Source organism: Humulus lupulus, chromosome 5 (assembly GCF_963169125.1).
Source record: "Humulus lupulus chromosome 5, drHumLupu1.1, whole genome shotgun sequence".
Classification (NCBI taxonomy): Eukaryota; Viridiplantae; Streptophyta; class Magnoliopsida; order Rosales; family Cannabaceae; genus Humulus; species Humulus lupulus.
Genome location: NC_084797.1, coordinates 48,801,183 through 48,873,271, shown reverse-complemented (window position 1 = coordinate 48,873,271; position 72,089 = coordinate 48,801,183). Strand labels below are relative to the sequence as shown.

Below are 72,089 nucleotides of genomic sequence, written 5' to 3'. Positions count from 1 at the left end.
AGCTTTCTTCACTTTTCTCGGTCCATGCGAACTTCTGATGTTTCCGGGTGAAGTTAGTCAAGGGTGTGGAAATCATTAAAAAACCCTTGACAAACTTCTGATTATAACCCGCTAACCCTAAGAAGCTTCGAACCTCTGAGGCGTTCTTCGGTTGGGGCCAATCTCTAATGGCCTCAATCTTTGGCGGATCCACTACTATCCCATTCTTGCACACTATATGTCCTAGGAAAGTTACTTGTTCTAGCCAAAACACACACTTAGAGAACTTAGCGTATAACTAATGTTCACATAGTCTTTTTAGGGTCAACCTCAAATGCTCCTCCTTGGTCTTCAAGTAGATAAGGATATCGTCTATAAACACTACTACAAACTTGTCCAAATAGTCCTTAAATACCCCGTTCACATGTCCATGAATGTTGGTGGAGCATTAGAGAGTCCAAAAGACATCACTAGGATCTCATATTTCCTATAGCGAGTTCTGAAAGTCGTCTTAGGAATGTCTCCCTCCTTCACTTTCAACTGATGATACCTTGATCACAGATCAAGATTTGAGAATATTGCTGCCTCTTGCTTGATCAAAAAGTCATCTATCCTAGGAAAGGATATTTGTTCTTAATGTTGACCTTATTGATTTCTCAATAATCGATGCACATCCTCATGCTCCCGTCGTTCTTTTTAACAAATAGGACTGGTGCCCCCCATGGCGAATGACTAGGTCTTATGTACCCCTTATCCAACAATTTCTGTAGCTGGATCTTGAGTTCCTTCAACTCTGCAGGTGCCATTCAATAGGGTGCTTTAGAGATTGGTGTTGTTTGTGGTGCAAGTTCGATCACGAATTTGATTTCTCTGTCCGAGGGTAACCCTAGAAATTTCTCGGGAAACACTTCCGGAAACTCACAGACGATATGCACATTCTCTGGTTTCAACTCTGTCTCCTTGGATTTATCCACCACAATAGCCAGAAATGTCGAACAACCATGCTTCATCATATTCCATCCTTCCAGTGCCGATATGATGGGTGTAAGAAAACCCGCTACCTCTCCTTTAAAAGAAAAGAGTTCTCCTTCTTTTGGTCTAAACTCCATGGTCTTTTTCCGCCAGTCAATCATCGCTCCATGTTTGGATAACCAATCAAAGCCAAGTATGGCATCATAGTCTGGTATATTTAGTTCTATAAGGTCTACCAGGCACTCCCTACCCTCTATCGTTATAGGTGCTGACTATGACCACCTAGTTGACAACATCATGTCTCCCGACGGTAACATTGTACTAAAACCATGCTCAAATAGTTTATAAGGCATACCCAAGTTATCTATCATACTCATGGAAATATAAGAGTGAGTCACTCTAGAATCAATAAGGACTCTACACATCATACCAGAAATAAGGAGCTGACCTGTGACTACGATGTTATTATTGGTTGCTTCATTTTGGGTTAAAGCAAAAGCCCGTGCTGGCACTAGGTTGCTGTTACTATTTTGTCCCGCTTTCCATTGTGGGCAATCCTTTCTCAAATGTCGTGACTGATCGCACTTGGAACATTTGTTGGTGCCGACTTGACATTCTCCCATATGCCGTTTCAAGCATTTAGGACAGCTGGGGTGCTCTACTTTGTTGCTTTGGTGATTCCCACGATTTCGATCATTATAGCGACTATTGTAGTGGTTATGGTGATTATGAATGTTGTGATTGCTGTTATTTGTGGCCGGGGGTCTAGGTATCTTTTCAGTGCCACTATTCTGCCCCTCATTAGCTTTCCTCTTATTGCCCTCATGGAAACCTTTGTTTCGGTGGGCCTCCCTTCTGGCACCATTGGCCTTCCATATCCGATCCTCCAAGTATTTTGCTACGAGTGCCTTATCTAGTACTTCAGCATAACTAACCACCTCAGTACTGGTCATCTTAACGTCCCTAGCAATCATTGGCTTGAGTCCTCTCATGAACCTTTGGACTCGTAGAGCTTCAGTTGGTACAATTTCAGGAGCAAATTTAGCCTTCTGCGCATAGTCAGTGACAGAGACGTTTCCCTGAGCCAAAGCCACAAACTCATCTACTTTGGTTGCAAATACGGTCACATTGTAATACTTCTTGCTAAATGCCTCAACAAAGTCTGCCCAAGTCATGGTATTCAGGTCACGAGTTTGTTTAACCACATCCCACCATATCCTTGCATCCATCTTGAGTAAGTGGGTTGCACATGAAATTCTCTGGTGATCATTCAACTCCATATGATCGAAGATGGCCTCAATTGATCTCAACTAATCCTCTGCCACCATAGGATCAGCTTTCCCTTCAAAGGTAGGTGGGGCTTGCTTGATGAAATGCTCATAAATCGGCTCAAACCCATAAGCCAAAGGCAGTGGTGTAGGAGATGGTATTGGCGGCTCAAGCTGCACCACTGGTACTTGAGGCACTTGGGGCACTTGGGGCACTTGCCTGGCATGTGCCAACTCCTCATCTCTCTGCCTTAGTTGTTCCCCCAACCTTGCTACCTCTATAGCCAAATCCACAGTTGGTGCAGCTAGGGCTGCTGGTTGGAATGATGGCATTCCTAGTTCAGGAGTTTTTTGGCCTTAGAACTTGTGGAGACACCCTTTCCTCGACCTCCTCCTCATCCCTTGCCTCCTCTTCCTCTTGTTGACATGAAGAGATTCTAAGGCACCAAAAGAAAATCATAAGGGAGGATAATCGCATAATTGTTTGATAGATATTCGTGAAAATTATCATACATTCCACATCCACACCATTTAGAGTTTGCAAGAGGAAATTATTAAACCATAACATTCAAAGTTTGTTAAAAAATTATTCCAAAAATTCAAACAACCCATAAAGTGTTTAATAACCATAAGTTCTTAAGGTTCTTTAAAAGTCCTATCTTATTCGTTAACATTTCATTGAAGGATCTACTTGACAGACTCTAGTCCTCAACTGTGGACTTGTCCCCTGACCTGTAGTCGAAGACATCCTCTGAAATGTGGAAGTAGTCAGGAGCACTCGCCAATGCCCTCATCCTAGTGCTTACTTTTGTTATGGCATGCACTGCCTCTTAACATGCCACATCTCCTTCCAAATTGTGCACTGTCTCGTATCGCTCCTCCATCTCTCTGTCATCCTTCTTTACCATTACTGGCTCTAAATGACTAAAGTTGCAATTATCCATGAGGTCATAGATCATGTACTCGATGGTTCCAAGACTCTAAAAATTCCAAGGAACAATATCTCAACATATCTTCCAAGATCTGAATAGTCCACTCAGACTGCCCGTCTTTCTAAGGGTGAAAAATGGTACTGAATTTCAATCTTGTACCCATCAATTTCTATAATTCTTTCCAAAAGTTCAATGTAAACATTGACCCTCTGTCAAAGATAATCGACTTTGGTACCCTATGAAGTCTCATAATCTTGCTAACATATAACTCTACGTACTGGTCTGCTGAATAGGTAGTCTTAACTTGCAAGAAATGAGCAGACTTAGTGAGTCTATCTACTATTATCCAGGCAGAGTCATGTTGTTTCGTAGTTCTGGGTATCCCTACCATAAATTCCATGGCTATGTCCTCTGACTTCCATTTTGGAATATAGAGTGGTTGTAGTATCCCCGTTGACCTCTAATGTTCTGCCTTCACTTTCTGACAAGTTAGGCATCTGGCGACAAACTCTGCGATGTCTTTCTTCATTCTTTCCCACCAATACAATGCCTTAAGGTCTTGGTACATCTTGGTAGATCCCGGATGAAAATAGTAGGGTGTTGTATATGCCTCCGACATAATACTCGCACTAATCTCATCATCATTAGGCACATAGATACTATCTTTATATCATAGTAACCCTCATTTGGACAAAGAGAAGTCGTCGTTACCATTTTCTTGTACTGGAGCCTCTTATTTCATTAGGGTTTCATCTACTTTTTACCTTTCTCTAATTTTTTCTTGTAGGGTAGATTGTAGGGTGAGGTTTGCTTGGCATCCTGTTACAAACTCAATTATATCACTAACGATCTCCTTCTACAAAGGTATCTCTATTATGCTCAGGGCTGAGACACTTCAATTTCCCCGCCTTCTCAATGCATCAACAACTACATTGGCCTTTCATGGATGATATAGAATTTCAAAATCATTGTCCTTTACTAGTTCTAACCACCTTCGCTTTCTCATGTTGAACTCCTCCTGACTAAAGAAGTATTTCAGACTTTTATGATCGGTATAAATCTTGCACTTTTCCTGGTAGAGGTGGTGTCTCCAGATCTTTAGTGCGAATAATACTGTTGCCAGCTCTAAGTCATGAGTGGGATACTTCTTTCATAATCCATGAGCTACCTAGATGGATAGGCTATTACTTTACCATCCTGCATTAGTATGCATCCTAATCAATTCTTGGAGGCATCACAGTACACCAAAACTTTCCCCCTTTAGTGGGAACACAAAGGATAGGTGGAAATATTAACTTATATTTCATAGTGTGAAAACTCTCTTCAAACTTCTCAGTCCAGGTAAATTTCTTGTGTTTGTGGGTCAAGTTGGTCAAGGGTGTGGAAATCTTGGAGAAACCCTCAACAGACATCATTTAGTAACTTGCTATTCCTAAGAAACCTCAGACCTCTAAGGCATTCTTTGGTTGGGGCCAGTCCCTAATGGTCTCGATCTTAGCTGGTCCACCGCTATCCCATCGTTGGACACTATATGTCCTAGGAAAGTCACTTGCTATAACCAGAATTTACACTTGGAAAGCTTAGCATAGAACCGATGTTCTCGAAGCCTAATGAGTGTCAATCTTAAATGCTTCTCATGTTCCTCCTTAGTCTTAGAGTAGATTAGGATGGCATCTATGAACACAACTACAAACTTGTCCAAGAATTCCTTAAATAATCTATTCATCATGTTCATGAATGTCGCTGGCGCATTAGTCATTCCAAAAGACATCACTAAAAACTCATAGTGCCTATAGCAAGTTCTAAATTCCATCTTGAGAATATCTCCCTCCTTCACTTTCAACTGATGGTACTCGGATCGTAGATCAATCTTAGAAAACACTGTTGTCCATTGTAGTTGGTCAAGAAGGTTGTATTCTTAGGCAAATGATACTTGTTCTTGAGTTCTTTCAACTATGGCGAATGACTAGGTCGAATGAAACCTTTGTCCAACAACTCCTACAACTTGTTCATAATTTCTTTCAACTATATATGTGCCATTCGGTAGAGCGCCTTGGATATCGGTGTGGTTTCTGGTGCAAGTTCGATCACAAATTCCATTTCTTTATCTGAGGTTAAATCTGGTAAGTCACTAGAAAACACTTTTGAAAACTCAAAAACTATGTGTAAATTTTTTGGTTTCATTTCTATCTTTCTGGACTTATCTACAACACTCGCCAAGTATGCTAAACAACCATGCTGCATCATGTTTTGAGCTTCCAATGCTGATATGATAGGTGTCCAAAATCTCGTCAGTTCTCCATTAAAATAAAAAGATTCACCTTCATCTGGTTTGAAATCTATTGTTTTCCTTCTATAGTTTATAGTAGCTTCGAACTTAGTTAACCAGTCCATGCCAAGAATTACATAATAATCGAACATATTCAATTCTATGAGGTGTGCTAGACATTCTCTGCCCTCAACTACTATTGAGACTGATTGTAAACCCCTAGATGACAACATAATCTATCTTGATGGTAACAGTGTACTAAAACTATTCTTAATGAGTTGCTCCAGAATCAATGAGGACTATACACATCATATCAGAAATAGAGAGCTGACCTATGACAATAGTGTTAATGTTGGCTGCCTCTCCTGAAGTCAAAGCAAAGACTCTAGTTGGCACTAGGTTACTGTTGTTGCCTTACCTAGCTCATGCCTTCTACTATTGGATATTCTTCTTCAGGTGACCTATCTGACCACACTTGAAACACTTATTCGTGCATGCCTAACATTCCCCAAAATGTCGGCATGAGCATTTAGAATAGTTGGGGTACTCAACCTTGCGATTCTAGTGGTTTTCGCTGTTATGACCATGGTTGTGACTATTATGATTGTTATGGTTATTGTAGTTGTTATTATTGTTATGGTTGTTACCATTTGGAGATGTGATTGTAGGCCTCTTGTCAATTTCACTACCCTGCCCCTCTTGGGCCTTCCTCTTTTTTCCCTCTTGAATGGCCTTGTTCTTGTTGGCCTCCCTTCTTGCATCATTGTCTTTCCATATAAGGTCCTCTAAATACTCTACATCAAGGACCTTGTCCAAGATCTCAGCATAGCTAACCACTTCAATGCTGGTAAACTTCACATCTCTGGAAAAAATGGGATTTAACCCTCTTATGAATCTTTGGACCCTCATGGCCTCTGTTGGAACAATTTTAGGGGAAAACCTTGCCAACCTATCGAACCTTTTGGAATACTTTGTGACATAAAGTCTGCCTTGTGTCAATGTTACGAACTCATTGACCCTGGTTGCTAGTAAATTCGCATTTTAGTACTGAACACTTGAATGAAATATTCCCAAGTCATGGTGCTTAGATAACGTGTTTGGTTTACCACATCCCACTAGATTCTGGCATCCATCTTGAGTAAATGAGAAGCACATTAAAAACTTTGATGACCATTCAACTCCATATGATCAAAGATGGCCTCGACCGACTTCAAACAATCTTCAGCCACCATAGGGTCGGGTTTTCCTTTGAAGTTTGGGGGAGAATGTTCCCTGGAATGCTCATAGACCAGCTCAAATCCATAACCCATTGGCATTGGAGCAGGTGGAGGTACTGGGGATACTTGTTGTACTTGAAGCTCAGGCTGTGCCAATGGTACTTGTGGGGCTTGGGCACTTGCTGAGCTCGAATCTCTTCATTTCTCTACCTCAATTGTTCTCTTAGTCTTGCTACCTCTGCAGCTAAGTCCACAGCTAGTGCAGCTGGGGCTGCTTGTGGAACTTTCATGTCAGGGATTTCTGCTGCATTTTTAGTAGAGGTGCATCTTTCGCGACCTCTACTCCATCCTCTTCTGCCTCTTGTGCCTCTCCCTCGGGTGGACATGTTGATATTGTAAGGAACAAAAGATACCATCATAAGAGGAGATAATTCACAATTGGTTAATCACTTTAGAGTTTTTAATTGCTAGGATTTGTCATGCATACTCACATCCACTCAACATCCAAAAATTGCAAAGAGAAATAGAAACATAGAAATTACTAGAAAAATATCCATAACATCCCATTATCAAAAATATCCAAAAAGTCTCAAAAGAAATCCCATTTATTATAATTAATAAATGTTCCGAGGATTCGAAAGAAGAAAGGGAATATAATCTTCCACTGTGGACTCATCCCCAAAGTCATAATCGAAGATGTCCTCAGAGATGTGGATGTTATCTGGGGCACTAGCCCTTGCCCTTAGTCTATCGCTCACTTCTGGTATAACGAATAACGCCTCGCGACGCACTGCTTCTCCCTCGTGGTGGATCACCATCACCTCGTGCTCTTCCAGATTCCCATCCTCATCTGGAGCGAGGACCATTTACATCCTGTCAAACTCATAGCCATCTGCGAACTCAAATATATTGTACCAGAAGGTGGCGAATCCTAAATCATCCCAACTTACGTCATGCCATGCTTTAGTAAATTGTAGAAGAGCCTCGAGAAATTTAAGTAGAGACTATCTTAGCACCCAATACTGTTCAATGGGCTTGATAAGTGATCCTCTTCTGTATATTAAACCCTGCATGCGATCACATACAACCTTGGTCTTTTGGAGCATAATAATCCTCCATTATGCATCCTCGTCAACATGAGTCCTTGGAATCTCTTTAAGAAGTTGTTTTCTAGTTGTTCTAATAATTGGAGGCATATTTTCTACTCTGTAACCATATAGTACTAACAACTTAAAACAAATAAAGTAAAATCAATCAGATAGAGAATATAATTACAACACAGTGAGATGAGGTTTTAGCAGTCTTTAGCATGTATGCGAAAGGATTCTTTGAAACATGAATGACCTATCTCTGATACCATTTGTAAAACGCCCTATACTACTATCTCTACAAATGATGACAACTTCATAATTTATTTATAAAAATATCATACTCCGAAAAAGGGTTCAGTGGGGCATTATCAATTCATGCAATATGGGCCCATTTGTTAAAATAAAAGCATAATTTGTTTCATGCAATTTAAAAATAAAATGTTAAAGTCCCACTGATAATATGATTAAAGAGGATAACTCAAAAAATGTTCTTCGGTGTTGCTAGATAATTTTTGTTCATTAGAGCCCCACGACATACATACTCTAAACAACGCCCCACATCACCATGCCTGCCAATGAGATACCCTATTGCCTACCTGAAAGAGGGAAAGTAAGGGGGTGAGCTAAGAGCCCAGTAAGGAAGTACAAACATGAACAACAATTTACATAAGTATAATACAAAACTATTATCATCGTCCATAAGCTTAAATAGCATATCATAGACATATCATAATCTCATACACTTCATCTAAATATTTCATCATATCAAATAAAGCAAACAATTCTATAAGGTAACCAGTAAATCCTCCTCTGTGAGGTATTTGGAGTTTTGGTCCTAAAATAACCTCGGCACGTTTGCCCTATGGGTTACGTCATACCTTAGTAACTCCTTTGTTGTGTCGCATTCAGCACGCTAACAACAATCTGTTTTTCATACAGTCATGCATCATATACATACATACATACATAACAATTTATCTCACAACCGATATCTCATACATTTCAACATAATAGCATAAGAATTCTAGCTAACTTTCTTACCTCAAGTCTAAATAATTTAATGAGTGGGATACTTCACAACGAGCCTAGAATAACAATCAAACACTCGTCTCAATAGCAAGTAAAACTAAGCATACCATACATGCATACCCTACGTATGCATGGGCCATGCACACGTGGCAGTAGTAGCACCACAACTTTAAATCATACAACAACTTCACATAAAATCATAAAAAATTAATACCAATTCTACTAAGTAATTCTCAATGGTTACGAAACAAGATCCATATATTTGATTAATTGGAGTATATTTGAACGTAAAAATAAACTTGCATGTAACATGCATACGTGAGAGGGTTCTTAAAACCCGCCTTGAAGTTGGTAAAATATATTCCTTTATTTCATTGTTACTTTTCATTAAAATTCAGCAAGGATAAAATATTTTACCAACATGGTTACTACTATTTTATTCCCTTAAATCATACAATTGCCATTCATAAATTTTATTACAAAAATTTAATTTACTAAAATAATTCTTTAGCTTTAATTGTACAAAATAATAATCTTATTTATTATTAAAAAAATAAATGTGACAAAATTGTATAGTTGCTTAAAATAATAATTTTGGCATAATTAATTAATTTCATAAAAGTACTCTTTTAACTTGGCAAAATAAAATAATACCAATAAAATGTGACATGTTTTATTTCTTTTAATATAACATTTCTAGATCACAAAATTAATGTTAATTTATAATTATCTAAAAAATTGGTAGAAGGATTAATATTACTCACATTTTAATAAACCAATGTATAAACATCTTTTAACATAATATTCCTCAACAAAAAAAAAATGCAAAAACCTTATTAAGGAAAATACAATATTTATGCATGAAATTTATCTTTTGCTTGTATTAGTTTTAAAATATATACATTTAAGACATAGTTTGCTTTCTTTCTTAATTTATTTACAAATTGCCATAATTTATGAAATAAAATCAGGAAGCCATAATCATTAAAAAATATACTCATCATCCTTTTTAACATATTTTCAACCAATCACTTTAACATGTTTCTATACTTGAACAAATTCAAGAACACATTTTAAACATGTAAGACTAACAACAAATCAAAACAAGCCTAAATCACAATGGATGTTCATGGTCAAATTCTATACATCCTACTCTATTGCGAAGGTCAAAGAAAGGAAGTTTGAGTTTGGGGATTTGGTATTAAGAAGAGTATTCTTGTCGAATAAAGATCCTAAAGACGGTGTGCTAGGACTGAACTGGGAAGGACCATATCGGTTCGTGGAACTATTTTCAGAATGGATGTTTAAGTTAGCTCGATTAAAAGGAGAAGGAGTTTCACGAACTTGGAATGCCTTTTTTTGTACCCCAAAATAAATACAAATTGAATCACTCAGCACGGGGTACAGTTAGCAGATAAGCACATGGAGAAAACATTCATGTAGAGCATCTAGCTAACTGTAGTGTGAGCAGTTCGAGTCAAAGGTTGCAGTACGACAACCGGATATTCTTTCAATTTCCTCTTGTGCCAACAACCTAGTTCCAAATGCGTAATGGCTAGATCGCCTTCTAGATACTCTAAGATTGGCCCGTGTTAAGTGCAGTTAGCTCTTCGACATCCAGTTCGAGGGAAGTATTCAGCTCGTGGAAGCCTGATCATGACGAACAATGAAGGATCCCAAAAGACTAGAAGATTCCTTATATGCTCACGAATGTCTGGATTTTATTACACATTTATTACCCGAGATAACAGATATAAATTCCATAGGCAATTATATCCCTATGTAAATGGGAGATTATTATGAATTATTATTTACCATATTTATGCACACGATTACCTAAAGCTTTCCAGGAATATTGTAACGTCCCAAATTCTCTAATATGGCTTAGTGCTCGGATTAGGAGGCCAGGAGGGCAATAATTGATTTAATGTATTATTATGTGATTATATGCATGATTATGTGGGTTGTATTATTATATAGTTGTATTTGTATATTTATGTGCATGTATGTGATATATGGGTGAGACCACATTATTATGTGGATATATTTGAGCTATTCGACATGAGACGATCCTATGAAGAAAGTTGACGGTTCAGTCATAATGGGGTTAATTACTGAGCTTGGGGTGAGCCTAGGGGTAATTTGGTACTTAGTACATTACCGGGATTGAGAGGGTAATGGGAAATGATTTGGTAATTATTTCAGGATATTGGGAATGATGGGAATTGAGAGACATTAATTATGATTAATGGGGCAGGTGGAAAATTTCCCTTGGGTGGCTTTGAGGGATTATCTTGTCCTTAGGGGTATTTTAGTCACTTTAGGTTAAATGAGATAGGCTTAAATAAAGGTTAGCTGTAGAAAAAATCAAGGAAAAACATAAACAAGGCTTTCTCTCTCTTCTCTCTCAATCTTACAAACTCTCTCTCTCTCTCTCTCTCTCGGTTTGATTTTGAAGCTTGGAGTTTAAGAGAATTGAAGCTAATTTGAGATAGGTTCTTGATTGGGTGAAGCTTAAAGATAATTCAATGATTGAGGAAATAATTCTAAGCTTGAACTTTGAGTTTTCTCTATTTTTATGTTGTTTGTAAGCTTGAAAGTTTGATCATGAGATTGGGTTTTTGATAGTGTTTTGAGGGTTTCTAAACTTGGGTTTTATTTTTTAATTGGTAGAAATGTTGCGTTGAGGTTAGGTATTTCTTTTGGGATTTTTTGGAAGTAGTTTGGGCTAAGTTTGAATTGAAGGAAATGCAGGGGAGCTAGGTTCCCAGGGTCAAGTTGAGGCTGAGTTCTTGGGCGTTCTGACCTATGAAAACCCCATAGATGGGGCTCTGTCGCCGCGACCCTCTAGAGCAAGTCACGGACCACCCCTGACACCCAGACAGGGGGGCTGTCTGTCTGAGAGGCGTGTCGCAACCCTTGGGGGCAGGTCGCGGCCCGCCTATTCTTTTTGAGCCAATGTTGGTTTTAAGAGCGGGTTTTCAAACCTTAAGGCTCGGGATTGAATCTACTACCCAGTTTGGTAGAATTCAAGGTCCCGGGGGCTAGAACTTTTTCCAAGAATCTTTTATTACTCATTTTATTGATGGGATCTCATATTTGGTTATGATTAGGTTACCGCTAAGGGCCTAAGGTCAGGATCGTGCTCAAGGCTCGTTGTTAACTAATTTTACGCTCGAGCCCGAGGTAAGAAAATTTCACCCATTATGTGACATACATGATTGTTGATGAAGCATGTTGAGTGCGCTATATATGGATATTACTGCATCATGAATGCTTGGTTGCATTGTTTACTTGAGAAACACACTAACTTATAAGTTAGAAACGACAATAGTGCTGAGCGTTGGTCGTGAAGCTCTGACTTATAAGTTAAGAACAACAATAGTGCTGAGTGTTGGTCGTATGGCATTGACTTATGACTCAAGAACAACAATAACACAATGAGTGCTGGTCGATATGATTAGATCTAATCAACAGAGCATTATACGCTCGTCTAACCCAATGGTCGAAGAAAACTAAAGCGCTTGGCTAGTCTATGGCTATTTACTCAGAGCCAGGGCTAAAAGGCCCAAAGTGACTTGATAGTCACATGGCTAGGGCACAGGACCTCAAGATGACTCCACCGTCATCTATTCAGGGCACAAGACCCCAGAATGATTTCATGATCATTTATTAATACATGTATACATGGAGTAATATGTTTTTTTGTTGAGCCTTGGCTCACGGGTGCTATGTGGTGTAGGTAAAGGGAAAGAAAATATTACCTAGCTGTGAGTGGAGAGCTTAGGTGGTGACGTGTACATATGGAGCTCCTTGACCACCTCACCCAAGGTGTTTCAGGGGAACTATGGTTTAACCCTATTTTTGCCGCTTAGGTCGACAGGTTGTAACTTCCAAATTTTAATGACCATTTTGGATTGTAAACTCTATTATGGGATCCCATGTATAGTTTACCATTATTAATAAAATATCCATTCCTTTTGACCGAGATTTTATCCCTGTCCATTAATAACACTTAGATGAACGTTTCTGGCCTAAAGACTCATTTAGCGAGTTAAGCACTATTTAAAGTACACAGTGTGATGGTCATGGCTACCTAGGGCGTTACAAATACCCTCTAAAATATCAGGGTAATGGACAGAAAAAGGAACTGCTTCTTGAGAAACCGAAATTCTACTGAAATTGTATGAAACAATTTTAGCTAGAGCCTATAGGAGATTGATAAGAATGTCCCATGGACTAGGTGGATTTTAACCACCAAACCATGTAAGAGTGTGAGTGTTTGTGATATTTTTCATTTTTCTAATTACGGTTTATTAAGAAAGCCTAATATCTCTGTTGTTGGATTTCTGAATCCACTGTTGGCAAAAAACCACGGCAACAGATTGGTTCTTTTGTTGAGAGGTTATTAGCGTTTAATCCCCCACTCAAGTTTCACCCAATGCTCACCATGGTGGTCACCCAATCTATGAATGACAACGAGATGGAACAACCAGGTGATCAAGAGATGCATCATACGGTCATTCCCGCTTGAAAAGGCACAACGCACAGCACCGTCCTGGAAAGCTACATGTGGGCACTGGGAGCTCAGCATCATTCCCACTAAATCCCAATCCGGGGTATCTGACAGCCACCAAGATGGAAAATTCCCAGTTAAGGAGTCACCTTTCTAAGGATAAAAAGCAGATTAAGGAGATCTTGGCTCGATTACTCCCTTCTGCAACCGATGTTAATATCAGAAAGAGGAAAAGTGGGTCCCATAGGTCCCATAGGATTAACCGACCTAATCTCCATCTCTCTGTCAAAACTGCAACTCTGAGCTCCATACCTTTAGAGCAGAAACAACAAATACTTAACCTGCCAATTTTCATAGGAACCATCGTCCCCATATCAATCGGTATGTCAGAACTACAACCCTGACCTCCATGCACTCTGAGCAGATTCTACAGAATGTTCAGAATAACCCAACAGGGTGAGCTGAGACCAATTAAAGGAGGAAAAACTCCCCAGAAAATCAATCTGTGCCACAATTAGAACCTCTAGCATAGAGAAATTAACTAGTTCTACCTCCAACCCAGGACATCGAGGTAGAAAAGAGATGAGCTAACCTAGTGCGCCCTGATGGAATGAGGATAACTTCACTGATAAGACACCCGTCGTCACCGGTTCGACATCTGATGTCGCCTCGCCCGCAGACGAACGCTCCAGCTCGAGGGGATAGTAGGAGAAATCCCCCTCCCTTAGAAGACATCTATGTCCCATGGCCTTGCAGTAATAATCCAGGTCCTTGATCCCAAGCACGAGCTGTAAGTATTGCTAACGAAAGTTACAGGACGGAGAGTCAACGTTGTGGTTAGTCTGAGAGTGACCTAAGGTATCATTTGAGCTCCGCACAAAGTCTTCGTTCCCACGCACATCCCGACCTACATGATCATTTGAATTCACTAAGGAGATATCCAGTTCACCATAATGATGTTGGTTATACTCAACACAGGGGATATTCGTCTATCATACGCGACAATGGGAATGTCCCACCCGATCGAGCTCAAGCTTGGAGGGAAAACAACCAATCTATCGTGTACAATAGGATGGGGGTTGGTGATCAGCTCCAGAATAACCTAGAGGCCAAGGAACCAACCTTTGAGTGACTGGCTGTGATGGAAGACCAGATGAAGACACTCCTAATTGGAAAAGGAATCGATGATTGTGATCCCGATGAGGTGCTAGAGCCTTTTGCTCCAAATATCGTTGCAGCTCCGTATCCTATTGGCTTCATGATGCCAACCATGCCTGAATAAGATGGAAACACTAACCCGTCGAACCACCTCAGGACAGTCAATACATTAATGATGGCCCACAATGTATGGTTCAACTTAAGATGTATCTTGTTCCCCGTAACTCTGACCAGAACCGCTAGATTGTGGTTCGACAATTACAAAAAAGATTCAATCACCTCGTGGAAGAAATTGTCTTCCGAATTCAATAGACAATTTTGTGTTATGAAGGTGTTCAGGTCGATTCATTGTCTAACATAAAATATCAACCTGGTGATTCCTTGAAAGCACATCTAAACCAGTTCACCAATGCAGCGGCACGAGCTAGGGGTGTTGATGATAGTTTCAAGCTCATGGCTACGAGGACAGGGATCATGGTAGGAGGTGATTTATGGAAAGAACTCTAGCAGAAAACGAGTAAAGAGTGTAGATGAATTCCTGGCCCAGGCTCAGGAATGGATAAAAATGGAGGAGGCATGATTTGCTATCGCAAGAACCAGTCAGATCCTTGTTCAGCCCACTGGAGTGGTTGCGGATGTTGTAGCTACGACTCAACCTGCTACGCAGAATAACAAGGCAGTGAATGATAAGTGAAAGGGGACTGTTGAGGGAGACCAAAACAAAACCAAAAAGAACAAGTCCAGAGAAAAGTTCAAGCCCATCTACATCACCTATACTGATATGACTAATACGCAGGAGCATATTTTCTTAGCGAACTCTAATCGCCCTCCATGGAAAAAACTGGAGCCTTTGAGGCATCAGAGGGCGAAGAAAGACCCCGCTAAGTTCTGTTGATATCACAACGACATCGACCATAATACTAATGAATTGTCTACAACTAAAGGATGAGATCAAAAATGTAACGCCCCAAATTTGATAATAAGGGATAGTGCATTGATATGTGTGTCGGAAGGGAATAATTGATTTAATTGTATTATTATGTGATTAATCATGATATATGCGCATCATTATGTGATTGCTTGAGTTATATTATAATGTGGACATATATATATATATGAATGTTTAGTTGAACTAAATATACATGTGGGCCCATTCTTGTTAATAAGGGCATGTGTTGCAATTTTGGCCTGTTGAGGGCATAAATATAATTATATATGTGTTATGTATGCGATATGAATAAGACCACAATATTGTGGAGACATATTTAAGATGTGTGGTTCAAGGTGGTCCTAGGGAGTAATTAGCATAATAGTCACAATAGGGTCAAATACCTAGTTCGGAGTGAGCCTAGAGGTATTTTGCAGAGTTATTGCGTGTTTAGGATCTTCCGGGTAACGATTAGTTATTTAGCGGTTATTTGGGTATGCCGGGATTAATAGGGGATAATAGGATTACTTGAGGATTAGCAGGAAATGTGTGAAATGAAGTTTTTTCCCTTGGGGCATTAAAGCATACGGTTATGATCAAGGAGCATTTTTTACTTTTGTGTCAAGGGATAGACATGGGTAAGTCTTCAGGAAGTGACCAGAAAACACTTAGTCTCTCTCAGCTTTTCTTTCACTCTTAATTTGGCCAAGAAATCAAAGACTTGAAGCTAGGATTGCTTGTGGAGTTATCAGGGGGTTGAATTCGTCATTGAGGTAAGGTTTAGAACATGCTTTCTCCATGAATTTCCTTGGTTAAGTTTTAGATTTAGCTGAGTCTTAAACCAAGGGCTGGGTTTTGATTTGGGCTAGAGATTTGGTTTGGTTTTTGAGATGCTTGTGCTGCTTATGATGTGTGTTTAGGGTTTTAGAGCCATTTGGGACCATGACGCACGTTAGGGACGAGATTTCAGAATTTTTTCTCGGGGAAAAATGGTGGAAAAACCCATATTTTATGGGTTTGCGTAGGGGTACTGTGACTTTGTTCTTTAGAGCTGCAACACTGGGATGTTCCAGGGCAGGGTGCCCTGGCTGGGTGTCGGGGCGTTAGGCTATTTTCAGGGACCTTAACTTTGTATTTTTAGGTCATAGGCCCAGGGGTTGGGGGTACGATTTCACCACCCCGTGTGGGGGAATTGCGAATCCTGAGAGTACGAGATTGGTCCCGAGGTTCAATTATAGAATCGAATAGTAATGAGAATATTATTTGTGGGTTATGACTAGGTTACCGCTAGGGCTCGAGAGAGGATCTTTCTCGGGAGTGGTGCTTGCTTGCCTAATTGCTTGCACTCGGACCAAAGGTAAGAAAATAGTTTGTGCCTGTAGAGCAGGGCATGGCCCGGTTATCTATGCACAGTGTCATATGTGTGAATGTTTGTCCTTATTATGCCATGTATGAATGTTTAGACTGAATGACAAGGGCCAAGATCGGCAAAGGCCACGATTGGAAAAGGCTGGGATCAGTAATGGTCGGAATCGGCATTAAGCATGCTGAATGACGGCCGCCATGGCACGACCACCTAGGGTTTTGTAATCGCCCATTCAGTTAGGACCATAAACTTGGTGCTTGGTAATGCACATTGATCGGCTTAGGCCGCTGTTGTGAATTGTTCGTTGTGTTTGTTTAAGTTATTCATTTACTGAAATGAATTGTCTTATGCTATGTTTGTGAGTTTTCTTGTTGAGCCTTAGCGGACAAGTGCTCTATGGTGTAGGTAAGGGCAAAGGAGAGGATGACCAAGCATGAGTTGGAGGGCATGGAGCGGTGCATACATGTTTGGCCTACCTGGCCGCCACGACTGGGGTTAGTTTTGAGAACGTGCTACAAACATTTGATTTTGTTGCTTAGGTTGACTGTACACTAACATTGAGTTGTAAATATGTTTTAAAACAATATTTTGGGATCCCAATGTAATAATTTTATGTTCTTAATGAATGTCCAAACCTTTTTATTAAAGTTTCATTAAATGAGTCTTCACCTTAATATAATCACACTCTTTGTCCTAAAACCTTGATTAGTGAGTTAATTGCACGTTTTAAAATCACATGGTAACGACTCTAAGGTAGTAGGGTGTTACAACATGGTATCAGAGCATGCCAAGGTTTATGGTTCCTAGAGATTGACCGAACATGTTTGCTTGCTGCTAGAGACAAGCTCGACTCATGGTTGTTCGGTGTTCAGTGAAATATATGTTTAATTGCTAATCTGAATTTCCATGTTTTCCTGGTTGCTATGTGTATAGAATGATGATTATATATAATGCCAGGGAATGGCCCCTTTGACTTATATATGATTATGCTATGTGTACATGGTGTTGGTTCAATGTTTGTGTTTGATTGGTTGAACTAGGAGGTTGTTTTCTTTGGATGTTGTTATCATGCCTGATGTTCGACCTCATTGATTGCAGTCATATTGAAGTTATGCCTTGGAAGTCAATTACATTTTGTGGCAATATGGTCGAAGATAACGACTAGGGTCAGGACCCTCCACCTGCCCCACAGAACTGGCAACAGATGTTTGCAAAAATGTAAGGCAGACCTCAGAGAATTGAAGATGATCTATGAGAGCTAAGATAGTAGGCTCCTCCTCTGGATGTTGAACTACAGGCCCCACAGGCTGTGGCACCAGTGCCAACCCAGCCTATGATGGCGGTCTAAACCCACGGTTGGCTAAGTTTCCACTAGATCTGGTGCCTACTGATATGGCAAAGAGAGACTTCTTTGTACAGGGGTTTAATGTGATGATATCTCATGAAATTAAGATAACACTGGACCCGAGGACTACAACTTATGCTCAGGTAGTGGAAAGAGCCCTTACTGCTGAGGGTGCTGGAGAGACAAATTTGGAAAGAAGGCAGTGCAAGGCACGATGCTCAGAGGATGTTACGTCCCTTCACTAGTTCTGGCCAAGGTAGTGGCACCAATGAGAAGAAGAGAAAGACCCCAGATTCTTTTGTTCCTCCTGGTAAAGATAGAAGGGCACGAGGTGCTTTTAGTGGCTGTCAGGGCGGGTCAGAGAACTGGAGAAGCTTCCCAGAGTATCCACGGAGCAGGCGATGACATCTAGGGGAGTGCAGAGTTCGAGCGCGTTTCGTCTGTGGGAGTGTCAGTCACTTGAGGAAATATTGTCCACAAGCCAGAAAAGAAGAACCAAAGAGTAACGATAGCCTCACTCCATCCAGAGTATATACCCTGACCTAGACCGAGGTTGAGGCTAGTCCCTCGTTCGTGACAGGTTAGATTTCTAGTGCTGGTTCTTCATTTACTGCATTTATTGATTCAGGAGCTAGTCATTCATTTGTATCTGCTAGGGTGATAAACTGTTTGTGTATACCTTTAGATCTGTATGCTAGGGGATTTAGGATTTTGTTACCAACTAGGGAACTGGTAGTTTCTAGGAGGTGGGTTAGAGCATTACAAGTGGAGATAGACAGTAGGGAGTTGTCTTTAGATCTGATTGAACTAGTGATGGAATATTTTGATATGATCTTGGGGATGGACTTGTTAGCAAAGTATGGGACAGCGATAGATTGTAATCGAAGGATGGTGACTTTTGAACCGTATGGAGAGGAACCCTTCGTGTTTGTGGGGACATTGAGGGGACCACGAGTACCGATGATCTCTGCGTTGAGAGCTAGAGACTTATTGCAAGAAGGTTGCATAGGATTCCTAGCAAACATAGTGGATACTTCTAGGGTCGTTTTAGTTGGACCAGGTGGGACCAGGTTGGTGTGTGAGTTTCCTGATGTATTTCCAGCAGATGAACAAGGATTTCCGCCACACCGAGAGATCGAATTTTTCATAGAGTCGGCAATAGGAGCAGAACAATTATTGTGGACACCTTATAGAATGGCAACAGCAGAGTTAAAGGAACTGAAGATTCAACTAGAAGAATTACTAGACTTAGGATTCATCAGACCCAGTTTTTCACCGTGGGGTGCTTCTATGTTGTTTGTCAAGAAGAAGGATGGGTCCTTAAGAATGTGCATCAATTACCGAGAGCTGAATAAGTTGACTATTAAGAATAAGTACCCAATACCCAGGATCAACGATTTGTTTGATCAGCTACAAGGGGTGATGATGTTCTCTTAGATTGACCTTCGGTCGGGGTACCATCATCTAAGGATTAAGGAGAAGGACATAACAAAGATTGCACTCCGTACAAGGTATGGAAACTATGAATTCTTTTTCATGTTGTTTGGGTTAACCAATGCCCCAACAACCTTCATTAATTTGATGAATAAGGTCTTCATGGATTATTTGGTTATGTTTATAATCGTATTCATTGATGATATACTAGTGTACTCCTATTCAGAGATAGAACACGAGCAGCATCTTTGTTTGGTACTATTGTGGAAGAGGGAGCATAGGCTATATGCTATTGTTGATGATAAGAATTCGTCAACAAAATATGGATGGAAAACTTAAAAACTTAAATCAATATCTAATGAACACAAAGAACTTATAGAAACTTGAAGGAAAATTGCAAGTAGAAAATAGAAAGAGAACTCGTAATTTTCTCTTAGATTAATCTGATCTTACAAGAATTTTCCAATCCCCTCACCAATGTTGAAGTGAGGTTCCCTTTATAGTGGACACTAATGGCCCCTAATACATTTTAGTCCCAAGGGACCAGGTTGTTCATAAGTACATTGTTAGGGGGGTAGTATCAGACGTAGTGGCACAGGTGGTCGTGGAGCAGAAGGTCGTGGTGTCGGCTTGAGTACATGGTCAGAATATGTGGGAGTGCCTCAACTTTAGGACCTGAATGTGCCTCCACTACTTATTTAGTACGAGTTTCAGAGATTGGCTGGTAAGGACAACATCAGGTACTTCATTCATAAAACCACTACTTGTTTGGTGTGTACATCGTGTCCGTACTCCAACTCCTCTAGGTTTGTAGGTAAATTCCGTACTTGTACAAGCTCCTCGAGTCACAGGTTTTCACCCTCGCAAGGTACCTTACTCCCAAGGGCTTCAAGTGTTAAAATACTTATATGTTATTCCACAATGCCTGGCAATCAAGGACCTCGCGAAATGGTCCTAGGAAAATGGGACGAGAGGGGCCTCCTGATCCTGGTCGCAAGGTATGGCATCGTAGGCGAGGAGTGTGTTTCATGAGACTTTCGACGTGAGATGTGATCCTCCATATGAGGTTGTGCCTCGTGAGGCCTGGAAGGGGCGAGACGGGGAGTACGAGGTGGCCTCGCGACACCCTTGGCGCGAAGTGGGACTCAACATGCGAGGTTGTGCCTTGCAAGGCTTGCAGGGTGCGAGATGGGGCGTGCGTGATGGCCCCGCGACACCCTTGGCGCGAGACATGGTTCCGGATACAAGGCTGTCCTTCGCGTGGCCCGTAAGGTGCGAGATGAGGCATGTGTGATGGCCTCGTGACACCCTTGGTGTGCGGCATTGTTCCGGATGCGAGGCTATCCCTTGCGAGGCCCGCAAGGAGCAAGATGAGGTGTGTGTGATGGCCCCGTGATACCCTTGGCACGTGGCGTGGTTCTGGATATGAGGCAGTCCCTTGCGAGGGTCGAAAGGTGCAAGATGGGGCATGTGTGATAGCCTCGCGACACCCTTGGCACGCAGCGCAATTTCGGATGCAAGGTTGTCCCTCGCGAGGCCCGTATGGTGTGAGATGGGGCGCACGAGATGGCCTCGAGACACCCTTGGTGCGAGGCCAGGCTCCAGATGTGATGTTGTCCCTCGCGAGGCCTGCAAGGTGCGAGATGTGGCGCACGAGATGGCCTCGCGACACCCTTGGTGTGAGGCGAGGCTCCTGATGCAACGGTGTCCCTCGCGAGGCCCACAGGGTGCGAGATGAGGGCTTGATGCGCACGTGAAGCGTCGAGGTGAGGGAGGGGTCTGTGGCTCAAGACCATTCCTCGCTTGGTGCTATCGAGAGGCTTTTAGTGCAAGGTGCAAGGTCGGGCTTCGTCATTTCCATTCCAAGCTTACGGTTTGAAAGGCACAAGGCAGGAGCCTCGTGCAACTAGAATTTTGAGCATCCAGATTCACAGACCTTTATTTATGTCACCATGGGACCATATATTTTTCCTTGTGGATTTTCGTCATGCACACTTGCCCCCCAGTCTATGAGGAGGTCTTTAGGCGTTCTTGTAGACTTATTATGATGCCCTACTTATTTTTCATGAATGCGATACTTGCACTATTCTTGGAGGCATATAAGATAGTGAAGGATGTCATTCAGTATTATTGGGCGATGAAGACCCTGTTATGCGAGATGGCCTCGCACAGCGAGACCTTCTCACATGGTGAAGCTTGCCTCCTTTTCTTCGTGCTTCATCTGTTGACATCACAGGACCTTCATCGACGTTCGTTCCAAGGATAAGACTTATACGAGGCTTAGGGACACGTTAAACATTTAGACAAGAGTGTTTGGGAGCGCTTGGCTATAGTTGGTCTAACTATACGAGGGCCCTCTCGCTTTGCGAATCTTCTCAACCTTCTTTTGTGTTTCCGTGACTTCATTCTTCATTTATGTCTAAAGGTGGTATTCATATAGATGTTCAATGAAGGAATGGAGCCCAATTGAGTTATAAAGCCAAGGGTAGCCTTGCCGAAGTAGGGTGCCCTTGCCATGCGAGCTCCTCTTGCAAGGTATGAGGTGTCTCGTCCCTTCGTCGCCTGAGTTATTCATTTTAGACATCTTTACTTGGTGATGCCATAGGTAATATCTAAGGTAGGAAGAAAACTCAATGGAGCAAAAGTTGAGGGAGAATTTCCGTCGTTCACACTTGATAAAATATGAGTCGAGATGCCTCTTGCCTTGTGAGATGGATATTACCAAAGAGATATCAATAAGTTGATTTTCATTGCGACCTCGTGATGCGAGCACATTTTTCCATGGGCTTATGAAACGAGGACCTCTTGTCTCGTGACCCTTTCAGATGTACTAGTTCGCAAGATGATTTTATATGCCCACATAAGTATTTGGCCAGAGTAAATCCCTTTCTCTTTCTCTCATTGGTGTGAGTCTTTGAGAAGTCTTGTTTTCCTTCGTCTAGGAATCTCATAAGCCATTCCTTTTTTTTCTTTTTTTTTTGTGAGGGATTTTCGCAAGTCCTCATGGTCAATAGCTTTATTCTGAAAGGGTTCCCTTTGGGTCCCCTCTACTGCATGTGATTCGTATCTGTTAGTGCACCTTGATTACTTGTAAGGATATGTTAACCCTTTGGGTTCTCGATATCCTTTTATATATTTTTGCGCGCGCTTATTATTTCTTGTGAGAAGCGTCCTTCTTGCCATTATGCACAGTACTATTTTTGCAAGGGTCTCTTTGAGGACCCTTTTTGGCTAGATGGCTTGGTGGCCGCTCTAGGCTTATTGGTGGATGTTCTTCTTGAGGTCTTTCCTCTCGTGGAGACATCAACCTTTATTAGGAGGCTCTTCCTATAGGTCCTTTTGACCCTCTTGATGTTCATAAGGGTAGCTAATCCTTGTGAACTCGAGAGATGCCTTGCAAGGTTTTCTTCCTTATATATATATATATTTATTTTTAAGGGTCTTTTTTTTGGTAAGGGTCTCTTTTAGGACACTTTTTGGTAGTGTACTCTGCCCCCAAGTGGTTGGCGAGATTTATCTCGTCGAGCACTTTGATCATTTTGCTCATGAACTTTGATAATTCCGATTGGTGATAGGTACACAAGAGTTTGATACATGCTCACGTAAATGAGGAGTGTGACATTCTAATAAGAAACATATTCATTAAAAATAAGGAGAGTACATAGGTATTTGTGGCGACATTGTTCTGACTACATATCAGGGCATCTAAGTTACCCCTCTAATTCATAGTTGTTGTGGGGTTAACTATGGTAACCCTTTTGATTTATCATACTAAAGGTGGAGCTTTACCTAATGTTCCTTCTTAGGCTCCTAGGCACAACCATCGATTCTGATCTCCTCAGTAACTTTGGGGTTGAACTCTCTCAGGTTTGTGCTTCCATGCATTACCATCGCCGTGAGTTATGGCGGTCTCATGGCTATGTGAAGGGACGTGTTATAACATTCCCTGGCTTCTTTCTGTTCCCCTTTCATACTTGCTATCACCCCAGGAGTTGGGAATTTTATGGCCAGTGGTATACCGAGGTTATTGGCTTCCATTCTCTCAGGGAGGGTCTCCCTAATACCGTGTTGAAGGCCGACGAACTGCTCACTACGATAAAGTTCGTCATTACAGTGGTATGTCTAGGCAGCTCTCCCATGGTGAGGGATGACTCGATTGTGCCCAAGGGTTGTATCGAGTCTCCTGTAGACCCATATAGGAAGGTGTCACATGGTTTTAGGTTCCTGATACCCAGTCCCATCTTCTCTAAGGCCGGGCGATATAGGATGTCTACAGAGCTTCCATTGTCCACTAGAACCTTATGTACCTTCATGTTTGCAAGCTGAACAGTCAACACCAGGGCGTCATTGTGAGGGAAATGCATACCCCGCGCGTCTTCTTCGCTGAAGGTTACTGAGTCATTTTCCCCTTTAAATTTTTTTGGGGGTCGTTGTTCTAGGCTAAGCATGCACGAGGGTGGGCTTCGTCTGGCTTCCTTGGCATACCTATCTCACCCTTTTCTCAATTCTCCTCCAAAGATCGTCCTCACCTCTCCTTTCACTCCTGGGGCTACATCTTGTGCTCGTGGCGAAGGTGGTCCATTATTTGGTCTTTAATTATTTCTTCGGACGTATCTACCCAAGTGCCCTCTGCGTATGAGTTCCTCTATTTCCACCTTTAAATGAGTGCATTCCGCGGTGGTGTGGCCAACGTCTTTATGATACTGACAATACTTTCCAGGGTCTCTCTTTGACCTATCTCTCTTCATTGGTAGGGTCTCCTGAAGGGGACCTTATTCCCGTTTGCTATGAAGATATGCTCCCCAATATGCGTCAAGTCAGTGTAGAAGGTGTGGCATGTTTGCCTAGGGTTACCTCCGTGTTTATGCTTCCTCTGGTGGTCGTGTCTTGGGCCTTCGTATACCCTTTTCATTTTTTCGTCATTCAAAATTTCAGGGGCATAGTGTTTGACAAGTGATGCCTTCAAGCTTTAATGGTCGTCTTCAACACAAATGTACTTTTGTGCATGCTCATAGAAATCGTCTAAGTCTGTGACCTCCCTTTTAAGCATGTTACCCCAAAGCTTACTACCTGGGCAAACTCTGGCCGTGATCACCATCTTGAGTTCTCCCCTGGTCAGGCTTCCCACTTTAGCCGCCTCCATGTTAAACCTATGGATGTAGCTCTTTAGGCCCGCTCCTTCACCTTGCTTTATATTAGCGAGGCTAGTGCCGTTTAGGGAATAATCGCGTATGGCATGATGTTGTTGGAGAAACTCATCAGAAAATTGTTTCCATGACCTAATAGACCCTAGTCGGAGTCTTTTGAACCATTTATATGTAGGTTCTTTTAACGTGATAGCGAAGCAGTGGCACCTAGCCCTGCTATTAATTCCACTCAGCTTCATTAGGTCATTGAACGCGTCTAGATGGTATTTGGGGTCCATATTTCCCTCATAAGGGGTCATATGAGGTTCTTTGAAGTTAGTCGAAAGTCGTTTCAACTGGATTTCTTGCATGAAGGGTGACTTGTAGTCGAACTCTTCATCGGTAACGTGCCCCCCAGACACCATGACGATCTTGCTCCGTAGCCTCCTCATCTTGGTGTCTAGCTCCTATCGCCTCATATTCAAGGAGTCCCTCAACTCGGTAGGGTTGGCCTTTCTCTTTTCTCTACCCTTCGGAGGGGCCACACGAGGTGTTTTCCTTACTTCTGACCTCCTTTTATTGAGCTTTTCTCTTAGGTCAAGTGGCGCATCTCTAGAGGTGACTTCGACTTCATTAGGAGGGTTAGCATTGTTCTTCTGCTATAGCATCTGGGGCTACTTCGCCTTCCCAAGATGTCCACACAGCTTTTTCCGAGGGGTATTACTGGTGGAGAGCCGAGTCCTCCCATCATCGATAGGGACCGTGGTTTCTCCACTCTCTGGGCCTTTTTCCTATAGTCTAGGAAGGGGCACACTTGATTTTCCTTGTAGCAGGTCGTTCAACACCTCTTGCATATTCTCTAAGGTGGTTTCTAGCCTTTGGTTCTTCCAATGTAACTTGTGTATCTCCTCTTCATAGAATTGAGACCTAGAGCTCGAGCTTATAGAATGCACTCGGTGACACTTCTCCGGCCTGTGCGTTGATGAACCCGGATCTTGCCAGCTGGAGTTCGGCACCTGTGGTGGCCTTGGGGATGGAAGCTCTCCAGCATCCCCAGCTGGAGCAGCCGCAGATCGCGGATGGTTCTCGTCAGGTTGGACAGCTAGGGATGAAACCTCCCTTTCATCCCTAGGAACTGTGGGCTCCTTTGGGGCATCCACAGTTTTGGGTGGTTGAGGATTCTTCATGGAGGCTTTCAGCTGATCTCCATCAAGGTGGACCTCCACCTCTCATGGCTTTCTCAGTCACTTCAAACATCTTGGCATCTTTTCCTGCCAGAATCAATGGAAGAATAGTGACTTGGCACTTATCCTTCCCACAGACGGTGCTAAACTGTTGACGGTAAGAATTCATCAATGAAATATGGATGGAAAACTCAAATACTTAAATCAATATCTAATGAACACAAATGAAATTATAGAAACTTGAATGAAAATTGCAAGTAGAAAATAGAAAGAGAACTCGTATTTTTCTCTTAGATTAATCTGATCTTACAAGAATTTTCCAATCCCCTCACCAATGTTGAAGTGAGGTTCCCTTTATAGTGGGCTCTAATGACCCTTAATACATTGTGGTCCTAAGGGACCAGATTGTTCACAAGTACATTGTCAGGGAGTGGTATCAAACGTATTTACACAGGTGGTCGTGGAGCAGAAGGTCGCGGTGTCGGCTTCAGTACATGGTCAGAATATGTGGGAGTGCCTCCACTTTAGTTCCTGAATATTCCTCCACTAATTATTGAGTACGAATGTCAGAGATTGGCTGGTAAGGACCACAGCAGGTACTTCATTCATACGACCATTACTTGTCTGGCGTGTACATCGTGTCCGTACTCCAACTCCTCTAGGTTTGTAGGTACATTTCGTACTCGTACGAGTTCCTCGAATCACAGTTTTTCACCCTCACAACGTACCTTACTCCCAAGGGCTTCAAGTGTTGAAATACTTATATGTTATTCCACAATGCCTTGCAATCAAGGGCCTTGCGAGACTTTCGACGTGAGATGTGACCCCCCATGTTAGGTTGTGCCTCGGGATGCCTACAAGGGGCAAGATGAGGCGTATGACGTTGCCTTGCGACGCCCTTGGCGTGAAGTGGGACGCAACATGTGAGGTTGTGCCTCGCGAGGCTTGCAAGGTGCGAGATGGGGCGTGCGTCAAGGCCCCGTGACACCCTTGGCGTGCGGCACGGTTCCGGATGTGAGGTTATCGCTCGCGAGGCCCGGAAAGTGCGAGACGAAGCACATGAGATGGCCTCGCGACACCCTTGGCATGAGGAGAAGTCCGGATGCAAGGCTGTCCCTCACGAGGTCCACAGGGTGCGAGATGGGGGCCTGATGCGCACGTGAAGCATCGAGGTGAGGCAGGGGTCTATGGCTCGAGAACATGGCTTGCTTGGTTCTATCATCGAGGTTTTAGCGCAAGGCACAAGGTCGAGCTTCGCCATTTCCATCCCAAGCCTACGGTTTGAAGGGCATAAGGCAGAAGCCTTGTGCATTAGAATTTTGAGCATCCATATTCACAGACCTTATTTATGTCACCACGGGACCATATATTTTTCCTTGTGGATTTTCGGCATCCACATCTATGTTTAGTAAATTTGAGTTCTGGTTACTCCAAGTAACATTCCTGGTCCATATTATTAGTAATGAGGAGATTCTGGTTGACCCAACCAAGATAGAGACGGTGAGAGATTGGCCATGATCAAGTAGTGTACCAGAGATTAGAAGCTTCGTGGGGTTAGTAGGATCTGCGATTTGTAGAGGGATTCTTCAGAATAGTAACACCATTGACTGAGCTGACAATTAAGAAGATGAAGTACGTCTGGATAGATAGATGTGAGAACAGTTTGAAAGAGTTAAAGCAGAGACTAATTACCGCTTGGGTACTGAGTCTTCCATCAGACAAGGAAAAGTTTGTGGTCTACCGCGATGCTTCGAGGAAGGGTTTGGGTTGTGTAATGATTCAAGCTAGGAAGGTAATACTCTATGCATCTAGACAATTGAAGGAGTATTAACAAATATATCCCACACATGATCTTGAACTAGAAGCGATGGTATTCGCACTAAGGGTATGGAGGCATTACTTGTATGGAGAAAAGTATGGAATATACACTGACCATAAAAGTTTGAGGTATTTCTTCACTCAAAAGGATTTGAATATGTGCCAAAAGCATTTTCTAGGGTTGGTAAAGGACTACGATTGTGAGATTTTGTACCATCCGGGGATCGGCAAGGGTCGGGATCAGCAGGGGCTGGAATCGGCAAGGGCTGGGATCGGCAAAGGCTGGGATCGGTAAGGGTTGGAATTGGCGTTAAGCATACTGAATGCAGGCCACCATGGCACGGCCACCTAGGGTATTGTATTTTTCCACTCGGTTAGACCGTGAAATTGGTGCCTGGTAATGCACCCTGATTGGCTTAGGCCGCTATTGTGAATTTTCTGTTGTGCTTGTTTAAGTTATGCATTTAGTTAAATGAATTGTCATATGCTATGTTTGTGAGTTTTCTTGATGTGCCATGGCTCATGAGTGCTCTATGGTGCAAATAATGGCAAAGGAAAGGCTGACCAAGCATGAGTTGGAAGGCATGGAGTTGTGCGTACATGTTTGGCCTACCTTGCAACCATGGCTAAGGGTAGTTTTGATGATCATTCTATAAAAGTTTGATTTTGTCGCCTAGGTCAACTATACACTAACTTTGAGTTGTAAATATTTTTTAAAACAATATTTGGGGATCCCAATGCAACACTTTTATGTTCTTAATGAATGTCCAAACCTTTTCTATTAAAGTTTCAATAAATGAGTCTTCACCTTAATTTAATCACACTCTTTGGCCTAAAACCTCAATTAGTGAGTTAATTGCACATTTTAATTTCACATGGTAATGGCTCTAGAGTAGTAGTGGGTTACAGAAACTCTTATCCGAGTTGGACCATTAGCCCATAATGCCAGAAACAGAGTAGTTCCCAATCAGTCAACTGGGCAAAATACTCATCAAGTTTCGGAAAATCGAGTGAGCGAACCCCGGGCTCAGACAAACCAGGGGAACCAAGTCGTCCCCCCTCCGATAGTAGGAGGGGATATAACCACTATCTTTGGAGGACCCCATTTGGCTTGCACGAGTAATGCGGCCCAAAAAAGGTACTTACTAGAACTAAAATCCCACAACGGTACATAATTTATCCCGAAGAAAAGGTTATCAAAACAACAAGGATTGGAGAAACAACCAATCATTTTCACAGAAGAGGACACTAGCCACGTTTAGTTCATGCAAAATGATCCACTGGTGGTAACTGTTTTGCTCACCAATCGAAGGGTACGGAGGATATTGGTTGATAACGGGAGATTGGTAAATGTGCTATTTAGGTCCACACTAGAAAATATAGGATATGTCGTAACTGATCTTATGACGACCTCAATGACCCTATACGAGTTCTCTAGAGAAGGAATGACAACCATATGGACAATCAGACTTGTAGTTATTGTAGGGGATGATACGCGAACTGTTTCTAAAATTCTCGAGTTCATCATAATCGATTGCCTAGCTGCATACAACGCGATTTTGGGACTTTTGAGGGTATCACCTTGATCCGACACCTAGCAATGAAGTTCACCTCAAACTTAGGTATATGTACTGTGAGAGGAGACCAACTCGCTATGAGAGAATGCTATAGCATTTCCAGAAGGGAAAATCACATCCCGTGCAACAAGCAATGGTCATTATTGAGGGAGGAGAGGAGCTTGGGTAGTGAAAATTTCCCATGTGGTGGAAGAACCTGAGGAAGAAAGTAATGATGTCACCCAGGAAGACGACATTGACCCAAGATTAGATAAAGGAAATTCTGATCTGTAAGCATTGGAAGAGCTCAAGGAAATTAACATCGACCCAGAAGTACCTTCAAGGGTGGTAAAAGTTGGGAAAAATCTTTGAACCAAAAGGAAGAACGAACTGGTTTAGTTTTTAAGAAATAACTTGGATGTCTTTGCCTGATCGCATGAAGATATGGTGGGAATAGTTTGAATGTAATAATGCATGCTCCGAATTTGGAAAGGTTTTTCAGGAAAGAAAGCTCGGAAGCTCTATAAGAAGAAGTAGCTCATCTACTTAAGTTTTGATTCATCAGGGAAGAAAAATATCCGACCTGAGTTCCTAACCCTGTTTTGGTCCCAAAACCCAATGGGAAGTGTAGAACTTGCATTAACTTCTCCGACCTCAATAAGGCTTCTCCTAAGGATTGTTTTCCACTCTCTCGAATTGATCAGTAAGTAAACGCAACAACTGGTCACGAGAACATGTCTTTCTTAAAGTGGACCCTGCTGAACAAGAGCACACTAGCTTCATGATTGAGGATAATGTATAATGCTACAAGGCTATGCTATTCGGGCTGAAGAATGTCAGTGCAACGTACCATTGACTGGTCAACAAAATGTTTCTTAAGCAGATCAGGAAAAACATGGAAGTGTGTGTCGATGATATGCTTGTTAAATCAAAGACTACCAATACCATGTATCCAACCAGGAAGAATGTCTTGGAGTGCTAAGGAAATATGAGGTGAAGCTAAACCCCCAAAGTGTACCTTTAAGGCTTAATCAAGAAAATTTCTAGGCTTCATAGTCAACACAAGGGAGATAGAGGCGAACCCAGAGAAGATCATGTTGTTTTTAGAAATTCCCACGCCCAGATCGTGCAAAGAAGTGCAGAGCCTAACTGGGAAAGTAGCGGCCCTAAACTGTTTCGTTTCAAAGTCAACTAACAAGTGTCTACCATTTTACAACTTCCTCAGACAAAACACAAAGTTTGAGTGGACTGAAGAATGCGACCAGACATTTAAAGATCTGAAACACTCACCTACCAGAACCCCCCATACTATCAAAACCCGCAGCTGGAGAATGTTTGCTCTTATATCTAGCTGCGACAGAAAATGTGGTCAGCTCCGTATTAGTTTGAGTGGAAAATCGAGCGTAGAAACAGGTGTAATACATGAGTAAAAGACTTGTGTAAGCTGAGTCTCAATATCCTTTAATAGAAAAATCATGTTCTACTTGATCTTGGCCTTGGGAAAACACAGGTCATACTTCCAGTCCCACACCATCAACGTCTTAATCAAATAACCTTTAAGGAAGGTCTTGCAGAGGCCTGAAACATGAGGACGTTTTCTTAACTGGACCATCAAAGTTAGCTAATTCGATATAGTGTATATGCCACACAAAAAAATAAAGAGTAAAGTGCGCGTTGCCTTTGTGGCCGAATGTATAGGTTTTAAAGCCGAGCCAATGAGAGAAGCAATGCAAGAATTGGTGAAACTCTACGTTGATGGGTCATCAAACAAGATTGGATCTGGAGTTGGGATACAAATGATCTCACCTAAGGGACATCGATTCCATACAACTCTAAGGTTCAGATTCGAAGCATCCAACAATGAAGCAAAGTACGAAGCTTTATTGGCAGGAATACAAGTGGCAAAAGAACTGAAAGCGAAGGCGATCCAATGTTATGATTTCCAGCTCGTGGTTAATCAGATATTGGGGAGTATCAAGCTTGAGGTGTTAAAATGGCAGTATACTTAGCTAAGGTTAAATATGAGTTGTCTGAGTTTGAGTTCTACTCCATTGAGCAGGTACCCCGCGAGCACAACTCCAATAATGATATTTTAACCCGACTTGCCACCACCAAAGAGGCAGATACACTAAATGTAGTCCTAGTGGATTTCTTAGAACAACCAAGCATAACGAAAGAACTAGTTGAGGTTGGAGTGATTGATACAAAACTGACTTGGATAACCCCCATAGTGGAATACCTCACAACACTACTAGATGATCGAAAGGAGGGCAGAAAATTGTTTGATCACATCCCACTGTATTTTATGGTTGAGGGAGTTCTATACTGACGAGGGCATTCGCTGCCCCTCCTGTGGTGTGTTCTGCTCGAAGAAGCACAGACCATTCTACAAGAGATACATAATGGCTTCTGCGGAGACCAAGCAGGGGGGAAAAACATAGCCCTAACGATATTGGCACAAGGCTATTTTTCGCCTACACTCAAAAAGGGTTCGGCCTCGTACGTACAAAAATGTGACAGATGTCAATGCTTTGCCACAATTTCTTGGGAAAATCCCATTGAGTTAACCATGACCTCATCCCTCTGGTCATTTGTAGTATGGGGGATCGACCAGATCGGTTCATTACCCACAAGGAAAGAAGGAGTTCACTATGCAGTTGTCGCCATTGACTACTTTATGAAGTGGGTCGAGACCAAGCCTCTAGTGACCATAAACTTGAAGAGAGTCCTTGATTTTGTCATGAAGAACATCTTGTGTCATTGTGGGCTTTTGAAGAAGACCGTGTCCGATAATGGAACTCAGTTCGATAGTGATTTTTTCACAAACTCTTGTGAGAAGTACGACATAATGAAGAGTTTCTCTTTAGTGGCGTATCTGTTATCTAGTGGACAGGTTGAGGCCATATATAAAACCACAATGGAAAGCCTACAAAACAACTAGATGAAGCAAAGGGATTATGGCATGAGCAGCTCCCACAAGTACTATAGGCCTATAGGACCTCACATTGCACCTCCATAGGGCACAATCTCTTCTATTTACTCTTTGTAAGTGAGGCTACGCTCCCAATTAAAGCATTAGTGAAGACACATAAATAAAAATCTTTCGATCAAAAGAGAAACCATGAATTGCTCGATGCATACCTAGAGCTAATCGAAGAAAGGCAGGAAGATTAACAATTACAGCTCGCCCATTATCAGCAGAGAATTACGTGTTACTTTAACTCAAAGGTAAACGGATGTAGACTCGAGCTTGGTGACTTGGTGCTTCGAAGAGTGTTTTTGGCGAGTAAGGATCCTATTGATGGTGTATTGGCACCAAACTGGGAAGGACCATACCCAATCGTGGAGATTTTACGTGAAGGAACATTCAAGCTAGCCTGACTAAGTGGAGAGATGGTACCACAGACCTGGAATGCTCTTCATCTTAAAAAATATTATCAGTAATAAGACAGTTTTGTTAGTTTTCTTATGCTTTTAGTATTTTTCTATGTATGGCCTGTTTATAAAAGCCATTCTATTAAAATAAAAAGGGATGGCGGCGTGTTTATCTTATTCTCGCGATGTATCACATACTCATTTTGTAAAAGAGAACTAGAATATCCATAAATTATGATCGCTTGGAGGGCATATAACCCTTGATGAGTTTAGTGTAAAAAATACTTAGTTTGGTGTTAGTATGATTAGATAAATTTTGAAACTTAGAATTTGGAAAATTGATCATTCAAAGGATTTTTATAGCTAACTTGAGTTTTCAAAGAAATTCTAAATACGAACTAAATTAGGAAAATTCAAAGAAACAAAATTAAACTACAAACTGCTAGATATGACCAGGTCCGAGGCTTGATTCCTAACATGTATAATGCTATTAAGCGGACAAACTCCTTTACATAACTAGGTCCGAGACCAGATTACTAACAGGTATAATGTTATTAAGCGGACAAACTCCTAGACATAACCAAGTCCGAGACATGATTCCTAACAATTATAACGCTATGGGCGGATTCCTGGGTATAACTAGGATATTGAGAAAAATTGTTTGGTCAAGCCATTAGAAACTTATCTCAATCTAAAGATAACCCATATGATTGCGAGTGTGCAAGAATTTGAAATTCATAAGCATGGAAAGATCATAGATTAAGGGGAATAAAAATAGATCATAAAGTAATGAAAATGCATTAAACAAGTATATGAATACGAGGAAAAATAACCTCAAACTAAGCCCGAAGGCAATTGTCTCAGCTTGTTAAAGCATAGTTACAAGGGATATAAAAAACAAAACAACAAAATAAAAAAAGAGGCCCTAAAACATCACTGAGCTCCGGTAACTTTCCCTTGTGATGACACCACCTCGTCACCCCCCTTACTAGCTCCAAAAGCATACGCGGTCTGGGCAGGCCCTTACAAGAGTCTGCTCTAGAATATGGCAAGATAACGTCCCCAAAGCTCTGTATCCACAAAGGAGAAATCCCCCTCCCGGTTGTATACCAAGCACCGATACAGCATCTCCCCAGGACATTCATTGCTTATACAGCATCCAGCTTTGCCTGTTCATCATCTTGCTTCACCTTCACGACATCTTGCTTCGCCTTCTCAGCCTCTTCCTTGGCTTTGGCCTGGACCTCGGACAGCTTGATTTTTAGGACATCGACCTCCTCAAGCTTCTTGTTACAGTTGTTGATCTTGGCCTACAAATGATTTCATTGCTATTCAACTCAACAATAAGGTCCATGAATATTCTCTCGTTCTTCTGGGATGTAGCAAGGGCGGCCTTAAGCTCCTCTCTTTAAGCTTGTAACCGAGCGATGCCATGGATTTGAGCTAAAGAAGGATACAAAAGAAAGACACAAGATAGGATTAGCCCGCAAAAGTAAACAAAAAAGGAAATACTATAGGAGGAAGAAAGATAACTCTTAGTTAGGTTCATTCCCAACGTAGACTCCAAGACATCCCTGCGGAACACTCCTCTATGGCCCTAAGGTATTTGATGTTCGCTTGGTTGGCGTGACCCATCATGTCGTTCACCATCTTATGGTGGGACCCTCAAAGTGCCTCTAGGATCCTTGCCACCTCAATGGGCTAGATTGTGAGATGAATAAATGGGGCTTCGCCCTAGAAAACTTAGGGAATTGAACCAGGTTTATTGCGAGGATGAGAACGAGGAGGATCAAGAATGGTAACTATAGTTACCATAGTTAGTGGTTGTGTCTACTGCTACTGTTTCTTAGTCAAGGTTGCACCTTTATCCTTTGTAGGACAGTCGGTGGCAGCTCCGAATTTGGGGGCACTCTTCTTTGATATTCTTTCCTTCTTGACTATGGGTCAAGTTCTGACCCCACTAGATTTGAAGGTGCCTTTCAAGTCCATATCTTTGTCTGCAAAAGGACGAGTAGAAAATTCAGATCCAAGAAATTATTACTCAGAGTAATGCAAAAAAAAAAAAAGTAGAGCAAGAACCCTACCCTCCGAGCTAGAGGAGGATTCTACTATGATCAACTCAAGGTTATGAACTGGACTAGGTATAACCTCTAACTGTTGGACTCTCGGAGAAGGTGGAGGGTATTCTAATACTTTTACGTTTTGGGTCCTATGGGGTTCAAGCTCTTCATCCAGACTAGATTCATGCGTGACCTGCCTAATACTCGGGGAAAAAATACCCCAACGAAGGGAAGGCCACGGCAAAATATTTGTACCATACTCCTTAAAAATGGTGGACCTGAAGTGAATGGTGTTATCTACCACTATGGTACACCAGGGATTGCTATGGTTGTAGCGTACAACCCAGTTATCCAAACACTAGAGGAGAGTCACGTCATGGTCCGGATCAACCGGATGTCGACTTATGAGTTGTTGTGGGTTGAATCGAACTAGCCTAAAACTTGTAGCAACTTGGTTTAATTCTTTATATGGGTTACCTTGGTTGAAAGTGCCAGATGTTGCCCCCGATTCAACTCAGTCTGGGTCAGGATGTTGCCCATCTTTAGGGACCTTTCTTTTGCGCATCAGCGACACAACTTCTTCTTCCTCTTCGGTGTCTTCAACGAGAGAGAGGACATCGTGAGGAGGAGGGATCTTGGGGGGAGGACCTCGAGCTGTAATGGCCAGTATCTGATCTTTCTGGATTAGTTTGCAGGCCACCATGGTAGCGTCATTAACTACCATATGGAACTCCTTCTCCTTGGTAGGAACACGAGATAACGTCTCATATTGACCTCTAAGGGTCTCTGATCACCTTGTTCTCTTGTATATAGTTGCACAAAGTAGCAACTCAATTAGAATATGTTTAAACTCGATCAAGAAGGAATTCAAGTACAAAATTTGAAGAGCTAAGAAACTTATGAGGACGGTTGAAATATTGATGGGTGCAGTTCTTGAACCCGTTTGACATGAAGAAGTGATCCTTCTAGTCATTCGGGTGGCTTTAGAGGTCGATGACGGAGGCTGTATTGGAAAATCTGGTGAGGGAGTTGGAACCTCGACTCCACCGCTTCTGTTCGGGGTTGGCTTTGAGGCAGAACAAGTACATGATTTTGGCAGGGGTGGGGATCTCCCACTGGTGTTTCAAAGATAAATATTGCAGCCAAGCCAAAAGGCGATATGAATTGGGGGGGGGGGGGCAGAAGCTAGAATAGCACCAGTTGGACGTAGTTCAAAAAATCCATGAAGTTCTGGTCCAAAGGGAGAAAGGCACATTCTTTCAGATGCTCATCACTCCTGGACCCAAAGTCATCCTGAAGTGGGGTGCAGCTCCACTTTCCTTCCAATGGAGGTCGAGAAGAAAGGCCCCCAGACCCCAATTCGATCCCATGGCTCAAAAAAATTTGTTCGTCTTGCCCTCGGTATTTATCTGGGATTTGATGTGCTCAACCTCAAAAAAGGTGTTGGGGTTAACTACGATCTCCCTATCCACTACTAGGTCGAGGTGGGTAATAGGCCTTGCCCTTAGTCTTCCTTTGGGAAGAGGACCTCACAACTGACTTCTTTTGATGCGCCATGACATAGATCGCCTGGCGAAAAAACAGCCTGTAAGGACCACCAATGACAAAACCTTTGCTATGGCGATAAAGGTACGACAACCCGACGACCCGATGATTTGAATTTAATTTATTCAACCTAAAAAGTACAAGAGCTAGGATATCTTCTAGCAACGATGTGTGTGTTCACGCGCGTTCAGTGAACATGTGTTGTAAACTCAAGAAATCCCCTGATACTTTGGGATTTGCGTGTTAGGCCCAATACATTTTTTAAGGCAGTTTAATGAAAAACTGCTCGGGGAATCCTAACCCTTAAGCTACCCATCACTGAACCTAAAACCCCTCAAATTTATACGCATACAAAGGTAACCCACTTTCAAAACCTAGGAAACTACCCACTTTTATGCAAATTATTTCTAATCAATCCTAGTATTGTTGTTTTGGCCTACCAAAAACCCCTATTAAACTCGAACATGGCCAAAGTAACAAACTATACGTGAAATTTTCATAAAACTTATTGAAAAATAAAAGGGAGAAAGTTAAATCAGGTATTGAAATACTTACAGATTAGATGTTCGATCGAGGGAACAGAGGATACATAGCTCCAAAGATAGTAGCCTGAAAGCTTTTGGAGAATCAGAGAATGCCGAAGAATTCTGAAAGTGCTCTAAGAAAGAAAGGGAAATTTTTTGAATGCAAAGGTGGTAAAGGTTTACATTTGTTTCTCCTATTTATACATAAACTTCAGTAACCAATTGGGGCCACTTGATTGAATGATTTTGGGATACAAATGCCTAGATTAAATGACCCATGCGATGGTAAAAAGTTGACAAGACAATTTTCACAATACTCGGAACCCAAACATGAACCTATTACAAACTCACATGTGTTTAGCACTCAAATAGTGGGTGGGCACGATTTCTAATAATAGAAGCCTAAAAGCCCTTACTGTGTGTGTCAAAGGTGACGTCATGCAAGAGTAGGACCTTGGGGGGAATTTTTGTAGCCGAAAATAAATACAAACTGAATCACTCAGCACGGGGTACAACTGACAGATAAGCACATGGAGAAAGCGTACAGGTTGAACATCTAGCTAACTCTAGTGTGAGCTATTCGAGTCAAACTTGAAAATATGACAACTTGATAATCTTCAGATCGCCTCTTGCATCAACAACCTAGTTCGAGATGCGTGATGGCTAGATCTCTTTCTAGATACTTTGAACTTGACCCGTTTCAAGTTTAGTTAGCTATTCGACATCCAGCTCGAGGGAAATGTTCAACTCATGGAAGCCTGATCGTGACACACAATGAAGGATCCCAAAAAACTTGGAGATTCCTTATACGCTCATTATTGCTCGGATTTTGTTACACATTTGTTACCCGAGATAATGGATGTAAATTCCATAGGCAATCATATCCCTATGTAAATGGTAGATTGTTCTGATTTATTGTTTACCATATTTATGCACGTGGTTACCCAAAGTTGTCCAGGAAAACCCTCTATAAATATTAGGGGAATGGACAGAAAAAGGGACTGCTTCTTAATATACAAAAACTTTGTTGAAATCATAAAAAACAATTTCAGCTAGAGCCTAAAGGAGATTAATGAGATTGTCTCATGGAATAGGTGGATTTTAACAACTAAACCACGTAAAAGTGTGAGTGTTTGTGATATTGCTCATTTGTATAATCATAGTTTAGTGAGAAAGCCTAATATCTTTGTTGTCAGATTTCTGATCAGTTGTTGGTGAAAAACCGCGCCAACACACTTCATTTATGGAAATATTACCATTGATTGTGTAGTCAAGTTTATGTTTCTATTATTATTATTTTTAATTGTCAAGCTTATTTATAAAATTCATTCCGTAAACTTTATAACAAATTGAATTTAATGGTTGTTGTATGTTTAGCCAAAAAATATTTTCTTGCGATGGGGCACGATCAGGGTGCACGAGGATAGCACGTGACTATTTAGTGACGACAGTCTGGTTGACCAACGACCAGAATAGAAGTTGCTCGATGGATTCAAGAAAGATGTTGAATAGTATGACAGAAGATGTGCTCACATATGTGACCAGGTCAGATCGTAGTAACGAAACAAGAGTTCAAATACTATTATAAGTCAGATATTTGACCCTCTTTATGTGTAATTATTACTATTTCTGTTATAATTCAAATATTCTTGTAACAAAGTTTAAACACGACCCATCGGTCCCTATGTACATCCTTGAACCTATAAATAGGACTCATGAGATTCATTTAAGGGGAGGAAATAATTGGTATTCAGAGGGAACTAGTGTTTTTTATACACGACTTTTGTATCCCTCTTTGGAGCTTGTGAAACTAAGTGAACCAAAGTTTTCTCATTGCAGGTTTCAAAGTACATCAATAGAAACACTAAGTGGACATAGGTCATTGCCAATCTTTGGGGTCGAACCAATATAAATCTTTGTGTTGTTTAGGTCTTGCATTCAACTTATGAGCGACAAAGGGAGATTGACCGGCAGCGCCGAGAACTGAATGAGCGGCAAGCTGACATGGATCGCCGACAGGGAGATTGTAATGACCCAACTACTCTAGACTTTTGGACCATTAACGAAAACTATACATACTAATACTTAATAAAACTTACAAGTGAAAATACCATCACTTTATTAAGAAACTTGTAAAAATAAGAGTTAAACTTCCATAAAATTTAGGTTAGGATATGGGAGCCCGTTGTTTTAAAAACAGAACAAAACATAATTTAAAATAAAAAAAAAAGGATTACAAAACAAGTGCGGAAAAATACTTGTAAAAGCCATAAAAACAAAACTACATCCTCGAATCGTAACGCTCGGCTCTTGAACCCATTCCGCCTCAATACACATTCTCCAAGCTTCCAAGAACCTTTCCCGCCACTAAGACTATTTTCCTGCACATATAAACAAAAAGGAATGAGCCTAATGCCCAGCAAGGAAAATCTAACACATAGTTCATATACATAAATTTCATAAGAAACATAAAAACATAACGTAACACTTATATCATACACATACTATAATGGTCGTTATTACTTGGGGTCCCATATACTAAACAAGTCATATGCCCATTAGATTAGTGGGGTCCTACTAGCTAAGTAGGTCATACGCCCATAATCTATTTGGGGCTTCTTAGTCATATGGGTCATATGCCCAAGCCTACATACATACATAACATAAAAACATAAGATAACATATAAAACATATAACATATGAATTCTATCCTATTTTCCTTACCAAAATTACCGGGATAAGAGGACAGAGTTGGGACATTGGAACACTCCTAAGAACCATTTGAAAAAGAGTGAGTATAGTGAAGAAGAGAAATGAAAGGAATGGAAGGACTAAACCATTGAGAAAATACTTACCAAAAACTTATGTGCAAATTCTTAGATTTCCTAACCAAAATAAGAATAAGGTTAGAACGAGTAGAAGGCTATGAGAACTTTTAAAGAAAAGTACAGAAACGAACTACAGTTTGGGATACCTTGAGGACTTGTAAAACCAATCGAAACCTTGAAATGAAATGCTATAAAATCTTACTTCCCAAGTGTTTGATAAGCTTATGATGATCAAGCTTATGATTCCCAACCCAAGTGTTTACACTCTCACACTCACCTAGCAACTTGCAGCCTCTGAACTTAGAGCAAAAGATGAATAATGGCTGGGTACTAGGTCCTATTTATAGAGTTTAGGAATGAAAGGATCTTAATTTAACTTGAATAAAAATAATGGCTTTTTAAGTGAAAATAATTTGAATTATCGTTCAGCAGAGGGTGAAGACTCATTCAGAAAGGTGCTGGACTTATCAAGAGGTTGAAGGTTTGAATGAGAAACGATTTTGAAAACATTCAAAATATGCTGAAGGAGGCGATATATCGCCCCCTATAGGCGATATATCGCCTGGACCATTATGCCCGAGGCAAACGTGCATCGTTTCGTGTTTTTCGTATCCTCGTACTGCGATATATCGCCCCCTATAGCTGTGATATATCACCATACGCTGATTATTTAAACACGAAATTACACATTTTTAGCTTAATTTGAATTGAGTAAATAGCCTTGACTAAGCCCTCAAACGTTTTCAAAGCTGCTGACTGACCTTAGAGCATTCAAATTTTACCCTTATTAAATTTAGTCCTCAAAATACTTAATTCTTAATCACCCATACATAACATGTGCTTAAAATCCTATTGGTTCTTATCTAAACCTTATAGTATAATAAATATTATCCTCAATATCAGCCATATTAATCAAACCTTTGGTTAAAATTAATATTCTTAAACTATAGGTTCAACTTAGAAAATCTACAAGTACTACTACGAGTGTCAAAATAAATCCCGGTCTGAACCAAAAATCCACAGTCATAAAGATAATACTATAATTACTATAATACTACTATCTAACTAGCTAAGTAAAGTTCTTGGACTCTACAGAGATGCCACAAAAACTTTAGAAGTGGCTATTCAGTTGGCTCGAGGACAACCTGCACCTACCTCCAAACTAGATCACCCACCCAGCTCTCACCCTCAACAAAATCCGCAGTCAGAGCATCCTTAGTATTATCACAATCCACCAAAACCAAGGAGTCCTCAAGGACTAGAGCAACCGCTTGCTGCTCAACATGAAAGCCAAGCCCAAAAAATCCTAACAGAAACAGCGAGCAACAACCACCCTCTCGATCTTGTCGAGATAACGTTCACCAAAACAGGAAAAATAGGGCCGAGCAGCATCCTAGAAGCCCTAGATGCTAGACAGCTGCTGAACAGAACCCTCTAGGCAGAGGACAATCTCCCTCAGTAAGCAGAAGACAAGTGGACTCAGGCTTTGTAGTCCAGGATCCCCCACAACATAGTAATGTCAAGGGACCTAACGACCAATGAAGGCCTCCCCCTGTTTATCGAGATGTACCAGTAGGAAGAGAGGGGAACAATGTGTACTCCAAGTCGCACACTTATAGGTCGCAATTCAGAGATGGCCATTATTATAATGAGGCGGACTCTAGCAAGAGGAACAATGGTCGGTAGTAGAAAGAGAGAGGCAGACAAAAAAATCCTCCACCAGTGGGGCAGCCTAAACAACCCTATATCTTTGAACGACTGGGTGCAATCGAGTAGAAACGTAGGGATGAAGGTCTGAGGGATGTGATCACTAACCGAAGAGAAAGACATGATGAGTACTTCCCCCCGGCCCTGGCCGCTCCAGCAATACCAAATGTTGTACTGGCTCAAATAGATCCCTTCATTTAGGCTGTGTAGTAGCTAGTTGGGAATAAAATGTCCCACATAGAGTTTGATCGAAGAAAGGGCAACCCATTTGTTAATAGAATTGTTGTGGCAGAAGTTCCAAGCAAATTCAAAATGTCAATTTTACCCAACTACAAATGAGGGGAAGATCCAGTATCTCACGTGAACAAGTTTGAGATACAAATGGATTTTTCCTGCCACTTTGTCTGAATCTGCTAAACAATGGTATTTCAAGTTCCCTTCGGCTAGTATAGTTTCCTGGGAGATGTTCGTGAAGGAGTTTTATGAATAGTTCTATGCTGGTTGAATACATCCAACAGAGGCTAATCAGCTAGTCGACATTCGACAGAAGGAAGGAGAAACTCTCAAGGAGTATATACAGCGGTTCATGCAAGTAGCTGCTCAGGCCAAAACTGTTAGAGACGAGGGAAACATGATGGCAGTCATAGCTGGAGTGTGACGCCAATCTCCCCTTTGGAGTAGTCTGTGAAAGAATGGAGTTAAGAGCACTCAAGAATTTCTGGATCGAGCAGACAAATATAATAAACTCGAGGAGGCCATTGCCAATGAAGGAAATTCTCCAAGGGATGACCAGGGTAAGAAAGAAGACTATACCAAAGCTGCCAATGGGTCTGGTAAGCCGAATGGCAATGACAAAGGTAACGGTAAGAATGGTGGAAAAAGGGTGAACACCATTCCAACGACATCTGATAGCAAGTGCCCCAAACAAAATAGATATGAACCAAGGTTCACCAATTACACTACCCTAGTCAATAGCCGAGCTGAAGTGTATCAGGCTAGTCATACCACTGTTCCCTTTAGGCGACTAGCCCCGATCAGGAAAGACATATCCGAAAGGGATACAACCAAGTTTTATTGTTTTCACAACGATTATTGCCATGATACCAACGAGTGTAACTAGCTCAAGGACGCGATCGAGTTCCTTATTAGACAAGGACATCTGAGGAGATATGTACGAGCAGGAGGAAGTTCTCAGCAGGAGGCTTAAGGAGGCAATGAGCAAGCACCTGTATGCCAATGCTCACCTCCTTTACAACCAGCTCTAGTTTCTAGTACATTGTTGACCATCTGCGAAGGACCACATATAGCAGGTGACAGTGGTAAGGCCAGGGAGAGATATGCCAGAACCCTACGTCACAATCAGAACATCGAAATGTTGAATGTCGAGGAGCGAACTCCCAAAAAAGCTCAAACAGAGGAAGGATTAATAACTTTATTCGAGCTAGATGCACAACATGTCCAATTTCCCCACTCAGATCCTCTGGTCATGGATGTTCAGATCGCCAACATGATCATAAAATGAGTGTTGGTAGATAGATGAAGCTCAGACAATATTTTGTATAAGTCTTCACAGGAAAGAATGAAATTTTCAATGCAAGATTTATAGCCATGTAACCAAACCATCTATGGTTTTCTGGTGAAGGGCTAGCACCAACAAGGTCGATAAGACTTCCAGTCATAGCAGGAACAACTTCTACAAACAGGACATTACTCGCTACTTTAATAGTAGTTGATTGTCCATCTGCATATAATGTTGTGATCGGAAGACCCATACTCGTTGATCTGCAAGCCATAACTTTAGTCTGGCATCTGGAGATGAAGTTTCCAACCGATGAAGGAGTTGGGTGCGTGTCGGGAAAATAGTGAGAAGCCGTAAAATGCTACAATTCCTCGATCACAAAGGCAAGAAGAGGCAGATCAGGAAGCGGAGCCAAAAAAGGTTAATAGTAGTAATTGAAATGCAAGCCCAATTAGGTGAACAAGTCACGAAATAGGGCGTTACCCAAAGTGAGGATAGATACTCGCTTTGGGGATTTTGAAGAAAACATTGGGCCTGTGGAGGACCTCGAGGAAGTCTAACTAGAAGAGAAAGATTCGAACAGGGTTATGAAAGTCGATAAAAATGTAGAGACAAAAAAAAAAAAAATTTGTGGATTTTTTGAAGAAACACCAAGAGGTCTTTGCTTGGTCGCATAGCGATATTGTGGGATAGAACCAGCAGTGATCAACCATGTCTTGTATATAGACAAAAATCATCCACCTGTACAACAGAAAAGAAGGCTACTCGACAAAGATAGATCTAAAGCTCTAAAAGAAGAAGTCAAGAAACTGAAGGAAAGTGGATTCATCAGGGTAGCATTTTATCCATCTCCTGTCTCTAATCCCGTACTAGTTCCCAAGGAAAATGGTAAGTGGAGGACTTGTGTGGATTTCATAGAAACTAAAGCCTGCTTGAAGGATTGTTTTCCACTTTCAAGAATCGACCAGCCGATCGATGCTACATCCGGATATGAAGTTTTATCATTCATCGATGAATACTCCAGTTATAATCAAATTAGTATGCATCCGACTGATGAAGATCACATTAACTTTTGAGCAGATACAAGACTTTACTACTATAAAGTAATGCCCTTCGTTTTGAAAAACGCTAGTGCGACTTACTAGCGACTAGTCAACCACATGTTCAAAGAACTGATCCGCAATAACATGGAAGTCTACGTCAATGATATGCTGGTCAAGTTGAGAAAAGCCAGAAAACACATCAAGGACCTACATGAATGCTTCAACACCTTGAACAAATATTAGATGAAGTTGAATCCTCTAAAGAGTTCCTTTGGTGTTGGATTAGGAAATTTTTTGGGATTCATAGTAAACTCACGAGAAATCAAAGCTAATCCGAAAAAAATTCAAGCACTGATCGAGATGCAGTCACCTGCTAAAGCTAAAGACGTACAAAGCTTGATAGGAAGAATTGCTACCCTAAGAAGATTCATATCTAAGTCTACGGACAAGTGTGTCCCATCTTTTTATCTACTCAGAGAAAACAAAACATTTGAATGGACAGAGGAATGCGAACAGGCTTTTCAGACGCTCAAAGCCCACAATTTGCAACCGCCTATTTTGTCCAAGCCGATTGAAGGAGAGACTTTGTAAATCTACTAATCAATAACAGAGTATGTTGCTGGTGTTGTTTTAATCAGAGAGGAAGAAAACATTCAAAAAGTCGTGTACTATAGAAGCAAATGGATAGTGGGAGCAAAACTACTCCCCCCATAGAAAAATTGGCTTATTGCTTGATATTGGCGTCTAGAAAACTACGACCCTACTTTCACGCTCACCCCATAATAGTGCTTACTGACCAGCCACTACAGCAAGTCTTACAAAAACCAGAAGTTGCTGGTCGACTACTAAAATGGGTAGTTGAGTTGGGGCAGTTTGAAATTTCCTATGCACCACGAGCAGCTGTTAAGGGACAAGCCCTACCAGATTTCATTGCAGAATTTATCGGACTCCATGCTAGCGAACCGATGAATGAGATCAATAATCAAAATCAAACCCCTACTTGGAAGTTTTTCATAAACGGATGCTCCATTGAGCACAATGTAGGGTAGGGTTAATCTTAACCACACCTGAGGGACATCGATTTCACTGTGCGATCAGATTCAACTTTACGGGCTCTAACAATGAAGTTGAGTATGAGGCTGTACTCGCAGGATTAAGACTAGCCAAGGATATGAACATAAAGTCACTAGAAATATATAGTGACTCCTAACTAGTGGTTAATCAGACTATTGGAGAATATCAGGCTATGGGTCTCAAGATGGTTGCTTATTTGAACAAGGCAAAGGATTTACTAGCACATTTTGAGAAGTATACTCTCCAGCAAGTACCTCGCGATCAGAATTCAAACACAGATGCCTTAGCCAAGTTAGCATGCGCCAAAGATGAAGACGCTTTAAGCATAGTACCAGTCAAATTTTTATTGGCACCAAGTATTCATGCAGAAGAATCTTTGCTAATAATACAAGTGTCTGACACATGGATGACTCCCGTCATACAATATCTCAAACAAGGATTATTACCAGCAGATATGAATAAGGCAAGGACACTTCAAAGACAATCAACTCAGTTTACTTTGATCGATGGAGTCTTATATAGAAGAGGATAATCAATGCCTTTATTACAGTGTGTCTCTAAGGAAAAGGCTAAGGAATTGATGCAAGAAGTACATGAAGGTTTTTGGGGAGATCACTGTAATGATCCAAATTTCCTAATAAGGCTTAGGGCCTTGATTAGGAGGTCGGGAGGGCCATAATTGATTTATTATGCAATTGAATGATTATATGCATGTGTTAGGTGTATTAAATATGCATGTGAACCCATTTCAGATTAATTGGGTGATTTTCATATTTTGCCCATTTCGGGTATATTTGGCATATATGTGGCATGTGTGTGGAGCTTCATTATTATTTGGTTATGCTAGGGTTACTCAGCACAAGATGGTCCTAGGACGTGAGCTAGTGGGAAAGTCACAATGGGATTTATACTTGACACGGAGTGAGTCAAGGGGTATTTAGCACATTACCCGGATATTGGGTAATGGGAATAAATATTTGATGATAAATTGGGAGTTAGTGAGATCAGGTGGAAATTCAGGGAGTTTTAACTATTTTACCTCGGGGGAATTTTCGAGACCCCGAGCATTAGGATTTGCTTGAGGCTACTTAAGCTTTAGAATCATACAAGAACATTAAGAAAGTTCTTTCTCCCTCAAAGTTCCATTTCGACACCCGATCGCATTTCCGAAGGAAACTTGAGTTCTAGGACTCGGATTCAAGCGACGATCAAGGCATAGCTATTCAAGGGAAGATTATAAGCTTATTAACTGGGAAACAGAATAATCGGAGGTAATTAGAGTTTTAAATTCTAAGATTTTAAAGATTTTAAGCTTGGATTGGATTTTGTGTTTTGATGAGTTTTTTGATGAATTGAAGCTTGGGTTTTATTGATTTTGGGAGATTAGGATGTTTGGGAACTTTAATTTTGAGATTTGGAGAGGTTGGGGTCAGATTTGGAGCTTTGAAGCTCGAAGAACATGAAGCTGAGAACCCAAAATTTTGGGTTGGGCGTTGTAGCGCTAGGGTAGTAGTGCAATAGTGCTAGGAGCTCTGTTTGGGGCGGTTAGGTTTATCTGTAGCGCCGTAGCGCTATACTGCCTTCATAATGAGATTTTTTGGTATTTTTTGGGGTTTTGAACCGAGGGCTCGCCGGAGGATGATTCCACCACCTTGTTTGCTGGAATTGGAGGTCCCGAGAGTGCGGGATTGGGTTGTAGAATTTAAACTCATTGAAACACCGTTTATGGTTCTGACTAGGTTATCGCTAGGGGCTTGGAATCAGGATAGTGCTTGTGGCTCATTTATTGGCAACCTATGCTTCAACGAATGGTAAGAAAACTGCACCCAGTATGTGATGCATGAGAAACATGTGATTAGGGCATGACATGAATATTGAATATGAGATTGATCAGAGTTTGAGTCTCTGTATTTATGCATGATTATAATTATTCTAGTGATTGTTAAGTAAGCATGCTGAATGCCATACATTTGGATATTTTACATATGATATATGCCTGGTTGCATTGCTTACTTGTGTGTGGCACTGACCAATGAGTTAGAAATCGACACGAACCGTATGGTATTGGCTTAAGAGTCTAGAACGGCACTGATGTGTTCAACACAAGCCAAAATGATTAGTTCTAATCAACATAAGCATTGAATGACTCATCATGAGCATTAATGCATGACCGACCTCAAGTTTGATGAAAAGTAAAAGCGCTTGTCTAGCCTAATGGCTAGTCACTTAGAGCCAGGGCTAGAAGGCCCAGGTGACTGCATCATCACATGGCTAAGGGTGCGGTGCCTATGTTAGTGACTCATTCATCAGTCACTCATCTGATTCAAGTTATTGACTCATTCATTAGTCACTCATCTTGTTTAAGTTAGTGACTTACTCATTAGTCACTCATCTTGTTGAAGTTAGTGACTTACTCAGCAGTCACTCATCTGATTAGGTGGCGATGTGTACATATGTGGCTGCTCGACCGCCACGGCCGAGTTTTGAAAGAGGAACTAGGGTTAAACCCTATTTTTCAGCTTAGGTCGGCTGGCTGTAAATCTTTTGTTGTAATTAACCTTTAAATTATTTTTTTGGGATCCAAACGTATACAGTAAACGTTTTAGTAAAATGTTGTATATTAACCAAAAATTTTAACCCTAAACTACTAATCATACTAAGTCACACGATTATGGCCAAATGACTCGATTAGCGAATTTAGCACTGTTTAAAATGCACACCATAACAATCCCTAGGTAGTAGGGCGTTAAAAACTTGGTGTCAGAGCGAGCTAAGTTTAATGGTTCCTGAAGACAAGCTAGGCATGTACACTCATCATCGAAGATAGCTTCACTCAAGTATGGTAACTATTTATGTAGTTATGTGCTTAACTGCTTAAATAGAATGTAAATGCTTTACCAGCACATTGTATTAGAGAGCATGAGATTCTGATAGAGCCTGGCTATTGACTGTTAAATGATTATATGATTACATGCTCCGTTAATATATATGAATGAGATTATATGATAACCTGCTCCGTGATTATATGAATGTGATATTTGCATGCTCGAGTTGGAAGCATGGTATGTATGTTGGAAGAGCAATGGTTATGAATTGATGAACAAATGTTATGGGCATGTTTTTAGCACTGCAGTAGTTTGTGAATGTAGTGTGGTAAGATTGTTCCCGTGGGGAAATGTCTTGATATGTTCATCATGTTTAATAGGTCAAGTTATTGGCTGCAGATTCAACCAGCAGGTATGTATCCAAGACAGATAATGAGGCATGGTGGTAGTTATATAAAGGCTGGGAATTACAGCCAGCGTTTGAGTTCTTCATCTGCCCTCATAATTTTCAGCAAATGCTTACAAATTTGCAATTAAGATTGCAGAGGCAAAAGGAAGAGATCATGTGTTTGAAACAATGATGGAACTTGTCAGGAAACTCCTCTTCCTTTGCTATGCCAGGAGTGGCACCAGTTTTGGCTCAGCCTAGGGTTGAGAACAGATGGGAATTCCTTTGTGGAAGATTCCTACAGTATTAACCTCCAGTCTTTGAGGGAGGCCTAGATCGATTCAGAGTTGAGCAATGGATGGGCATGATCAATTCCATTCTCGATAGTATGAGGGTGATAGGTCACGATAGGGTGATCTATGCTACATATTTATTACGGGATGATGCCCGGACATGGTGGGAAGTTGTATCCCAGACCCGAGATACAGTTACGATGGACTGGAAAAAATTTAAGCAGCGGTTCAATGAAAGGTATTATCGTGATGTAGCCAAGACTACTAAGATGAATGAGTTTCTGAACCTCATTCACGGAAACACAACAGTAACTAAGTATGCTAACAAAATTGATGGGTTGTCTAAGTTTGCTTTTGATTTGGTACTCATGGATGTAGCTTGGAAGGATAGGTTTATCAAAGGATTTAATCCCAGAATAGCTCAGGGCATTAGAGTTTCCCCAGTGCATGAAATCTCTACCTATACTCAGGAGGTAGGGAAGGCTCTTGCTGTTGAGAGCACAAGAAATCAGACTAGAAGGATAGTGCTGGAGAGCATGGATCTCAAATAGTGATACCTCCATTTATTAGATCAAGCAAGAACAATGATTGGAAAACTCACCTAGAGTGCACTAGGTGTAAGAGGCGTCATCTGGGAGAATGTCGAGCAACAAATTGCCTAAGGCGAAGGAAGGATGACCAAAAGGGGGTGGACAGCTCGACTCCAGCTCGAGTGTTTTCTCTGATGGAGTCAGATTCGGAGACTATGACTGAGGCTGGTTCCTCAAGGGTGGCAGGTCAGTTTTTTTTTAGTTCTGACTTTTGTATTATGTTGACTAGTTTTGGTGCCAGGTTGTTCTTTGCTTGTTGCATATAGAGAGGCATAAAGATGATATGTAGATTGCTTGATTATGTTGTGATGAGTTAGATTATGGTGAAGAGAAGACTCATTAGTTCGTTTGATAAAGTTGGTTATGACTGACTTCGGGATGATCCTGAGTATGGATTTGTTAGCCAAGTGTGAGGCAATGATAGCTTGTGAGGAAAGGATAGTAACTCTTGGGATATGAAAGTTTTATATTGGTCGCTTGGGATGGAGAGGGGCATAATGTTATACGTGACAACATTCTTCACTTTTTAGCAGGTCAAGACAGAGTATCAGAAACCAGTAAGGCCATTGCAGCCTTTGAGTATTCTATAATGGAAATAAGGAAATATCTCGATAGGTTTTGCGGTGGGACTACCCAGAATAGTTGGTTAGCGTGATTGGAATTGGGTCATTATGGACCAGTATTGAAAGCGAGTTCACTTCTATCAGTAAAGACAAGTAAAACAGTTGATTAGTATACATACCTCTATGTGAGAGAGGTAGTATGCCTTCTTGAGAATTCAAGGTCTATCTTATAAGATGAAGACTCTATTGTTACTTCTAGGTCTTGGGAGGGTTAAGGAAGGCGATGAGTATATAGTTGGAACTTAGTACAGTTGATTATTCTCAGACTGATGGTAAATCAGAGAGAGAGTTGTCCAGTATTGGAGAGGCACCTTATGAAACATTGTATAGTAAGGAATGTATATCACCCGTTCATTAGAATGAGATGGGTGAGATGTTGATTTTGGATCCTGTGGTAGTTCAGAGGATCATTGAGGTTATTGAAAAGGTTAGAGCTTGGATGCCCACTTCTTAGAGTAAATGGAAGAGTTTTGTTGAATTGAAAGGTAGGAACATGGAGTTCCAAGTAGAAGATTTCATCTTCCTTGAAGTATCACCATGGACAGGGGTGAGGAGATAAGGGCAAGTTGAGCCCTAGATGAATATGACCGTTTGAGTCCTGGATAGGACCGGTCAGGTTGACTTTGAATTGGCCTTATCTTTGGCACTATTGGCTATATACAGTGTATTTTCTAATTCCATGTTGAGAACATGGATTAGAAGAGACTCATGTGTTGAGTTATGAGAAACTGGAGATTTAGGCTAAGTTATCCTATAAGGAATAGCCAGTTCAGAATATTCACAGAAAGAACAAGGTTCTGAGAAGCAAAGCTATACCTTGGGTTAAGGTATGACACAGAAACACTGAGGTCGAGGGAATGACCTAGGAACTGGAATTAGATATGCGGAAATTTATTCCGGGCGGTTCAGATAAATTTCGAGGACGAAATTTCTATAAGGAGGGGATAGTTATAATGTCCCAAATTTTCTAATAAGGCTTAGGGCCTTGATTAGGAGGTCAGGATGACCATAATTGATTTATTATGTAATTAAATGATTATATGCTTGTTTAGGTGTATTAAATATGTATGTGAACCCATTTTTGATTAATTGGGTGATTATCATCATATTTTGGCCATTTCGGGTATATTTGGCATATATGTGGCATGTGTGTGGTGCTTCATTATTATTTGGATATGCTAGGGTTACTCAGCATAAGACGATCCTAGGAGGTGAGCTAGTGGGAAATTCACAATAGGATTTATACTTGACTCAGAGTGAGTCAGGGGGTATTTAGCACATTACTGGGATATTGGGTAATTGGAATAACTATTTGATGATAAATTGGGAGTTAGGGAGATTAGGGGAAAATTCTGGGAGTTTTGACTACTTTACCCCGGAGGGATTTTTGGGACCCTGAGCATTAGGATTTGCTTGAGGCTACTTAAGCTTTAGAATCATAAAAGAACATTAAGAACGTTCTCTCTTCCTCAAAGTTCCATTTCGACACCCGATTGTATTTTCGAAGGAAACTTGTGTTCTATGACTCAGATTCAAGCGAGGATCAAGGCATAGCGATTCTAGGGAAGATTAGAAGCTTATTATCCAGAGGATTTAGTTGGGAAATGGAATAATCAGAGGTAATTCAAGTTTTAAATTCTACGTTTTTAAAGCTTTTAAGCTTGGATTGGATTTTCTGTTTTGATGAGTTTTTTGATGAATTGAAGCTTGGGTTTTATTGATTTTGGGAGATTAGGATGTTTGGGAACTTTAATTTTGAGATTTGGAGAGGTTGGGGTCGGATTTGGAGCTTTCAAGCTTGAAGAACATAAAGTTGAGAACCCAGAATTCTTGGTTGGGCGCTGTAACGCTAGGGTAGTAGCGCTACAGCGCTAGGAGCTCTATTTGGGGCAGTTGGGTTGTCTGTAGCACTGTAGCATTACACAGCCTTCCGAATGAGGTTTTTTGGTACTTTTTGGGGTTTTGAACCGAGGGCTTGGGGGATGATTCCACCACCTTGTTTGGTGGAATTGGGGTCCCGAGACCGCGGGATTGGACCCGAGATTGGGTTTTAGAACATGAACTCATTGAAACACCGTTTATGGTTGTGACTAGGTTATCGATAGGGGCTTGGAATCAGGATCGTGCTTGTTGCTCGTTAATTAATAACCTGTGCTTGGACCAAAGGTAAGAAAACTACATCCAGTATGTAATGCATGAGAAACATGTGATTAGGGCATGACATGAATATTGAATATTAGATTGATCAGAGCTTGAGTCTCTGTATTTGTGCATGATCATAATTATGTTAGTGATTGTTAAGTAAGTATGCTGAATGCCCTACATTTGGATATTTTACATAAGATATATGCTTGGTTGCATTGCTTATATGTGTGTGGCACTGACCCATGAGTCAGAAATCAGCACGAGCCTTATGGTATTGGCTTAAGAGTCAAGAACGGAACTGATGTGTTCAACACAAGCCAAAATGATTAGATCTAATCAGCATAAGCACTGAATGACTAATCATGAGCATTAATTCTTAACCGACCTCAAGTTCAATGAAAAGTAAAAGCGCTTGTCTAGCCTAATGGCTAGTCACTTAGAGCCAGGGCCAGAAGGGCCAGGTGACTGCATCATCACATGGCTAAGGGTGCGGTGCCTATGTTAGTGACTCATTCATCTGTTACTCATCTGATTCAAGTTATTGACTCATTCATTAGTCACTCATCTTGTTTAAGTTAGTGACTTACTCATTAGTCACTCATCTTGTTGACGTTAGTGACTTACTCAGCAGTCACTCATCTGATTAGGGCTACACGCCCCAGGATGATTATTAGAATCTCAAACTGTTAAATAACTCATCTGATTAGGGCTACACGCCTTAGCATGATTATCAGAATCTCAAAGTGTTAATCACTCATCTGAGTAGGATTGACTTGATAGTCATCCATACAAAGGGCAAGGCCCACAATCTTTCTTTTGATACATTTGCATGCATGGATAGAGCTATTTTGATAGGCATGCACATTATGATTTAGTAGCATGTTATTACTGTTCATGAGCATATTGTGTTTTCTTGCTGAGCTTCGGCTCATGGGTCCTATGTGGTGTAGGTAAAGGCAAAAGAGAGTTGGACCATCCTTGAGTTGGAGAGCTTAGGCGGCGATGTGTACATATGCGGCTGCTCGATTGCCACGGCTGAGGGTTGAAAGAGGAACTAGGGTTAAACCCTATTTTTCCACTTAGGTCGGCTGGTTGTAAATATTTTGTTGTAATTAACCTTTAAATTTTATTTTTAGGATCCCAACCTTGAAAGACGTTTTAACCCTAAACCGCTAATCATACTTAGTCACATAATTATGGCCAAATGACTTGATTAGCGAGTTTAGCACTGTTTAAAATGCACACCGTGATGGTCCCTGGATAGTAGGGCGTTACACTCACACTGGGGGACAAAGTTTGTCAAAGAAGATTCTCCAACAAGGGTATTTTAGGCCTACCATGATCGATGATTCTGTGGAATTCTTTAAGAAGTGTGACAAGTGTTGGGAACACTTATACATTATCTTTATTTATTTTCATGTAGATCTAATATTAAACAAATTAGTATGAGATAACCTAGAACATGTTTCTAAAATTTAATTCAAAGAGAAATAAAGATAAGAATACTTATAGTATGCGCAGCAGAATGAAAGAGTCATTCCTTTAGTTTCTCTAACTCTTGTATCCTTTCTGTCGCAGAGTATTATCAAGAAACTGAACCGTTCTTCTAATTTCTTCACAATCTTCCAATGTATCCTTAGAATCACCTAGACTAGTGTGGGAAATTCTCAACACATGAGATAGATACAGAGAGAAGAAGAGAAAATAACTAAGAGGCTTAGAAAAAGACTTGTGTTTAGAGAGAATCTAAAACCTATTAGAAAATCTGACTTGTGACTTGTCAAACTTATGTTGTGATTTCTCTCTAAGCACTCCTTTGAGAGACTCAATTAGGCCATTTAATTTAATTAAAAAATCAATAAAATAATAACCAATTTGAAGCCTTATGTCGAAATTATCATAGGCTTTAGGCCTGTGAAATTTCTTATTTAATTATAAGCCCGTTGAACTTAAAATCAAGGCCTGTATTATTTTCTATCGATTTAATTAATTAAATAATTATTTAAATCCTTTATCAAATTAATTATTTATAATTTCAACCTCCATTTAAAATTATTTATTAATTTAGATACCAATTTATCTTAATTAATAATTCTGCCCTAATTTTTCTTTTCTTCTCTAAATTATATAACTATGTGAAACTATCCAAAATTGAACTGGTCAACATTGATAATTCTAATTGATAATCAAATCAATTAATTGAGACTATCTAGATGATTTTATCCAAGGTACAATGGGGACCATGGGCCTATGAAATCAAGCTCCAATAAGTTATCATAAATCTGACAAATAAATTTACTAACTTATTAATTCATCATGACTCCACTATAGACTCGGAATTGCACTCTTGAATTCACAGAACGCTCTATAACAAATATAGATACGCTATTAATTATCCATTATTGTAACCATAATTGTCACTCAATCCTCTATAGATGTTCTACAATGAGATAGGACTAAAATATCGTTTTACCCCTCATTGTATTTTATCCTTAAAACAATTAGTTCCTTGTAAATGATATTTCAGTAAACTAATTTTATTACTGAAATGAGATCTCTATCATTTAACACTTTGAACCAAACTAAAAGGAAACCATCATTTCACTTCTTCATCAGAAGCTATAGATGTTCATATCTATGATTAACACCCCCACTCAATTATACTACCGAGTTCCCAAGATGTAAGTATGGGCTAGTCCGTAGGGTAAGCTGGTAACGAACATCAAAGAACTCAAATAATACAATCAATTAGAATACTAACCACTCAGAATTGAGATTGAATTGACCTATGGTCAACTATATGATATGACTAGAATAGATAATAACGGTATGTTTACTTATCTTATCAACTGTCAATATCGGTCCTGTCCGATGTAACAAATACATCCGATCTTATCTACTTTGCTAATGTTCTGGAAAGAACATAACACTGTAATGTGTAAGTAGATCATATCCTAGATTGGAAAGTCAGTGTAAATCTTGTGCACTGACTAATCTTAGGACTAACTTATTTTGAACATATAATCATATGTATATTCCACTGTTATTACATCACTATAAATAAGATTAGCTATATGCTCAGGATTTAATAGAAGTTTATATTAAACAAATGATCATGAAAATAAAACATGTGAGCAAAGTGATTGACCAAGTCAAAAACTGATTTCTATTCTCTTATTGATAATAAAATGAGATTACAATGAATTTGGGTTTTAATTAGGGCATAAAACCCCAACAATAAGTGCCAATGATTTTTCATGATACCACGAGCAGCCCCAAATGACCTTAAACAAATGCAAATCCCATGCCCATTTGCGGTTTAGGGAATTGACATAATTGGGTCTATTCCTACAGGAAAAGGGAATGTCTAGTATGGAGTAGTTGCTATCGACTACTTTAGTAAGTGGGCCAGAGATGAGTCACCCGCAATTATCACAACCAAGAAAGTATTGGATTTCTTCGTTAAAAACATTGTATGCCGATATGGGTTGCCGAAAAAAATTGTCTTTGATAATGGCACACAATTTGACAACAACCTTTTCTCCGATTTCTATGAACGACATGGTATCATGAAGGGTTTTTTCGTCAGTTGATCATCCACAAGCCAATGGATAGGTAGAAGCCGTTAACAAAACTTTGAAGGACACACTAATGAAAAGGCTCAAACAAGTAAAGGGAGTGTGGCCAGAGCAATTGCTAGAAGTACTTTGGTTGTATAGAACATCTCACCAAATAGCAACAGGCCATACACCATTTCCTTGGCCTATGGGTATGAAGCCATGTTACCCATTGAATTAGATCCACCATCGCATAGATGGCTGACATACGACTAGAGCGCGAATAACTAATTATTAGTGGAGTCTTTGGACTTGGTCAACGAAAGGTGCGAGTAGGCTGAACTTAGAGTTGCAGCTTACCAACAAAAGGTTGCTCGATATTTTAACTCTAAAGTACACGATAGAAAGTTTGATGTGGGAGATTTTTTACTTAGAAGGGTTTTTCTCAACAATCGCGACTAGGCTGCTAGAGTACTCGGACCGACCTGGGAAGGTCCATATCAAATTGAAGAAATTCTTCAACCAAACACATACAAATTTGCTCGCTTAAATGGAGACCTCGTTCCTTGCTATTGGAATGGAGAACACATGCGCAAGTATTACCAATGAACAATTTTTTTTAAAGAGTTGGCTTGTATTAATTTTACTTTTTACAAGATTTTGAACAAGGGCTGGTCAGTTAGATGGCTGGTCACTTATAAGTGTCAGATCAATTTGTGATCAATCGTACAGAAATGAATCTTGTCAATTTTATTACAAGAAATAAAAAGAACTATGCGCAACTTTTCTTGCCAATTATTGTATTTATTACAAGTATTTGCTCATTACGTGTGCTATTTTCTATATTATCATTGATTGTTTATAAGTACGCGAGCAGTAATGCTTGAACAGGTATTGGTCATGGAAAGTGACCGAGAACCTTGGACTCCTCAAACATTTGGGTGGCATATAAGATGCTAAGCGAGCAAAGCATATCAACAGACATATGTAAACACACGAGCAAAATAAGGGAAAGCATACTATGACACTTGAGTATTTTTCAAAAAATTTAGTTAATTTTGAGAAATCTTAATAAAGTGTTGTGCTAAGTTCGGTCATACAAGCAGATGTTATAATAGCAATTAGAATATATTATAATATCACAATGAAATGTCTTTACATTGCGAGCAAATACTGCTCGGATGTAATGAAAAATATTAAAAGGAAAGAAAAGCTGCCTTAGGCAGCAAATTGTCTTAACATCACGAGCTGTTGTTTGTGTGTTTTAATTACATAAATAAATTTTTTTACTGAGCAGATGAAGGAGGGTCCTGCTAAGGTTGTTGGTCAACTGAAGGTCCAACTTTTTCAGCACCATCGATGCTTGTCGCCAAGGAAATTTCAGGAGAATCCGAGGCACTTTGAGCATTTCTCTCCTCCTCCAGGTAAGCAACACATTTGGCAAGTTCATCTTGTTTTACCTGACCAGGAAGAAAGTCGAAGTTTTCCTCTGGATTGTTCTTCAAAAACTTGTAGAAGCAGTTGAAGGTTGCTCCTCGAAACTTCGCCAAGATTTGGGAGTTTTTCTCCTCGAGCAGCTTCACTCAATCCTCTAGATCAGTTACCTCCTTCATGCTCGCCTCTAGATCCTCTTGAAGCTTGGCTACTTCCTTGTAGTTAGTCTCAGAGGCTTCCTTAAACTTCTCCTTGGCAGCAACATCTTTGGCCAGATCTTCTTGGCTCCTCTTGAGCTCCTCGGTTAAAACTGTAACTTTGTCTTCAGCCACCTTATTCTTAGACTCCCATGCCTTGATCTCCTCGTCATGTTTTGCATCGACCTCTTCAACACAATGACAGACGTTGTTCATGGTCAAGATACCGGCAAACAGTAGGAGAATGAAGCTTTTAGAGCTAATCAAAGGAAATATTATTCGACTAAAACACAATACATGAGAAACCTACATTAACGAGTTCATTGAACCCATGAGCAAGGACCTGGCTGGGTTTCAACGAAGGAAGATAAACAAAGGCCTCCTGGCTGCGTTGATGCTTGGAAAATCTCTGCAGTTTGTCATTTGTTGAGCTATAAGCTATGCTTAGTAGTTCCGCAGCCAAATTTCTTCCCGTTTGGTCGGTGGAAGGATTAGTGCGAGGAGGAGGAGGAGGATCTGTTGATCTGGAAGGAATGGGAGATGGAGTGACCTTTGGTCGAGCCTTTTTCTTTGAAGGCTCCCCATTGCCTTCTCTAGGGTGCCTTCTGCTCAACTTCTTCTTGCTCGCTGGAGCATCTGCAGAAGTGTAACTACAAAACAAAAATAAACGAGCAGATATGTTAAGAAATAATTTGGCACAATAAAGGAAAAACTAAAAAGAAATTCTAAGTAGTATACTCGAACTATTATTAATGGTCGCTGCATTATCTAAAGAGCTACTGCTACACTCACTATCTGCCTCAAAGAAGTCCAAGCTAAAACTACTGGTAGTAAATTTTAAGTTGCCATCCCTATCAAATAAATGACAATGGATGGGCAAGTTATTTAGAAGTGAGAAATCTATAATGTTCTCGTTTGAAGATTTGAGTATAGGGCCAGTATATTTCGATAGTTTTTGTTTTCCTCTCCCATGTTGGGTAGGGGTATTAGCTGCTCAAGTGTTAGGGGATGGTTATCGAATGGTCACTCCCATTGGTCATCGCCTCTGGGGTTGTGACACATCTTGTTGCTGCTCAGGGGTTTCTTGCCTTGTAGTGCCATCTCTAGTAGCACTCCCCGCGGTGGATTCCCTCACTTCCTGGTAAGGTTCTAAAAGGCCGACCAATCTTTAAATTGCTCTCCGTGACAAGCTTCTTGATGCTTTTTCTATATTTGTCATGCTGGCCATAGTTGTGGCTCTTATCTCCATTTCTGGAGTGGGTTCTGGTCGATACCATGGACCTAGATACATCACAAAACAACTAAGGGCAAGGAAAGATGAAAAAATGACTAGATAAATGTCAACCAGAGATTGAAAGTCTACCTCCTCGTGTGAAGGCCATGTTGTTGGCAATCAAGTCGAATGTAAGGATGTACTCTTGGAAGTACCTTCCAACATTGGACTTGTAGATAATGTCACTCAGGAATGTGCGAGCAGATTCCTGGTGGTAGAAATGGAAGAACCCCATGTTGTTCTGATAGGGGTTTGATTTGAGATCGAACAACTAGTTGATCTCATGCGGAGTAGGCACATGCCATTTTTTGTGGTTATATAGGACATAGAGCGCTGAAAGTACTCTATATCCATTGGGTGTTATTTGGAAAGGAACAACCTCGAAATAATTGGCCACCCCTCGGAAAAAGTCATGCAATGGCAAGATTGCCCCTACTTCTATATGATACCTCGACCAGGCACTGTAGGCACCTCCAGACACGTTTTCCCTCTAGTTGGTGTAGGTTTGTATAGGGTAATCCCAGGAAGCTCGTACTTCTTGGGATATTTTGCCACCATCTTGGTCGATATGACGCTAGGAGGGGAAATTTACCAGTCCACCATCACGGGGATGAGCTTTGGGCTGTTTATCTGGTGGTGAAAAGTTTAAAGGTTGAGGATCGCTTGAAGTACCCTCTGCATTGGTTTCAGTCTGGTTGGAAGGTGAATTTGTTGTTTTTCTTTTTCTAAGAGCAGTGTATTTGACGCGACCCATGTTCGATTGGTTCTGTGATGGGTAGTATGGAGGATTGGTCGTAGGGTTTGGGTGTAAAACCGAAGGCTCAGGAAAGCGAGAAGATCGTTCTTGATCCTCAAACAGCAAAGCGAGAAAATCGTCATCTATTGGTTTCTTACCTCCCCAGAGATCATGCATCAATATATGAGAATAACAAAGGGGAAGTGAGAATCTATGACCAATAGATAGAAGAAAGAGAAAAGCAAGGATAATGCTGCTCATGTATAAAAGTTAAGCTTTTATACAACCAGTAGCATCCTGGTAAAAACAAAACGGACATGCGAGCAAGTTGGAAAAATAGATTAAAAAGTTAATGTGAAATTTTTTTTCAGAAAAACTTTTCAACTCTGAAAATAGGCGAGAAAAACCCAGTTTTTCAAAATACTCAAAATCAAAATTTTACTTCGATTTTAGACCCAAAATTGATGTAAGTATACCCCACATTGCTTTTTTAAGCATTGTCTAGCATTTTATACTACCTAAAATCCCTAATCTATAATACTTATTCTATGTATGTTTTCCTAAACCCAATTACCCAGAAATTTCTCAAGAACAGTAGAAACCAAGTTACGAAAACTCATAAATCAAGATAAGAATACATGAAAATTTCTACAAAGATAAGAGAATGGATTCGAAAACTTACTTGGAGTACAGATTGTAGGAGAAATTATGAAAGTTTTGCTCGGAGTTTCTCGAAGACATCTCGAATTGCACTAGAGTCTTTGGGTTTTCTTGAAGATTTTCTTAGTTCTTGAAGAGAGAGAAGGTCCCGGTAAAAAATGAAAAATGGAGAAGAGGCTTATATTTATGCTGCTTGGGAGTAATAGAAGTTAATGATGGGAATAAAGTTTCGATGAATGGGGAATCGTGATCACCGTCAAAAAGTTTCTGGGAAACTGTAAAAGTCATGATTACTTTCCTTTTCAAAAAAGTAAGTACTGACAGATATGATAGGTCAGATGAATTGCTAGTCGAGTAAGTTTATTAAATGTTGATTGCATTAAAATAAACTTGGGGGCAAATGTTTAGCAAAAAAATATTTGCTTGCTGACGTGGCATGATCGGGGTGCACGTGGATAGCATGTGACTATTTAGTGATGACAGTCTAGTCAACCAACAACCAGAATAGAAGTTGCTCGATGGATTCAACAAAGATGTTTAACAGTATGACAGAAGATGTTTTGACATATGCAACAAGGTCTAATCATAGTAACGAAACCAGAGTTCAACTAGAGTTATAAGTCAGATATTTCTAAGATATTTGACCCTCTTTATATGTAATTATTACGATGTATATTATTATTCAAACATGGCCCATCGGCCCATAGGTACATCCTTAAGCCTATAAATAGGACTTATGGGATTCATTTAAGGAGAGGCAATGATTGGTATTCAAAGAGAACTAGTGTTTTTTATACACGACTTTTGTATCCCTCTTTGGAGCTTGTGAAACTTAGTGAACCCTAGTTTGCTGATAGAAGGTTTCAGAGTTCATCAATAGAAACACTAAGTGGACGTAGGTCATTACCAATCTCTAGGGCCGAACCACTATAAATGTTTGTGTTGTTTAGTTCTTTCATTCATCTTATAAATCTTTATCGTTTTTGTGATGCCATGTCGTTGGCTAAATCGTTAGTCAGCACTGTGTAGTTTAAGCATGGTACTAATTTTTTTATTAATTTTGTCTATTAACCCTTTAAAATCTATCTAAAATATTATTTAATTATGATTGCTTGGGGGTAGATACCTATTATTATAATTTTATATTTAGTATATTTTAATGTCTTTGAAAAAATAAAATAACTTAGAATTTGGAAATGAATAGTTTGGTTGCTTGATTGAGCGCAATTTTTCATAATAATTCAGAATACAACTAAGTTGACAAGAAAAATTGAAGCAATAAAAAACCGAGCATAACCAGGTACAAGCCCTAAATAATAACAAGTAAGATATTATGCACTAAGATACTAGACCTAACAAAGTACACAACTTGAATACTAACTGGTTAGCGATTAAGCACATAGATCTAAAAATAACTCAGTCTAAAATATTTCCTTCAACTACACACATGTATATATATAATAAAACAATTGTAAATTGCTAGAAATGAATCTTATAAAAAGGCACGAGTAAATGAATTCATGTTTAGGATATTAACCTCAAGTAAGCCAAATGTGGCAAATTGTCTCGACCTCCAAGACCTGATTAAAATGAATATTAAAAATCCCCCCCTCCTAAAAAAAACACTAGAATAGAGAAAAAAATATCATTAACTCTAGATTCCAACTCGAGCTCCTCTCGAAGATACCTCTTCATCTCTTCCATTGGTTGCATATCTAGTGCCCTCGATGTTCTCGGAGGTCTCTGTAGGCTCCTTGGTAAAGCAGTCTTTGAACTTGGTGAAGTAACGGGCCCACATCTCTACATCAAGGAAAGAGAAGTCAGCTTGCTGGTTGTAACACCAGACCCAATAGAACATCTTCTCGAGGGATATATTCAGTGTAACCTTTTGAATTTTGACCAGCTCAAGGGCCCGCTCCTTAGCGCTCTTCTCGTTTTCACGAGTTGTATAAAGCTCTTCCTAAGTCAAGAATGCCCTTCCTCGAGTTGATGACATTTACCCTCAAGCAGGGATTTCTCTTCTGCAAGCCAGGTTTTATCCTCCTCGAGTCGAGTCTTCTCTCCTTCAGCTCAGACTTTGGCAACAATGCCTATCAATTGATATAACATTGACTGTTGAAAAAAATTTGGAGTGTACTAAAAAACTTCAAAGCACTAACAAAAACTTACTGTCGGGTGCATCCTCGTTGCTTCACTCGACATGTCCTCAGGATCCGACGTCTCGATCTGGTCCACCTTATAGTCTGCCAGCTAGTTTATATGGCCCATGTCATCACTAGGAAGAGCCTGGATGGGACCCTTGTTATAGACAAAAAATTCACCCACCTCCAGATGCGGAGGAGGAATGGAGGCGATAGGTGTTGGAGGGATTGCCAGAGAAGCTGGGGGAGGAACATCCTGGCTAGTGAGCATGGTCTCTTTTTGGGCCCTGGGCCCCGGGCTCTGGGTTCCAGTGGAGGTATATCCTTGCCCTTGTTTTGGGATCCAGTGGAGGAAACCCTAACTCTAGAGGAGATGGTCTTCTTAATGACCCTAGCCTTCTGGACTGCTAGGCCTAAGGGACCAAACACTGCAGCCAGGTTGCTCGTGACTTCTTCTACAAACAACAAACAGAGAGTTAGAAAAACTTGATAAACAAGGAAAAAATATAATTACCATACCTTCCGAGCTAGTGGTGGAGTCTATGAATATCAGATCTGGAATAGGAACTGAATCAACTAGATTAGGGTTGATTAATCTAGTATGGGTGAGACTCAGGTGGAACATATTCAGGCATGGGAGGAACATTTTCTCTCTTGAGCTCATCATATGAGCTAGGCTCACATTCCCTATGCACTAAAATTGAAAAATAGAGAGTTGAAAGAAAGGATGGTATATGGACGAACATAAGTGTTGTAATGTTGGAAAATGACACTACTAAAATTAAAGAAATTGTCTACTGCAATAGTCCTGGGGGGGAGGCTAAAATCGTAACGGGGAACAAAGAGGTCTAAACACTCTTGAAGAGTAACATTCCAATATGGATCAGCATTCCTTGTCATGATTTTCCAAGGGTCATGTCAGCTTAGCATGAAGCTGGTGGCTACCCCAAATTGAGCTCGAATTCCTCTTCTTCTTCACCGAAGGTGCGATCTCCTCTTCTTCCTCGACCTCCTCAATTATGGGAAGGGTTTTTTTCCTAGAAGGATCTTGTGGATAGAAGGCTAAGGTTTGGCCCTCTTCTATCAACTTAAAGAGCCTCATGTTGGCATTTTTGTTATGATAGCTCTCCAATCATTCTCCTCAGTTGGTAGAGCAGCAAGCTCGACGTATTGAGAGTTCTAGACCTCGGAAGCCTCAGACCTCTTATAGATAGGTGCACAATAAACTAACTTTTTCAGACTGAAAAAATTGTTAAGATACAAAAAAATAGAATATAATAACTAAGGCAAAGAGAAATTACGAGGTCGGTTGAAGAATCAGTGCTCCCAGGTCGCAAACCCGTTCGGCATGAAGAATGAGTCTTTCAAATCATTTGGATAACTTAGGAGCTCGATTAATTGTGTTGTCTTGGGAAATCAGGCGATCTTAGAACTTGGAGGTCATCTTTATGCCGTGACTCTCTAGGATGGTATTGACTTTGGCCATCAAAGTCATTCGAGACACGATATGCTTTGTTGTCTATAGTTGTCTCGACCTACCTTTCAATCACTAGCCAAAAGTGGGGAATTGGGGTCTCATCTGCGTTCTGCTTCTGAGAAGAAAAACCAGATATGGCTTGGGTTTTATGACTCATGTTGACTTAGGTGAAAAATAAATTAGTTCGACTCGGTATAGATCAACGTTAATCGTTAGAGGGCAGCCTAAGGATCTTGCTCTAAGATTTGGTTAAAAGTTTCCAATAAACTGGTCATGTTATATGACTAGGAGTGAGTCACTGTATAACTCGACCTGAATATTTGGGATGGGAATCTACGTCATACGAGCTAAAATATCTTATGCTAGCTGAGAAGGGTATGGAACCGTGTACGAGTTGACTCACGCATGCCCCTAACTCACGCACTCTATCCTTAGGAAGCACCGCAAAAATCACGTGTCAAGAATTCAGATTTGGGAAGTAGTTTTAATGCAAAAAACCACTTAATTAGTGTAGCCTACAAGCTACCTAATTTTAAAATTCTAACCTAGAATTACCCTAAAAACCTACCAAATTTTTTCTTGAGAAGAACAAAAAACCCTGAAATAAGGCCAAAAAATTGCCTACTATAACTTCCAGTATAGTCTAATCTTGCTACCCTTATAGGCTACTCTTAGCATACATATATTCAAGACGGGATTTTTAAAAAAAAAAAAAGAAGTGCATGAAGAATGTAAAAACACACAGGCTTCTCACAATGTCAAAATAAGAAAATCGAAATAACAACAAAGGTTTCAAGCAATTACAGTTGTTGAAGAAGGTCTTGAATGAACAAGAAAAAGAAATAATTGATCTATTGAATCAAGTAAATTGATATTCGAAAATTTCATAGAAAAAGTGGTAAATAAGTTTTTTTTTTATTTTTATTTTTGCAAGAGAAATAAGGGGGAAAATGAGATGGAAAAGAAAGGGGTATGTATAAATTAAGCCCAGGAAAAATTCAGGACCATTCGATCAAGAAAATTTTAGATCAAATGGCCAAAATTATGTAACGACCCATATTTTTAAGACACGATAATGCGGAAATATAAATGTTTTCATTTAACCAAATGTCTCAAAAACCCGTATAAAAAAACTTTTTAAAAGTCGTATGGCCATACTTAACATTTAATACAAACATATTTTATAAAGATCAGAGTGGGCCTAGTTTATTAAAATAACAGAACATTTCCAAAAAAATAAAATGACTTCCCAAAAGGTCGGTCCACATGTACATTCGCAAGGTAGACTCCAGAACTCACTACACTGCCTTGGCCATGTTCTTACCTACAAAGGAGACAACTAGTTAAGTGAAAACGCTTAGTAAGTTCAACTTTAAAAACAATAGCATGCATAGAAGACATGTGGTCACTGACCAAGTTACTGTCTACATATAACAATAGCTCACAAAAATTAGGGTTCTGGATCCATCCGGACCCTACGCAATCAATTTCAAGACCCCAAAAGCATCCTAACAAACTTATGGTCATGCCTGATAACCAATGACAAATTATTTCATATAAACAGATAAATTCCTACACTCAGAAAATCATAGAACCCAGTAGACATATTATATCGCAACTATTTCTTATCAACAAATAAATCCTTGTAGATATAATATATCACAATATAATTTAAGATCAACGTTCGACAACTTCCAACAATTCGTGCATAACACGCCCTCCAGCATAAATGCTGATCTGTAAGAGAGAACTGAGTCTCAACACTAAGATCTAGCCAATAAATATCCCCTTCAAGGGTAACTATCGTGTTACCTAGGACATCACTAATTATCCATGAGTAAATCCCTCACAAGGGTAACCATCAAGTTACCTAGGGCATCACTACTTATCCAAGAGTGTAATCGAAGTTACACAGTTTTACAGAGGCTTCTATATTAATCAGTGGTGTTGGTGAGCAGTACCCCCTAGGGTGTTCAGCCTCACTCAAACTTGGCAACCCCTAGTATCTCTAGGCACTCACACTGAATGGCCAATATTTATGGCTACTATCTGGGAATAACTTATCAGAGCACCCACTAGACTGACGTCTCTAAGCAAACTTTCTACGACAATGTATATATGTGCATGTGTCTCTAAACTAACATACAATACAATAGTTGTTTCATATTGCACCCACACAATAGAAGTTGACTTACTTGGAGTCCTTAGCTCTCAGCAGGATTTCACCCTCCAATATATAGTCCAGTTATGCTTAGCCAGTACTTTAATAGTCCATACAATATACTCGGATTAATTATGGCACTTGATAATTCATTATTATTATTTTTGGCAGTTTGGTCATTTTAAAACAATCATTTGTAAGGATTAAAGAGCCTTATTTTGTTTTAAACCCATTCAAGAAATTCATACTCAAAATTTGAGTCTAAACCCTAAGTCTCAGGGAGACCTATCCTATGGTCTCGACACCTAGGCTCGGGTATCACGATAGTATTTTTCCACAATCCGCTAAAAATCTTATTATTTAAAAGTTCCACTATTAACCCGTACTTTCAACAGTCGGTAAAATATATAAAAGATTTTAGCCGGTATCATATCTCGAAAATACTAATTAAATTCCTTAATTATTTTTCAAGAAAATAAATTAATTTTCCTTTTATTTTTCTTAAGGTTTTAATCTCTAAAAACTGTTTTAAGAAAATTGCCTAATTTAAAAACCGTTAAAAAATTCTCATCTTGACTAGTTAATTTTTCCGAAGTCAATTAATCAAGTTTACTTACTAGAAAAATAATTCACTTAATTATTTTATCAAAATATAGGTTTTTAAACCCTCTTTTAATTTACTAACTTATTAATAAATTAATTCTTTTATTTTTAGAAAGAAAAAAATTCTTTAATAAAAATAATGCTCACTAAACTCAAAGTGGTATTTTAGGTCAAAATATGTTTTCAAGACTTATCATGTTTTTATCTTGCAATAAGCAAAATTTTACTTTTTACCTTGATTTCCAAAATCTCTTTTTTTTACACTAAGTGTGAAAACCCTATTTTCCCCATTTTTAGCTACATACTTTGTTAGGTCAAAACATAAAATTTACTTACCCAATTGTTACCAAAATTTCCCAATTCCATTTTTGGTATGACATTTAGGTCTTTGAAAAATCTTAGGTAAAAAGGAGCATTTTTTATTGGTGAAATTATTTTCCAACAATGAGGTAAAAATGACCTTATTTTCAAGTCCTTATTTTTTCTAAACTTTGGCACTTAATAACTTTCAAACCGTTCAGTATTTTGTTTCCATATTTTACAGTAGAATACTATGTTATGCCAAGAATATGTCCACCAAATTTTAGAAAAAACTGGGTTAATTTTCCCTATACAGTGGCTGTCCACACTTGGTCCCGAAATTAAGAATACGAAAAAACTGTTTTTTACCTAAACTTTGAAATAGCATAACTCATTCATTTTTAAACATTTTTGAGTGTTTCAAAAGCTCAATTTTATGTACTCAATCTCAAAAACATCACAGTATAATTAAATTTTACAAAATCAATATACAGTCGATGCTTTACCCCTTGGAAGTCACTGCTGAAAACTTGTATTTTGTTTTAGGGTTCTCACCAAAACCCTTAGGGATTTTGGTCCCTATTTTCAAAAATCAACACACAAGCATCATAAAAATTATTGAGAAACTAACATAGCCTTATTACATCACCAATAAGAAACTTTAAGCATTAAATATATAAAATAATTCTTAAAAATAAAAACCATACAATAACAACTATAAAAAGTAAACTTTTTACCACTTGTTGTTCTTGCTCTAGGTTTTTGATGTTCCTACTAGCTTTGAGTCCTTCAAAACTCTTTCAATACCTTAACCAACTCTCCCAAACAACATAGATAGTTAGCTATTGAAAGAACTATGGTTAAAAACCTTACAAAGTCAAGTTTTTTTTAAACATTACCTTAGGGAAATCCTTCCTAGACAAAAGCCTAGGCTTCCAAGCCTTCTTAGTGTTCTTGAGGTTGAAGATGGAGAGAAAACTTGAGAGAGAGTTTTAAAAAATATGAGAGTGATTGTGAGAGAGAGGGGGTCGGATTTGGGGGGTTAGAAGGGTTTAGACTACTCTAAAATATCCTAAAAGTGTTTTACTATCCACTTGCCATTAACCTTAATATTTAAAATGGGATTTAAAACTTAATTAATTTTGTTCACACCATTTAAAACCTCACATGGCCGGCTACCTCTTTCTATTTATATATGTGATCATATATATATATATTTATATATAAAGGTTAATAAAAATTTCCTAAGAAAAAAAATCCAATTTGACTTCCTATAACTTATTTCACTCTTATTAAGTTTTTAAAACAAAAATTAACACATAATAATTAAATTAAATGTCTCTCACGTTTAATTTAATTAATCACAAAATATATTTTAACCTAAGGTCCACTCATGGAATAAAATTCCCCAATTCGGTAAAATAAAGCATTTAATACAAAATGCCCTAAAATTTCCATTTTCCCTTAGGTTTATTATTTTTGACCAAACTTTAATTTTTATGAATGTATTTTATGCCCAAAATATATTTTCCATAGTTTTTCATTTTATTTTCTGAGATTTTTACCCGATCAGGGTTTTTTTGTCGGTCCAAGACCGAAAGTCTTATCTTGACTTTTAAACACAAAATTCATAATTTTGCTAGCAATAACTCATGGAAATAAATTCCAAACAAATATAATATTATTTAAAATAATATTCTTAACTTGGGGAAAAAAACCCAACCCGAGTCGTTTCAAGGTACCCAAAACGCATGACGTTACAAATTAAACGGGGGAATGGAAGTAAAAAAGGTGAAAAGATAAGTTTCACACTACTTGGGAACCTGAATAGATGCATATGTGAGCGAGACAAATGTAAAAGTACTCAAGAGGGTAAGTGAGCACGTTTCCTAATGAAGAAGTGAAAGGCCTCTACTGTGCTTGTCAGAGACAAGGATGACGTCATGCACGAGCAGAGGCTTGAGGGCAAATGTTGTACCTAAAAAATACGAGTTGATGTGTCCTATTCGCGGTACAACTATACAACATTTAATGAAGCCTTCTTTAGTTTCAAGGTCATGGTACAAATTCCTTGATGCTTAGGTAGCTCTATGCATGGATCATCAAGAAATAAAAGAGATCGCTTAGCCAGACTTTGAGGTCACCTAGACATAGCTCGAGTAACCTTGTATGCTGGTCGACTTATCCTGAGATCCTTCAACTCACAAGGTACATCTCCAGCTCATGGCCGACATACTTTAGACATAATTATCTATAATGACCCACTACTCTAGACTTTTGGACCATTAATGAAACTATACATACAAACCTTAATAAGACTTACATTTGCGAAAATACCATAAATTTATTAGAAACTTGTAGAAAAAAAAGTTACTTTCGTAAAATAGGTAGGATATGGGTACCCATTTTCTTTAAAACAAAACATAACTTAAAGTGAAAAGGAGTTACATAGAAAGTGCGGAAAAATACATGTAAAACCATAAAAAAGTAAAACAAGACTACATCCTCGAAAGATCGAACTCTCGACTCCTTGAATCCATTCACCATCGATACACAATCTCCAAGCATCCACGAACCTTACCGCCACTAATAGCTATTTTCCTGCACATAAAACAAAAAGGAATGAGCCTAATGCCCAGCAAGGAAAATCTAACACATAGTCATAAACATAAAGTTTCATAATAAACATAAAGACATATCGTAACACTTATTACATACACTTATTATAATGGCCATTATTACTTGGGGTCCAATAGACTAAACAAGTCATATGCCCATGGGATTAGTGGGGTCCTACTAGCTAAGTAGGTCATATGCCCATAACCCATTTGGGGTCTTGTTAGTCATATGGGTCATATGTCCAAGCCTACAAACATACATAATCATAACATATTTCATGACATAACACATAAGATAACATAAGCATAAAACATATAAATTCTATCCTATTTTCCTTACCAAAGTTACCGGGCTAAGAGGATAGCGGTGGGACTTTTTGGAACACTCCTAAAACCATATATAACAGGGTGAGTCTAATGAAGAAAAAGAGATGAAATGAAAGGAATGGAAAGACTAAACCATTGAAAGTCACACTTACCAAAACTTATGTGCTCAAGAACTTAGATTCCCTAACCAAGATAAGAATGAGGTTAGAAGACTTGAGTAGAAGGCTATGAGAAAGAAAATAACATAAAACCAATGAACTAGAGTTTTGGGTTACCTTAAAGACTTGTAAGACCAATCTACACCACAAACCGAAATACTATAGAACCTTACTTCCCAAAGTGTTTGATAAGCTTATGGTGATCAAGCTTATGATTCCCCAACCCAGGTGTTTACACTCTCACACTCACTTAGCACTTGCAGCCTCTGAACTTAGAGCAAGAGATGAATAATGGCTGGGTACTAGGTCCTATTTATAGAGTTTAGGAATGAAAGGATCTTGATTTTACTTGAATAAAAATAATAGCTTTTTAGGTAAAAATAATTTGAATAATCGTTCAGCAGAGGCTGAAGACTCGTTCAAAAAGATGCTGGACTTATCAAGAGGTTGAATGGCTGAATGGAAAAGAATTCAAAAACTTTCAAAAACATACTGAAGGAGGCGATATATCGCCCCCTGTAGGCGATATATCGCCTGGGCCAGTATGCCCGAGGCGACCATGCATCGTTTCGTGTTTTCTGTATCTACGTGCTGCGATATATCGCCCCTATAGCTGCGATATATCGGCACACACTGAATATTTAAACACGAAATTACACATTTTTAGCTAAGTTTGAATGGAGTAAACAACCTTGACTAAGCCCTCAACGTATTCAAAGCTGCTGACTGACCCTATTGCATTCAAACTTTACTCCTTATTAAATTAAATCCTCAAAATACTTAATCCTTAATCACCCATTCATAACTTGTGCTTAAAATCCTATTGGTCCTCATCTAAACCTTATAGTATAACAAATATTATCCTTAATATCAGTCATATAATCAAACCTTAGGTTATACTTAATATTCTTAAACTATAGGTTAAACTTAGAAAATCTATAAGTACTACTATGAGTGTCCAAATAATTCCCGGTTTGAACCAAAAATCCACAGTTACAAAGATAACACTATACATACTATAATACTACTATCTAACTAGCTAAGTGAAGTTCTTGGACTCTACATTATCGATCCCTTAAGACTCGAGATTTATATGTGCATCTAAAATATTGTAATCTCGCCTAGTTATTGTATAATATCATGCAATCAATGTATTAAAAGTAATATTGGGAAATTACTCAATTTTGTAAGGTACCAAAACATTTCCATTAATACTTTATAAATAGAAAGGGAATGTACATGAAAAAGGATGCAAATTTTATATGCCGAATGTCTGGAGAAATTGTCATAAATAATTCTTTTGAGAAATACAACAATAAATTGACTTGTCGACTAGGTGGATTTTAACCACTAAACCACGTAAAATTGTGGGGATTCTTTTATCTACGGTTTAGTGAAAGCCTAATACTCTCATACGAATTTCATAATTCTAAGTTGACAAAAAACCGCGTCAACATGCATTATTTCATTTTTTGTTTTTATTTTCGGGCCTTTACACAAAAACCACCTACAAGGAAAGAAGTATAATCACATGCTCGTCAGGTATGCAGAGTGCCAAGGAGTCGACAAGGCTACGAAACCATGCAAAACTGCTATGACCATGGAGTTAGGGAACAAGTTGTGCGAGTCACTCCTAGTTTACTGAATGTGGATATAGATCATGGCAACTTAGTCTTAAGGGAACATTGCATGAGAGGTTTCGAATGAAACATCTCCTAGAGTTTGAGGGGAGCACTGACCCAATCGTAGTTGTGGAGTGGATGAGTAGGATGAGGTCGATACAAGACTTCATGCTGGTAGTATGTAATGACCAGGTGGCATGTGTTACCCATATGTTGAGAAAGGATGTTAGGATATTGTAGGAAGTGGTTGAGTAGACTAGGGATGTCACTAGGACGACATGAAATGAATATTATGAGGCGTTCAACAACAAATACTATAATGCCTCAATACGAGCAAAGGAAGCTGATAGTGGTGGAATATGCCCAAAAGTTTGACCAACTGACCAAGTTTGTTGTTGATCTAGTTCCTACACATATGGTAAGGAAGGACCGCTTTATGCATAGGCTAAATCCTATAATAGCCTATGATGTCGAGATAGTTTCCACTAGAGAAGCTACCACTTAGGCCTAAGTCTTGGAAAAGACACTTACTGCTAAGAGGATGGAAGACAAAATTTGAAAGGGGACACCTCCACTTCTCAATGACATGATGGGGACACCTGCTCAAAAAAATTTTTAACCCTTTCCAAGCATCATAAAGTTACTCACCCTCTGTCCGGTAAAAGTTATTAATCTCATCTGTCAACCTTGTAGCCTTAGATGAAGGGAAAATTTTTGCAAGAGTTGGCCGGTAAACAATTTAACCAACTCTTCGCTTTATCTTGTAGCGAGAACATAAATAGCCTTATTCCAATGGCATCATTATTTTTTTAATCATATTTCATAATTTATCTTCCTATAATGATAGTGAGTTTACTAAAGCAAAACCTATTATTTCTCAATATGTAAGATCTCAATTTATATGTGAACTTTCTATATCTTTGTGATCATTCTAACATACAAAAGACATTAAAATTAAAATTCAAAAGCTACAAAAATCACATAGGTATTCCCATCCAACATGTATTATGATTATTTAAGTAAATCATATTTAACTTTCACTTCTAAGATCTCGAATTAAAATAAAAAATCATGCAAATGATAGTTGATAAATCAGAA

The 72,089-nt window shown here is 39.8% G+C and overlaps 1 non-coding gene across 1 annotated transcript; it reads left to right on the top strand.

The window, feature by feature from the left end:
• The first annotated feature begins 71,572 nt into the window (after positions 1–71,572).
• Positions 71,573–71,679, top strand: LOC133781265 (small nucleolar RNA R71). The gene has a single exon (XR_009870049.1). It is a non-coding gene; the product is annotated as a small nucleolar RNA R71 (small nucleolar RNA).
• Positions 71,680–72,089: the final 410 nt, after the last annotated feature.